Source organism: Rattus rattus, chromosome 3 (assembly GCF_011064425.1).
Source record: "Rattus rattus isolate New Zealand chromosome 3, Rrattus_CSIRO_v1, whole genome shotgun sequence".
Taxonomy (NCBI): Eukaryota; Metazoa; Chordata; class Mammalia; order Rodentia; family Muridae; genus Rattus; species Rattus rattus.
In genome coordinates this window covers 43,593,787-43,663,277 of record NC_046156.1, presented here as the reverse complement: position 1 = coordinate 43,663,277, position 69,491 = coordinate 43,593,787, and the positions used below count along the sequence as shown (strand labels likewise).

The following is a 69,491-nucleotide window of genomic DNA, read 5'->3' as shown; positions in this document are numbered from 1 at the left end:
CCATTGTGAGGCACTATTGTCCCATACTCTGGCCATGGATGGACTCTACTATAAACCCTCTGAAACTGTTAGCGAGAATAAGCCACCTTCCTACCTTTGTCAAGGATTCTGGTCACAGCAATACAAAACTAGCCAATACATTATCGTCTTTAAAATTGTTTTTTTTATAGACTTCCAATCCTTTTCCTAATTATGTTACCTGTTCCCTCCACCAGCTTGGTGAATTGACATTGATATTATCCCTAGGGTGGGGGGGGGCACAGAGAGGTTAAGTAACTTCATCAAAGCTACACAGCTTGCAGGAAGTAGCCATATAATTTGAGCTGAAAAGTGCCTTCTATGGCCATTTCTATTCACTGGAACAACAGCAATTAGGGTTAAGAATGTACCTGTGCAGGACACACTTGTCTAGCACACAACGAACAAACAAGCATAGACAGGAAACTGCGTCCCACAAGCAATTATACCCAGAAAGGTTAAGACTTCCCCATCATCATACAATCATCAAGCAGAATGGAGCTTAAAATCAAATCAAGGATAACGCTTTGTTCTATTTCCTTGTTATGATGGAGCTGTTTCAGCTGTACCTATCATCAGTGACCTATCATGGCTCATAAGAGTCCTGCTGAATTTGATGAAAAATATAACTTAGTTCTAGTTTCTATTTTTATGTTTCATCTGAGCAACTCACTGAGCATTTATTTCTACCGGATAGACTTTTTGATCTTCAAATGACAAGTAAACAGAATTTTCCCATTAGCCATACTAAAGAGACATTAAATATGTAAGATCGATACTTAACTCTAATACCTGGGTTATTTTTAAGGCAAAATTCCGTATTAAAAAAAATACACCTCAACAATGTCATTTGACGTAAGTTGAGAAATAAATAAAGAGGATGAAAGGCTATCGGGAAAAGAATGTAAAGAAAATAGATACTAATGATTACACATTGAAGACAATCTTATGTAAATGGGAATATATGTCATGAAAAATATGGCAAGAAATTATTACAGCATGGGATCAAACCAGGAAAGAGACCTGGGGGAGGGGGACTGTACAAAGAAAGCCACCAGAGTTGTTGGAATATCAATTAAGTTATCTTACATCTACAAAACTCAGTTCATTTCCAAGCAAGGCTTTAAACAGATTAAACATTGTTTATCTGACAATACACTGAGTTCTCATATTCTCTGTACCATATATAATTTGATAAAATGATATTTATAAGATAGGCCAGAGTAATCATTTTATCTTTCAAGTTATTTTAAAAATAACCAGCATTTTACCACGTTCCTTAAAGGACAAAGAGATGGACCTAATGGTTGGGGTCTAATCAGAGAAGCCATCAACATAACTGGATTAGGGTTGGGGGAATGGCTCCACTGAGACACAAGATTAATCTCCAGACCCATACTTAAAAGAAAGAAATTCAGATGTAATGACTAAGGCTTCTAATCTCAGTCTTTGGAAAGTGGAGACAGGTGGATCTGGGGGGTTTACTAGCAAAGACTAGACTCTTTGTCAAGTTCCAGGCCACTGTGAGACCCCATCTCAAAGCACAAAAAATAGATAAATGAATGAGAAATGACACCAAAGATTGCCTTTTGAGTAATTCACACATACACACGAGCTAGGAGAAGGAGAGTTAGAGGGAGAGAGGGAGCGGTGAGCATTTAAATCCTAAATCAATACGGAGGTCTCATATCTAACTGCTCCTTAGGGTCACCTAGAGCATTGCCAACAAACAGCCACTGAACTGCTGGCAAAGGCTAACTCAATAGGGACAGATTGGGACTACACTGGAAAACTCTTCCAGGCAGTCTGAAGCCTAATTCTACATTCTACACAATTCTGTCTAGCCTTTGGCCTTTGGTCTTGGATGAGCCTGGATGAGTACACATTTCTGTGACTAGCTAACCAGCTCAAAGAAACACGACACCTCAAAGCCCCAATCTTAGGAAAGGAGTCTGTGCCTTGCTACACCAATGCTAGTTTAACGCGTTTTATGTTTTTTACTTAGTTCATTTAGTTATTAGCATCTTCTTCCCAAACACATAACCCAAGTGACAATGAATCATATTTCTAATGGGAGATCATAACAACTTAGTGTTGAGCCTTTTATATTAATGAACACGATAAAAACCCCTTTCCCACACCTTGGTGTTAAATTAAAGGCTTTGTCTTTAGCAACTCTCTCTGCTCATCTTTTTGTACTCGATTCCTGTGCGTGGTGGGGTGGTGCTCGGCATGCCTGCTGTCTTTGTTCTTATATTCACCTACTCCTTTGTAATGCTGTAATTAGTTTTAAGTTGAAAGCTAATGCTGACTACAAGAACACCGAGTTATTAAGGCTGCTGGCTAATGTACCACTTAGGAGACCAGGCAGTCAGACAGAGGAACTTTTTAATGTCCTTTCACTGGTTTATTATGACAATTAGAGGAATGAAGTTCAGAACTTGTCTCTTTTGCATAAATGAGAGCAGAGATGAAAAGAGGGACCCACATTCAGATGAGAAGCAGTGAGTTTGCAGAAGGTAATTCGCATGCTCGTGTCCTGGAAGATCAGAAGTCCAACATTGAAACCACATCTGCAAGGAGAGGCGGTTCATCTTTCCCTATGAGTACTAAAGTGCCAAGCACAATACTGGCTGGTGTGTGTACACTTTTCAGGAGAGGGTGTATGGGGAGGCCTCTACAAATTTATTCAGAGAAATGTTATCTCCTCAGTGACCACCATGGGCATTTTTCTTCCTTTTACTGAAAGTAGATATTTTCTCACGTACTATATCCTGATTGTTTCCCCATCCCTCCCAGTCCCTCCCCACCTTCCCTCTCACCCAGATCTACTCCCTTTCTGTCTTTCATTAGAGAGCAACCATTTGTGGATATTGGCTGATAAACAATGGTGTTTGTTATCTGGGCCAGTTGGAGTCACCGACTTAATCTCTTGTAAAACTCTGCCAAAGTTTTCTGTAAAGTATTCCATTCCTTTCCCCATGTGATGCTTTCTGTGCTGTTCAATACATAGAGAGCAAAGCCCTTCATTAGGAACAGACACACAGAACTCGTACAACAGACAGGGACATACAGACAGAGATAGACACAGGGACAGAGACATAACAGCCTTCAGGCATGCGCAGATTCAGGCTCATGCAACAGATGGACAGAAGGCAGAGGACACTCTGAGGGCAAGTGCTTTTGCTTCTTCCCCTAATGTGACACTAGTACATTATTGGTGACCCAAAATTAATCACTAGTTCATAGAGCACATATACTTAGCCATCACCATGGACTGTGACATTTCCTCAAAAACCATCTGATACATATTCTTTAGTTCAATGTAATTATTCTTCATGTATAATTGTTAATGTTTGAAAATGCTTGGCTGTATTATATGGCTCTAATTAAGTGACTGTTTCAAAACTGATGGTGATCATTTATGGCCTGTTTCAGAAACAGTGTCCAGTGTGGCTCGTTTTAAGGCATGTGGAAGAAAACAGCATTGCCTTGGAAGGAATGACTGGAGTCAATTGCTGTTTATCAGTTAAGATGAGGGAGGGGGAGGGGAAGGGCTCTATCATGTGGGGACCAGTAGTGGGGCTGAAGAGAGGGCTAAGTGGTCAAGAATACCGGCTGCTATTGAAGAGGACTAAGTTCAATTCTCAGCACCCATATGGTGGCTTACAGCTGTCTATAACTCTAGTTCCAAGGGACCCTATACACATTCTGGCCTCTTTCAGCACCAGGTGTACACGCAGTACACCTGTGTAAGTGCAGGAAAAGCACTCATACATATAAAATAAAAATAACTAAAAATATTTAAAAACAAAGAGTCATAAAGAAACCAGAAAGTGATTTCAATGGAGTGAAATCAAAACCACCATATGTGTGGGAAATGCTGCCAAACTGAAGTTTACCAGAAATGTTTATCATTAAATGCTTTCATTAGAAAGATCTAAAGTCAATTGTAAACATTCCTATCTCTTTAGCTTTTAAAAAAAAAAAAAGATCAAAGAGGGTGTGTAAAAAATAAAACCTTGAAATAAGGAAACATTAATAATAGAGGGAAAATTCAAGCTAAACCCCTCGGGAGAGCAATATGACCCCCTCCCTGCATCTCAGGGTACCTGGTAATGTCAGGAGACGGTTTTGGTCCCACCATTGTGGAGCAGAAGCATAAGAATGTTTCTCACAATAAGGACTGGTAGCATTCCAGTTGAGAGTCCTCAAGGGAGTCCTCACAGCACAATCTCTACCTTATAGATTGTACAGAGACATCACAGAATTTGCAGATACATCATCATCATCATCATCATCATCATCATCATCATCATCATCATCATCATCATCATCATCATTATTATTATTATTATTATTATTATTGATAAATGTGATGATCAACTGCATGTCATAAATCCCAGTGAAGTAAGTGAAAGAGAGAAAACTCATGAACTTAATTAAACAATAAAAAGATCATTGGGATCCATCCATATTCTATTAAAGCAAGTCTTTTTTACTTATTCTTCTCTCATATAATACATCCCAACCCCAGCTACCTTTCTCCTCCCAATTCCTACAACCTCCCCTCTCTGCCAGATCTACAGCTCTTTCCTTTCCATTCAGAAAAGAGCAGGCCTCCCAGTGATAACAACTGAACACAGCATGACAGGATTCAGTAAGACTAGTCATATGCGCTCATCTCAAGGCTGGAAAAGACAACCCAGAAGGAGGAAATAGGTCACATGAGCTGGTTTAAGAGTCAGAAGCACTCCCACTTCCATTGTTAGGAGCTCCACAAAAAATCCAGGCTAATGAATAACTGTCTGTGTGCAGAGGGCCTGGTGCAGACCAATGCGAGGCTTTGTAGTTGCTGCTCCCGTCTCTGTCAGCTCTTAAAACGAGCTCTGCTTAGTTCATTTTGTGGGCAATGTTCTGCTCTCCTGGACCCCTCATGGTTCATACAATCCTTCCTCCCTAACTTCTGCACAGTTCCCCAAGTTCTGCCTGCTGTTTGGCTGTGGGCCTCTGCATCTGCTCCCATCAGCTGGTGGAGGAAGCCTCTTAGATGACAATTCGTCTAGGCACTGATCCCATGATTATTGTAGAATATCACTAAGAATCATTCATTGACTTTTCTTTATCAGCCATGTTTAGCTCAACCTTAGGTCTTTGAGCCATCCAGCTTCTAGATGGATGCTGGCCATCGAGGCAGTGTCTGGCGTGTGCTTCTTCTTGTGTTGGCCTCAGGTTAGACCAGTCATTGGTTAGCCACTCTCACAAGCCCTGACCCACCATTCCCCAGTGAATCTGGCAGGCAGGGTAGGTTATGGGTCATAGATTATGTGACTGGATTGGTGTCCTAGTCCTACCACTGGGAGCCTTGCCTGGCTAAAGAAGATAGCTGATTCGGGCTCCATATCCGCCATTACTAGGAATCCTTGCTCAGGTCACCCTCATAGGTTTCAGGAAGTCTCCACTGTCCTAGGTTTTAATATTGTCCCCTAAATATCCAACCACTTCACTTGCCTTTCACCTCTGACCTCTTCCTCCCCCTCCTGTCCCCATATCCATGCACCCCAGTTCACCAACAAAATCTATTCTATTTTTCCTTCCAGGGGAGACCCATGTTTCCTAGCTGGGCCACTTCTCTTTATCTAAGTTCTCTGGAGCTGTGGGTTTTACTTTATCGGCTAAGTACCCACTTATAAATGAGGACATATCATGCTTGTCTTTCTGGGTTTGGGCTGTCTCTCAGGATGTCTTTTTTTTTCTAGTTCTATCCCTGCAAATTTAATGATATCATTTTCTTCCCTAACAGCTGGTTAATACTTCATTGTAAATGTAACACTTATTTTTTTATCCATTCTTCAGTTGAGGGTCATCTCAAGTTTCCAGTTTCAGGCTATTATAAATAAAACCACTAAAAGCATAGTTGAGCAAGTGTCCTTAAGGTAGAATGGGGCACCTTGAGGTAGATTGATTCCCAATCTTCTGATGAACGATTGTATTGCTTTCTATACTGGCTGGATATGTTTGCACTCCCAGGAGCAATCGATAAATTCAGTCTTAATACTGTCAACAAACAAAGTGACATGGTTGTGCGGTATTAAAAGGCAAGTCTACTAAATTGCTAGGAAAGATGAAATGCTAACTGTACATAGCTTCTTATAGACAGTAGAGGAGAAGCAATACTTCCCGATTCACTATATATGATTCTTGGATATATATACATATAGATATATATATATATATATATATATATATATATATATATATATATATATATATATATATATATATATATATATATATGATACTTTAAAGGAATTGATTCTCTGATCGAGTGGACCTCATCCTGGAAAAGCAAAGTCATATTCTTATTAAAACACATAAATCATCACATTAACATGCAAAATCAAAAAGCATGTAATCTCAATAGATAAGCCTACAATATTTTATAAACTTTTTACTGAACTACAAATAAAGGAAAATTTTCTTAACTCAAAAGCTATTTACTGAAATACTTCTTTACTAAAATACTGGAAAAGACTGAAAACAGGACATGTTCCCTCTAAGTTCAGGCACAAGGCAAGGATATGTCCCTGTACCACTCTCACTGGGTGTTATGTTGCGCTCGCCAATAAAATGAGAAAAAAGAAGAAAAGCAAATATCAGATAGTAGGGAAAAAAATCAAATAACATAATCACTTTACCTACTTACCTAGAAAATACTAAGGAATTTGAAAAAAAAAAAAAAACCTAAAACCAAAACCAAACACAAAACAAAAAACCACAAACAACCAAAACAACAACAACAACAAAATAAAGAAAAAGGAAAACTACAAGCTTACTAGAAATTATAAATGAATTTGATAAGATTAGAGGATAAAAGGCCAATACACATAAAACTATTGTATATCTATATTTTATCAAAAAGCTCTCGGAAGTTGCTGCTACCCTTAGCACAACAAAAGAAAAAGTTATGCAAAACACTGCATTGACATCATCTGAGAATACCCTCCTTCTTCTTTCACAGGCCTCTCCGGGTAACCAGAGGTGAATGTGATTGACATACATTATACATATATGTGTGAAGCTGTCATAAGTAAACCCGTTATTGTGTGCAATTGGCGTACACTAATGAAACAATTATAAAATGGTACAAAATAAAAAAGGTACTTCATATTTTTTCAGCTCACCTTTTGCTTCTCATGAGAAACAATTTTATTTTATTCTCAGCCTGTACTAAAATGCCCATCTCAAGGACCCAAGTGAAATCTTAGCCACCAATCTAAAATATACCTCTTACCTTAACTCTTCTCACAGTATGCCACTGGTTCATCCCCCTGAGACGTTCTTGCTTTCATGTCTATGACGTCATCGTCTGCTGGTTCTCCCATGACCTCTCTGTTCATTCAACTTAAATATTTTCTTTAAGAACTCTGTTATCTAAGTCTCTACGTTGTTGGTCTTCCTATGTTTGGACCTCATTTTCTGCAGCTCCACACCCCTTGAAATTCTGAAGAAATGACGGGTACATTTTCATAAAAAAGAAGTATGAGTTGAGAAACTTTGAAACATTCTTTTTTTTTTGAACAGTTTTACATTTTTTTTTATTAACTTGAGTATTTCTTATTTACATTTCGAGTGTTATTCCCTTTCCCAGTTTCCGCCAACATCCCCCTAATCCCTCCCCCTCCCCTTCTTTATGGGTGTTCCCCTCCCCATCCTCCCCCCATTGCCGCCCTCCCCCCAACAATCACGTTCACTGGGGGTTCAGTCTTGGCAGGACCCAGGGCTTCCCCTTCCACTGGTTCTCTTACTAAGATATTCATTGCTTCCTATGAGGTCAGAGTCCAGGGTCAGTCCATGTTTTTTAGGTAGTGGCTTAGTCCCTGAAGCCCATTGTTGTTCATACACCCAAGCTGTTCTTTCTCTGATTCCTTCAATACCTATTCTCAGTTCAGTGGTTTGTGCTGACATTCGCCTATTTGTGTATTCTGGCTGTGTTGAATCTACACTTCTGCACTTCTTTGCTTCATCCATCTTGTCTAAATATAAGATGAGGGTGTCCTTCAGTCTCTGTTTTAATTTTGCCTTACCCTGCCAAACTATCTTGTTCCTTTTAAAGAAGGGGAGTGAAGCATTCATTTTGATCCTCCGCCATGTGTTCATCTAGGGTAATACTTTGAAACATTCTTAATGGCTTACTTAGTGAGTTAGTTTATTTAAAAGATACGGTTCGTGAACGGTATGTGTTCACCCATATACACCCATGTATAATACATGTCTCTAGTGTACCTTTGAATATGGTAGTAAAATTAAGATGTTTCCTTATTTTGTTACCCGTAAACTATCTCATGTACCTGATGATCATCTGCAAGATGGATTTTATGTAGTCAGTAATAAGGAATTGTAAGGTGCTGAACAATGCTCTAGTGGTGATTTTAATAAAACAACAATAACGAATAAATCTCACTATATCACCATGCAACATCTTTTGAGTGTGGGGGCCCACTCTCCACCATACTGCAGCTGGTGTGGGGCAGGCAGCTCTCCTGCTCTTATAACCCCAGGGCCAAGTCTCCTGCCTATTGAGGGGTTGAGGGACTAGGGGGTGAAGGGTATCTCTCTCTTGTCCAGGCCACCGCAAGGGGGATGAGACTAGTGACTTGATCCCTGTCCTGTCCTGGGAGCCCAGTTGGCCTGTTTACCATGTCAGGCTCACTTTTTTCAGGGAAGGTTAAGTTACTAATCATTCAGATGTTCATAGGTTTGAACCAAGTCACCCACGGACACACACGTGACACAGCAGCCACACCTGCAATGGCTCTTGGGGCAGGACGTTTGGTCTTTGGAAAATTTTAATATTATATATAATATAAAATTTTTCTGTAAAATTTTATTTTAGAGTCCATTATTGCCATTGAGAATAATCTGATTACCTAATGAAGGTCTAGAAAATTGTCATCTTATTGTTAGTAATAGAGGGGAAATCATTAACGTCTAAGTAACATGAAAAGAACAGTAGATCTCACAAACGAGGGAAGTCGCAACCACTTGGCAAGACTGGCTTCTTAAACTCTGAGTTCTGTCAAACCACCCGAATCATAAGATTACATGAAATCTTATGTATTCTTGGCATGGATGTCTGGAGGAATGAAGGAGCATGAGTAACAGGCACAAGAAGCTATGAACATTCCAGAACTACTTTATCATCCATGATTGTTGCATGAGCCCCCAAGTCCTTAGCTTATACCTGTATCAAGGACAGGGATTCCATTACAATGAGCTGGTAAAAGATAAAAAGGGCAACGTTAATTTATCGATATGTTGGTTCAATGCATAGCTCCAGACTTCTAAAGACTGCCGCACCACTGGGCCATGGCCCTATGGATGGATGGCCCTAAAATTCAACAGTGGAGTTATCTTTCCAATGAGCAGATCACTATAGACTGTGTGTTTATCTTTGAGTGGAAGAAGTACTCCAAATAAGAATGTACTACCCAAAGACTATACATGGACTGACCCTGGGCTCCAACCTCATAGGTAGCAATGAATAGCCTAGTAAGAGCACCAGTGGAAGGGGAAGCCCTTGGTCCTGCCAAGACTGAACCCCCAGTGAACGTGATTGTTGGGGGGAGGATGGGGAGGAGAACACCCATATAGAAGGGGAGGGAGAGGGGTTAGGGGGATGTTGGCCCAGAAACTAGGAAAGGGAATAACAATTGAAATGTAAATAAGAAATACCCAAGTTAATAAAGATGAAAAAAAAAAAAAGAATGCATACAAGTCAGTATTCTTTCAACTGTATATTAGGAGTCTGGAAAAAGAAATACCTGAAGATAAAGAACGGAAAATTTAGAGGCAAGTCATATGGGTGACCTCCTGAAGAACTGGATATATAACATATGAAGTCTTTTCTTTTCCACACATGAACGTATTGTACGAAAGAGGCACTAAACAACCAAGACAGTAATTATTATATTATCCAGCCCCTGTTGTCAGGCACTCTTGTGCTGGTACAAGGGCACACTGAGCGGAATAGGCATGTTGGCAAGAAGGCTGGATAGGGATTACATGGGTTGCCGTTCACCACGACTGAGCTCCCTAATGTCTGACGTTTCCAATCTGAACTCTTTCTCTTGAGGGCACCAATCGGGTACTTAGAGTCAACTTGGAAACAACACATCTGAGTCTCACTTCAGAACTGACTGCAAAGCCAAGGTATCACTAATGCTTTCTATTCAGAAATTAAAATTTCCATTTTCATAGTCAGATATGGAGGCATTTCTTCTAATAATTGATTTTATTTTATTATTTTATTTATTTTATGTTTGGCACTCTGGCTCATTGGAGATGAAATGGTCCCTAAACGAAGTCAGTCATCCATCAGTCCTCAGGATGACTAACACTGCTTTTGGTGATATCTGAATATTAATGAGACCAAAGTTTAAATTCCTGACCTTTTTAAAAATTTCATCTTATGGAGACATGTTTTATTTTTAGCATGAGCTGTCTGGGGCACGTCATTCATCTCCTGCTTCCTGTTTTAATCCCCAATGAAATTTGTAAAGTAGAAAGGACATGTTTTCACAGTTCCTCCTTTTGCAGCTCCAAGTTAGGGACACCTTAATGTTATTTCCGTGGGCCTGATGTTGAACTAGCACTGGTTCAGGTGCTGCTACCTTTAGGTTTACCAAAGGCTCCCGTGAGTTGAAATAACCATGCCCGAGATAATTTGCATATTCAGAAAGTGTTAGTCTAATGAAATTAATATGAATATGAGTGAATAATTTTACAAAATCGACTTTATTTCATAGAAGTGTCAGGAATATATTTAAAATATCTATATAATTTATCTTAAATTATCAATTATCATTTTACCTTTTGAATATACTTAGTCACCTGCTCCTCTCCAGAAGTGGACAGCTCTTTATCACTAGCTGACCTCACTGGCTATAAATCTACATGGGTAGATGTAGGTCTCCCTAGCTACATCACTATCCTCTGTGGTTTGCTCTACTGCTACCAGGACAGATGCCCACTCTAAAGTGAGCATCTTCACATACAGAGAAGCTAACATGATATTAAAATGAAAACCTGGTTACTTCACACCACTGCTTCAAAACCTTTAATGGCTACTCATGAAATAATCATTGAGATCCACTAGTTTGGGTTCACATAGGATTTTATTAGGGACATCGGTCTGGAAAGTGAGGTCAAGGAACGCATTTTCTTAGTCTTAATTATTTTATTTATTTACCTTCCAGTTGTTGACCCCCCTCCCAGTCTCTCCTCCCACAGTTTCTTTTATAAGCTAAAGTTAGAGAGTAAGAACTCTGCTCCAAGGAAACACGTACACTTCTGGGTGGCTCTGGGGACCAAGGCACTACTGTTGAAGACACCGTTGCTCTCCAGCCTCAGTATTCTCTGATGTTCTCCCTACTCTCTTTGCTCACAGTTGGCTTCCTTTCAATTCTAAGAATCTTTCAAGAAGCCTTTTATTTGGTTTGCTTTGTTCTTATCAATATGTTATTGTTTGCAATGCAAATGCACATTCCATTTCTCAGCTGCAGCATCCCAGGGCGAGTGCTCCACAGGATGTGTTCTTCAAACATAAAACATGCTCTCCCCGGTTAGGCCATTCCGGGCAGTGAGAGAAGTGTTTGTCTTGTTCATCGTCATAGTCCTACTGATCAGCTGAGTGTCTGATTTCCTCCTTGCTTGTTCCATGAAGGAATTGACTGCGTTGTACTTGGAAAAGACCTTAGTCCTAGTGAAATTGGGTAAAAGATAGTCATTTGCATGGCTTGTTTCCTGTGGGAGCCTTAGACAAAACAAGCGCTAACTGGCCTGGACACCTCAGGGTTCAGTGCAACCATGTTCTCATCAATGAGTAAGGCTTCAGCCTTAACAATACCTTTAAGTCTGCCTAAGTTCACATTTCTGCTAAGTCTTTTACTGACCACTGAATTTTGGTTAATTCTCTTTCCTACAAACAATTTTCAGAAAAGCTTCATGCAGATTTTGATAACAAGTTCTACTTGTTCCTTATGCTCTTAACGATCTTTGTCAGCTCTTAGAGTGGTCTAACTCGTATCTCAAGCATAGCTCTAGAATGGGTACTCGTACAGTGTGCCAAAGTGTATTTATCCTATATTGTATTTTGGAAACTGGTCCATTGAAATTAGTTTATATAGAGTCACACTGAATAATTCCCTAGAGCATAGTCATGTGCATGTTAATAATATGATCTATGATATATTGTATGGAAATCTACTACCGTAGAAGCTTACAAGTATTTATTCAAAAAAAGTTAAGGTAGAGTTACCCTATAAATGGGCATTAATTATTCTACTAAACACTAGAGGCAAACTAATTTTTAAAAAAGGGGGCCATTAATGCTTTATTTCTTTTGCAATTGTGGACCAGTGAAGTCCTATAGACCCCAAGATGTTAAAGTCTACTGCTATTGTTTTGATTACCATCTGAAACGTGATGGTTAGACCCTATTACTAAAAACTCTACAATCTCAGTCATAGAACATGGCAAAGTCAGGCTGGTATGACCTGAAAGCTTCACCCTTTCTGGCTAGCTTTCAGAATGATGAAAACTATCAGTTGTATTCAGCTATGAACCCTTGGAGCTACAGTAATTGCTGATCTAGAGAGCCTTGCCTACTGATGCCGTATTGGCATGAACGCCATGAGAGCAACCAACAATTTTCCTATTGAATTTAAGCCCTGCTTCAAAAAATGAGATTCATGGATTGCACTGTTACCATTATGGGCTCATAACCTGTAGCCAGGCAAATTGTAGTCCCGAAGGATAACCTACAATTGTTATGCTATGAAGTGAACATAGTCTTAAATTGACTCCTTAGCATCGTACCTATAGTTCAATGTATCTCTTAACCCTTATCTTGGAAGTTTCTATTTGCAGTAGATAGTGACTAACACAGTGACCCACTCTGGCCAAGGCATAGAGGACAGGAAACAGCAGAATATTTGGTCCTAAAGGATATATATATTTATCTCTATCTCTATTTCTACCTCTACCTCTACCTATATCTATATCTATCCCTTGGAAGGGAGTTTGGAATATACATAATACATAATATACACATACACATAAACATCTACATACATACCAAACCCCTTTCCAGGGCACAGAGAACATTGAGAAAGAAGGGGTAAAGCAGAGATAGTGCATGATCCAAGGAAAGAGTATCTTCTGGACACAGAACAGCACATATGAACTCACAGTGGTTGTCACAGAGTGTCCTAAACCTGTACAGGTCCAAGCCAGACCAAATCCCAGAATGGAGAGGGCATCTGGTCACAGAACTCCACTGCTAACCGTGGAACTAATGGCAGTTTGTAGCTGTCGAGAAAGGGGCGTACAGTTTTGTCTAAGAGTGTAGCCCCTGGTAAAGTCGACCACACAGGGAAGACCACACATCCAAGGATAATTGGGCAGCACAAATTGGTCTTGATTTTCACACAAAGTTGTGTGAGTAGAGAACGGAGGATGGATCTGGGAAGAGTCTGGGAGGTGAATATGATCAGAACACATTATATAAAACTCATACTTGAATAAAAAACATCACCGGATGAATCCCAGCTGCTGACTTACTCAAAACTGACCTATACAGTGGAAAAACCTTTATTTTTTCTAGACACACAACATTTTTAGACAACATTTTTAGAGGCTTTTGTCCTTTATGACAATTGTATTTTACCTCAATATTATAAAAACAGGAAATTTTTTTCTTTTTTTTCCTCTTGAGTCACCTTCAGTCTGACAATGGTAATTGCTTTCTTGAGTATATTTCCTTCCTTTTGTTCATTTTCTTTTACTTTATCTTCTGTGTGGTCTATTTTCATTTACCTTCTCCTGCTCACTTGAACCTTACAGTCCTTGAACTTGGCTATATTTATCCCTCACACACACACACATACACACACACATATACTTTTGATTCAGGAAGGGGCATTAGTTTACAAAGCCTTCACATATTGCTATCTTTGTTTTCCGGCCTAGGACAAAGGTGAGATTATTTTACACAGGAATCAACCTCTTATCACAAGTCACATAAATTTCACCCTCAGCAATCTGTTCCTCATGATAACCAGGGTCTAAACTGGTGCTCACCCAAAAATTGAATAAAACTTGAAAATATAACTCATTATGATAAAATAGAGTCCTGTAAATAAATACACCAGCAGCACACGGTACTAGCGTCTACGTAATGCTCAGCAGTACACATCATTAGTTTGTGGCATCAACAAACAACTAAAATTGTACAGAAGTACTGATTCTGGAGTTCACATCTCCAAAAATTGAGCCATCATTTAAATTTCCAATAGGTGAAAGGTGGCAGTTTGTTGAAATTCTACCCTAGGAGCTAAATTTTGTGGACAGTACGGGTGTTTTCTATTTTTACTGTCAGTCTTGTTGAGAGAATAAAATACACAAGCATAATTCTGCTTTCAAATTGTTAGCTTGACTGGCATTTCTTTCCTAATTTAATGCTTTCGCCTGTCAAAACCATGTGTGCGTGTGTGTGTGTGTGTGTGTGCACGTGTGTGTGTGTACGTGTGTGAATGTGTGTTCACTTTCACATGGGATAACATGCTACTTTTGACTTTAATATCTTTCTTTGGCCAGCTTACCTTCTAAGTACACTGGTAAATGCATATCTACAATTTACCGCTGTATTCTGTAGGGCCTTACATAGGTCTCTCTGATGTTTATTTCTGAAAAAAACAAGGCCTCAGCAGAACATGCTACTTTTAAAGAAGCAGTCAGGTTTTGCTATTTTAAGCTAATTTTCAGGTCATTCAAAACAAGCTTGCCTGGTATCTGCAGTCAGGAAGAAGTAAAGCAGAAAATAACTCGCTCGGTGCAACAGGATAAGGACAACACCTTGGAGGAGAACATCTCCTTGGAGCTGAATGTCGTTTTTGTTTGTTTGTCTTATGTATCTCAGTGTGGTCTCAGACTCAATCACGTAGCTAAAAATGCACTCTCTCTCCTCGCTCTCTCTCTCTCTCTCTCTCTCTCTCTCTCTCTCTCTCTGACTCTCATACAAGATTTCTTTCTCTGTGTCGCCCTGGCAGTCTTGGAACTTGCTATTTAAACCTGGTCTAGAACTCAGAGTTCTGCTTGCTTGCCTTGCTTTTACCTCCTCAGTGCTGGGATTAAAGGCATGCACCAGATCTTGAATTAATTCTTTTGACACTGAGTCCCAAGTACTGGGGTCACAGAAATGAGCCACTTTTACCCCAACTCATAAGATTGTTGAATATCTTGCCTCCGATGTCATACTTGTTGCTTGACTCAAGTCCTGTTAAGATTCCTTTGTGGTATTCCTCAGCACTAAATGTGTCACTAATAACAGGCTTCTCACACAGCTTCCCAAAACAGCTCTATGATCAAGATAACGTGGAAAGGCCTAAAAATAAGTGTCTGCAGTATGCTGATGCCATAAAGTGACCTCTCTGCCACTTCCAAATTTAATTCAGCTTCTCACACTCAGTACAATGTTGAAGGCCAACATGTGAAATTCAGTTTTATATGCAAGAGCCCAGACTTATGAATAAAAGAAATCAATTTAAATTCTGAAGTATCATGCTATGGAAAGAAATATATCTCCTCAGCTGGCTTAGTGGTGCTTTCATTTAATCCTAGCACTGGAGACAAGAGGCAGACAGAAGAAGGCAGAGCACTGTGAGTTCTAAACCAATCTGCTCTTCATAAAAATGAGTTTCAGGGCTGCCAGAACTACACAGTAAGACCTAAGTTTTTTTTTTTTTTTTTTGTTTTTGTATTGTTTTGAACAGTCAAAAATTAAACGCTTTCTTACAATCAATTCAATTGTTTGAATCAATCAATCAATCCTTAAAACTTTATGGGGCCACTTGATCTATAGGCAGAACAATCACAGAACAAGTTAATAAAATGCTATATTGAATTATACCAACAGCAAACATTGCCCTTCAAACAATTTCTAGACTGGAACCAATTTACAGATGCAGAGCCCCTAAAATAAAGGGGGAGGCCAGGTCCCCTTAAGGAAGGACCTCACTACAATTCTTCAAGACTTTGCTGGTAAATTTTTTTCCAATCATTTTCCAAAAAGATTTATGTCCTTTCACTGATTTTGAAGGGCCTACTAGACACTGGCTTTGACTTGACATTGATTTTAGGTGGATGCAAACAATACTCCGGCCCTCTAGTTAAAGTAGTAATGATACAGGACAATTGGTCAATGGAATCTCTACTAAAGGTCCACTTGCAGTAGGTCCAATGGATCCCTAAAACTCATCTTTTTTATTTTGTCGGCCTCAAGATGTGTAGTTGGGATATATACCCTTAGGAGTAAGTGGATGAGATCCCACGGCTTCTGTTTTCAGCATTCACTTCCTGATCCATGGAAGCTCCACCATCATGGACTCTAACCTTCCAGAGAAGACATAAGAGCCCTTTATAAAGAGTTTCTTGAAGAAAGGAAGCTTCAAGTGCTTTTGGCCTGGAAGTTTCCATAGATATGTCTCATTAAACTCTGGAAATGTGACATGAACAGCTCTAAGAGCAAGAGACAAAGAGCCCCAGTAACTCTGTCTGGGTGCTTACAGAGTGGGTCATACCTCTGTTGAAAACAGAGCAGCTCTTTATCCATTGCTATTGACAAACTGACTTGGTTACTCTCGTGGTGGACAATGTAATATTTAAGTGTGTAATGAACACGGTTGCGATTCACTGATGAACAAAGGTAGACTCAAGCAGTTTCAGCTTGAGAAGGTATAAGAATGAGTTCAGTTCATTTCAATATAAGTAATTAGGGAGTGTGTGGAATGTTTGTCTAAGATTCCTTCAGCCAGTGCTCTTGAAGTTATAAAACTCACAGGCTGCCAAAGATTCCAAGGGAATATTGTCTACTATCTTCTCCAACACCGTGCTGATTGAGACAGAGAGGGTGTTTTAGTTAGAGTTTTACTGCTGTGAGCAGACACCATGACCGAGGCAATCCTAAGGACAACATTTAATTGGGGCCGGCTTACAGATTCAGAAGTCCAGTTCAGTATCATCAAGGCTGGAACATGGCAACATCCAGGCAGGCATAGTGCAGGAGGAGCTGCGAGGTCTACATCTTCATCTGACTTCCAGACAGCTAGAAAGTGGGTCTGACAGCCCACACCCACAGTGACACACCTACTCCAAGAAGGCCACACCTTCTAATAGTGCCATTCTCTGGGCCCAGCATATGCAAACCATCACAGAGGGTAGTGGTGGTAACACTATTCTCCACCATGCTGTCTGTGGGCAGCCAGAGACAACTTAGGTACTTTGGGAACACGGTACTGTAAATGAAGACAGAGAAGAGGTGTATAAATCACTCAACAATGAAATAGGTGTGGCATGTAGAGTGTGGAAGCCTGTGCAAAAAAGCTGTGAATTTACTGAGAATTAAAGATGGGGTAGAATGGAGAATATTCTTCCCACCAGGTAGCCTTCTAGAAAGAACTACACAAACTGTGAAAAATGAATGCACTTGAAAGTAAGGATATGAAGAGAGTGCCCTGACATGCTCACACTGTCTTTGTAGGAAATGTAATGGCCTAGGAGGAATATTCTTGTCTCTTAAACAGGATCAAGATCATATTCATAAGTCATAACATTAGGTGTATTCCTCTGATGTGCTAGTATTTGCTTAAGCTAACTGTAAAAGTCACCTCATGTTTTGCTTCCTTTAGTAGTGAAAACGAGAAGTTCTTTGCACTACTCCTCAGTGCAACTCCTGAATTCCTCTAGTTACCCTACTCAGATCTTTCACATTTCCTTCAATCCACCTAGACTTAGCCTCACTCCTTTGAGTCAACAGCCAAGGGTCAGTTTTACATGTACAGAAACTCAAGCAGTCCCTGAGTGAACATACTGTGGACAGAGGTTTTTGGTAAGACACCAGTTAAAATTAAACGCTTTCTTACTGCTTCTCGTCCATAAAGATCAACAGAAGCGATTTGCTTTCTACTTGCAAAACTGTCAATGCATCTCACTCTCCTACCTTCATGGACTCTAGCCCCATGTCATAAGTTAATTTGTAGGGATCTTGATTTTCAGTCTCTTCCACAATCAACATTGCTCACTTGGTAGCGACCACTCTAGATTTGTCAATAAAGCATCCTCTTAGATGGTAGGAAATAAGTTCAACCAAAACTGAAAGACCTCCTTTTGGGGGTTGAATGACCCTTTCACAGGAGCCACCTAAACCACTGAGAAACATAGATATTTACATTATTATTCATAACAGTGGCAAAATTACAGTTATAAAGTTGTAACAAAAATGAGTTTATAGTCGGGGTCACCACAACATAAGGAACTGTATTAAGGGTCTTAGCATTAGGGAGGTTGAGAACCATTGATCTAAGGTGGAGGATAAGTTGTTGCACTTGTCTTCTACCAACAGTAAATATATATACAAATTAATAAGTGCAATTCTTAGTGGTATATTTCAATTTTGGAAGTATTACACCCATAACTCTAGGATATCACCCTGGTCCATATATCTAATGGCTTAGAAGACTCTTAGATTTAAATGGGTCAGGGAATGTGGGGGAAACTCTTGAATAGATGCAGGGTTCTTCACAGGCTTCTATGCCACTTAAACCATGTGACACAACAGACTCAATGGTACTTGAGCTATTGGTGCCAGATAAGGATGATGTTTCGGGTCTCTGGCAGGTACTTATAGATGAATCATAGCAAAGGGTCTTAGGATTTTGGAACAGATGCCGTCATCTGCATACAGCTATTTTCTCTTTGAGAGTCAGCTCTTGTCTTGCTATTAGAACATTTGCCGATAGACGGAACTGCCTATCCTAAGCTAGATGTTGTTTAACTCACCAAGCCATAGTGAATGTCCACATTAACACTCCATCACCAAGTAGAAGTGGTGTACATGTGATCAGCCTGAGAAGATCCTTCCTAGAGATACAAATGAGTAGCATAAAGAAGTTTTCCAGTTGCCTATTATTTCTACTTGTAGTAAAATGTCTTCTTTGCCCAAGAATGCACTTTTGGCCTCAAGAACTGTGGTTCACAGATGCAGTTGCCATTCAGAAGAGGGCAGCTGCAGTACTCCAGCTCCTTTCTAGGACAATCCTGAAGGACACTGGTGAAAAGAAACCTTCACAGAGACCACAACTTCAGGCAGAACTCATGCTCATACATTTTCCTTGGAAGGAGAAATGGCCAGATGTGTGATTGATTCCTGATTCCTGATTCTTGGGCAGTAGCCAATGGTTTGGCCAAATACTTAGGGATTTAAACAGAGAATGATTAGAAACTTTGTGTGAAAGACATTTGGGAAAGAGATATATGGCTGATTTTCTCCAATTGGACAAAGGTTATGAAACTACTCGTGTTCCCTTTGATTGCTCAGGAAAGGGTGATCTCAGTAGATGAGGAGTTTAAAGAAAAAATCTGGTAAGGAATATGACTCGTTCTGTGAATGAAAACAATCTCCCTCTCTCTTGAAATCCCTGTATTTGCCACTGGTCCATGAACAAAGTGATCTTGGTAGCAGAGCTGAGAGTTTAATTTTTCCTTAAGCACATTCCATAATCTAAGGTCGGATTCATATCCAGCTCAATTGTTCAGCTGCGTGGTATGTGCTGTGGGACGGGGGGGGGGTTGTGTTCATTAGTATCTTAGTTTTTACCAGGGAGTTGACTAAACAACACAGACATTTCCTCAGAAAAAGCCAAGATGATTCATGGGTAAGTTAAGTAAACAAGGCCAGTAACCACGCTCATCATTGTTGATATTGTTGTTGTCATTGTTTTGTAACAATAATTTTATAAAAGCTATTTCTCTGAGTCCCTATGGTCACATTCCAACCATTAGCGTCTCCTCACAGTGTGGATAGCCATCAACAGTATTTATTAAACAATTACCACATATTAATCTCAATCGAGCAGTTACCTTCCACCCTCTGCACTGGATCTCAGCTGATCTTGTTTTAGCCAGGACCATTTTCCCAGGCAGCATCTTTGAATTGCTCCCCACCATTTATTAACCTTAGATTGGACGCTGTGGATATAGTTATGTGAGAGCATTTCCTGGTAGTATCGCAAGGGCCTCGCTTCCTGTTTGCCTGCAAGTGTTGTTTCTCCCGACTTAATTGGAGCCACAAAGTCTAAGCAGGCAACTGCTGCTTACTCTGAAATTTTATTTATAATATAGACTTGAGAGACCATAAAAGAAGGGCATGTCATGACCGTGGGCAAAACATTTTACTTTCATTTGCATTCCACTTCTCTCGTTGTCCTGTGCTCAACAAATCTAACTCTTTCCATAGGCACATTGCTTCACAGAGACCAGTACCAATTATTTTCAAGGTTAATGATTTTGCTGCTCTTGCTGCCAACTCCATGATACTGGTTTCTCCCCCACTCAATTCTTTCCCCCACCATAGTCTGAGTTCATATGCTTAGCCGTAAATTCAGGCATGTGCTTTTGTCTGTATAAATCTTTGTTGGCTTCCTGTCCCCTTCAGGGAAAGTAACCCAGTGTTGTCACCTGACTTATAAAACACTTTCCAATCCAGACCTAGGTATTTCCTCAAGGCACCTTCCCTGATCTAGAACTGTTTCCTTCCCCTGTCACAGGCTAATTGCAAACTGTCTTTTCTTCTTGTCAGTCTATCTCATGACTTTTAAGTTCTGTCTAGATACTTTTTAAAGATTTATGTTTTATTTTATGTGTATGTGTGTTTAGCCTGCAAGTATATAAGTGGACCATGTGTATGTCTGGTGTCCTCAGAGGCCAGAAGGTGGCAGATCCTCTGGAATTGATATTGCACATGGTTGCTAGCCACTCCTGGGAATTGAACCTGGGTCCTCTGCAAGAATAGTAGATGTTCTTAACCACTGAACCATCTCTCCCAGATGCCTGTGTGGCTATATTTGATTGTGATGCAAACGAATTTACACGTTTAATGTATCACGTTGATGAGTTTGTAGATGTGTATATTCAAGAAATGTAAGCATAATCAGTTCTATAAACATGCCTGACTCTTCCAATTCCTTTGACTTTTTTTTTCCAGCTAGGAAATATCTTTAAACCGAGTTTCTGAAACTTCAGCCCTTACATAAACCATTCCTCGAAGCTGTGGACCAAGTCCATCTGCTTAGGGGACTAGCAGAGCATTTTGTTCCATTTATAATATGACTTTCATTGTGTAATAGCTTATCTGTTCCTGTGCCACTTTCCTACTAAATCGAGAGCGCCACCTAGAATATCTTATTCTATTGTGCATTCTCTGTGACAGCATAGAGTTCGCTGTGTGGCTAATGCTCAAAAGTGTCTATTGGATGAAGGGAGAAAATCTCCCGCTCGGTTAACAAGTGTATATATTGCTATTCTCAAGTGACAGCTCAGTCATACGAGGTAGATGCCATGTCCCTGCACAAAATTCTCTGATAACTGAAGCCTCAAAAGTGTCTGATTGAAACAAACAGGCGTCTCTCTGGCAGGATTTTGTCACAAATAGTTAGGTGGACAGCGCTGCTATTCTGGGCCTGCTGTCTTCTCCCCCTCATTTCCAAAACAATTGTGGAGTGAGCTTTTACCTGGCACTGATGACTTAGGAATTCAAGCTCTGATTCCTTTCCCATCTATTCCCCCACAGCTCTCTGAGAAGACCCAAGAAAGGCGTGAGATCTCCTGAGTCGGAGCAAATCAAGACAGAAGGCAGAGTTCTCAAGCCCAAATGGGATCAATAGGCTTTGGAACTGTAGGTTAACACAACATTTCCCTTCTTCGTCCATAGCTACTCACCATAGCTATCCACTGGAGAATCATTAATAAACAGTGATGAAAACACACACACACACACACACACACACACACACAAACACACATACACACAACACACACACATACACACACATACACATACATACACACACATACACACACAACACACACACACACACACACACAGTCTATAGTCTTTAGACTGAAAGGCTTTTGCGTCCATTTGTTACTCTCCTCCCACCCAAAAAGGCTCAATTGAAAATCTCCCTGGTCCAGGAAGATTTCTGGACTGCTCAACTAGTTTTATCAATGTCAATATTTTCCTCAGTTATTGCCAGTTCTGATCATGGGCTACTGCCAAAATCCATGTATCATTCATCTGTGAGTTTTCCCCCATAGACAGTCTGTTTATAAGCTCCTATTCCAGTGACAGAAAGCATATGGGTTGACTCATTGTCTTGTAGCCAGTCCAGCATCAACAGTTTGCCGTCACTCGGCTAATTAAACCTTCAAGCTAGATAGCTGGTTATGCTCTTTCGCACACATGGCCAGAGCATTTGGGAACACAGAACTATGGCAATGCTAACAACGAACATCTTTATCTTATGTTTATGTCTCCTTGTTTCTTCCAGTTCTGGATAACATACACATTTGGGGGGTGTACCATCAGTTCAGCAGTCTCCAACACAGCCGAGTGGTCGGCATTGCAGAGTGATAGCAAGGCATGCGCATAGCAGCAGCATGGACTTCCTGTTCGCACTAGCAGGTAACAGTCAGCACTTTCAAGAGAGCACATTCGTACGGTGGAGAAGATGAACTGCACGGCTACTTTCTTTAATTGCTAAGAAAGACGCCTATCATTCGCTGTCTCTGTACATTTTGGGTTGTCAAAGATACTATCACTGAGAACAGTTTTATCTTTTGAGAACGGGTCTTACTATGTATCCTCAGATACCCCGGAACTCTCTACGTAGAAAGAGCTGGTTTCAGACTTGTAAAGTTCTGCGAACTTCTGTCTCCCGAGTGCTGGCGTTAAAGTCCTGCACACCTGGCTGAAAACCACTTTTATATCAAAATAAAATGGCAGAGAACACAGAGTCAATGCCCAAGTTATAGATCCAAACCAGGGAAACTGAATTGTTTAGGATGTGAGGAGTTTTCAGTTTTCTGAAATTCCATCTCTAATAAGAGGAGAATTGGAAACAAAGTGGTGGGTGTTTAACTTGTTGCTCTGTTGCCTTCTCACCCTTTGAGAAATACAGTTGTAGTTAGGAAAATATATGTATATTCACATATGCATGCCATATCAATTAATAAAAGAGGTCATGGATTTGAAGAGGGGGGAGGAATATATGGAGGGCTTGAAGGGAGGAAAGACAAGGGAGATGTGTTATAATTATATTATTATCTCAACAACAACAATAACAACAACCATAACAACAACACAACCCACGAACAACAGCCAAGTGAAGAAGATGGTGGGGCTGGAGAGATGGCTCAGTGGTTAAGAGCACTGACTGCTCTTCCAGAGGTCCTGAGTTCAATTCCCAGCAACCACATGGTGGCTCACAACCATCTGTAATGGGATCCGATGCCCTCTTCTGGTGTGTCTGAAGACAGCTACAGTGTACTCATATACATAAAAAACAATCTTAAAAAAAGAGAAGAGGATGGTGTAGGAAAGAGAAAGAAAAGGGGAGAGAAACAGGATTAGGAAAGGTGGCAACAGTAGTAAGAAAACATTTGACCCTCAATCTGGAAGGTTCATAGATTCTCCGGGACACATGGCTAGATGTAGGGAGTCGCTCTGGAGAGTGTGTGGCTGCGGTGGGGTTGTGTCCGTCATTGTCCAGCCCTACCTTGGCTGCTTCTGTTGCTTGGATTAGTTGGAGGTGGTAGGAGGCTCAGAAATTGTCACCAGTTTGTGAGGCCTCGCCTCCAGTTTTCTATCAGCAGCTTCGGCAAATCGGAGGCCCTTTCGCAGGAAGGATTCTGAAGTGTGTGACAAAGGATGTGGTGAGATTGCTCATAAAATAAAATCTGTCTTCAGAGAGCACTAGGCCCTTGCAGACCATAGGGACTAGATGGTTTTTGGAATATAACCAACCTCCATTAATCACAATCCCACATGTCTTCTTAAAGCCTTTCTTTCTTTATCCTGTGTTTTAATACATTGCTTGACAAAATCCAGATGGTATTTTACTACATATTTTACTCTCAGCAGGGCACACGCACAGACCCTGTAACCATAAATATACGTTAAAAAAAAAAAAGCCAACTAGTCCATAGGAAAAGATGAAACAGTGGAAACCATATTAAGGGAAAAATCCACACAGACGACCTTTGCACATAAAAAGGAAGTATTAAAAGAAGAGAATAGGCTGAGAGGAATGTTTTTATATATACCATACTTCAGAATCTCTACATTAATATATAGTTAATTATACAAAATGTCCAAGTGGTATGGAAGAAGTTTACATACGGTGGAGTGAAACTGAGTTCCTCCCACTCTCACCCTCCTGGTGGCTGTTTCTGATTCTTTGTTAACAGCTTGGAGCACAGACAAACATTCAGAACCTATGAATCTGCCTGAGCTCCTCAGCCCTCTCCCTTCCCTAGAGGATGACTACTCAGCAGTATACGGAGAAGGAAGGACATTCCTCGACTAAGGTTTGCTTGGAGAAGTGTCTGCTCAGAAGGGGATCTTAATGTCCTGTGATTCTTCTTGGGCCACGTGCACATGGCCCCTGGTCACCTTCTAACCAGTGTTTCTCAACCTGTGGGTCATGATCGCTCTGGGGGTCACAGAGGTCATATATCATATATCCCGCATATTTACATTATGATTCATAACAGTAGCAAAGCTAGTTATGGAGTAGCAACAAAGTAATTGGATAGATGTGGGTCACCACAATAGGAGGGGCTGTCATTAAAAGGTCAGAGCATTAGGAAGGTGGAGAACCACTGTTCTAGATCCCCAGAGACCCCTCAGCAGGGAGCTCTTTGCCCTCTCAACATGAGCTTCGAAGGAACTGAGTGGAGAGTGTCTGCCTCTCTCCTTTCCTTGTCTTCTTGTCCTCGGTTGGTTCTGTGACAAGGCTTGGGTTTTACTGAAAGGAATAGAGCATGCTGTGTTTTATTATGACTCGCCCCAAGGTTCAGAGAAAGCAGCAGCCTAGAAGCTAAAACCTGGGGATGCTGTCCTCGTGTGACATCCAAGACTCAGTACTGAACCTGGGTCCCTAGGCTGAGAGCAATGCTTTCTAAGAGAAAATAAGAAGTGATAATTATTGACATAAAAACTCTACACAATAAGACAGACAGATTGGGAGTGGGTGGACATTCTAAACTTAGTTCCCTTTAAGCTCATTCTTGCTAATGTTAATCAAAGACTTCTGCCTTTTTTTTTCTTTTGAATTAATCCCCACGAGCAGGGGAACATATCATGATTCGCACTTAGATAGCTTGCTTCCAGATTCATATCACATCCACTTCCCACTAAGTAATCAGATACACACACACACACACACACACACACACACACACACACACACACATTTTCAAACAATACACACACAAACAGGCACACCCAGAGACACACAAAAGCACACACACAGACACACAGAGGCACTTACACAGTCATAGTCACACACACACACACACACACACACACATACACACACACACACACAGACACGCTCGTGTTCTGTGAATCAGAGAATGCATAGCACGAGTCACGTGGGAGAAGCTGAAGAGAAAGTCTCAGGCACCCGGACGTCTGCTGGGCAAACTTCCCATTTCCAGTCAGCATCTCATTTGGCAGGGCAAAGGTCATTGCTTTCCTTCAGTCTCAAATCTTTTCCCACTTTCCTTCACACCTGCCTTCTTCTAACTTTGTATAAAAGAAGGAGACTTGAATGATGCACAAAATTACTCTTCAAGGCCACACTTTAGCTCTTCGGTGAAAAGTTAACACGGCCTATGCTAACTCAGGTGAACCCCGGGTTACAATCTTTTAAATTGGGAGAGGCAGTTTTACTCTTCCACTTGACAGACACCCGTGTGAAAGGATGTGCTGCGTTACTACAAGAGTGAGTGGCGCACACAGTCTACAGATTGCTGGAAAACATATATGAGAAAAAATGCACCAAGGTAATATTCTCAGCATTATAAAACCATAAGAAAAAGGAATCCTAAGAGCACAATTGGCAGAAACCGGTATTATTTACAGAGAAGACGTAACTAATAAAATAAAAGCATGAGCATTGCTAACAATACAGAGTCAAAGTGAAGTATAAGGAGACCATTATTCCTGGCCTTCATATTTATAAAACCTGTTCAGGGAAGCCCAGACAACGGAGATGAGATGAGGCCTCTGCCTTCGTCTGGATAATTTGTCACACTTGACCCTGAGAAGAAGCTCAGAAATGTGCCACAAAATGCTACTCTATGTTTAACAATTAACAGATTGTGTGTGCATGTTCATATGTATGGATACACAGGAGGCATATGCCTGTGCATGTGGAGACCAGAGGTTAACCTTGTTGTTCTTTGGGAGCAGTCCAGCCTATTTTCTGTGACAAAGGGTGTCCCTTAGTACCTGGGACTCTCCCAGTCCCCACCTTCCCAGCACTAAGGTTAAAAACAGGAGCCTTGAAATCTAGCTTTTTACCTGCGTGCTTGGAATTGAACTCAGGTCTTCATGTTTGGGCGACAAGTATTTTAGCAGCTGAATGGAATTCTGCTTCTGATGTATTAATGTTGTAAAACAAATAGTTATTAATAATAATTAATGCATAAAATTTCAATATTAGAATATCTGAAATTTAGGGAAATCTGTGAAATATTGGAATTAGGGGACAGTACAGCTATGTTGTATACATGTGTAGACATTACATGCAGGTAATTTTCCATTAATATAATAAAAACTTTCAATGTTCAATAAAATACATTTTTATTTTTGAGACACAAAGATGCATGTATTGATAATTTAACGGTACTTAGGTTACTTACAAAGTCTCCACTCAGTTCCCAACTGAAGTCTTCCCTTACTTTTGTCTTTTATGATCCCTTCTGCAGTTTTCCATCATGATTATGTATCACTTTTATCATCAGAAAAATAACTGTCTACATTTAAAGACCATTGTGAAGTTACTACATAAAATCTACACAGATATCAGTGAGAGGTGAAAACACAGAACTATGATTTGTTCTGTGGCTTCCTGACTCTAAAGGTAGTTAAATATCAGAACATGGGAACTATGGGTTAAATCTTTCTCACAGTTGTGATAAAGTCATGCCCCATACCCTACCCCACCCCCATAGCACATGGGAGCAATCTTGCAGTTTGTCAACTATGAAAGCGAGCACTTGACCATACATTTTTTTATAGCTTCCTCTGAGAAAATATGTATTGCTAAAGTTGTCATGAACGGACATGATACCAACACGTTAGTAACAGGTGTTAACATTTACAATGGTCACATATGATACAAATCTAGTTCTGGTCTTCATGATGTTAGTTTGCATTGTTACTTATATTAACAGATACATAGATTTTAAAAAAATAACTAGATATCCCAGGAAGTTTTTAAAGAAAACTTTCAAACTGTACTATGATATAAAAATATAGTCCCTAAGAAAGGGTCCTATATAATGATTCAGACTCCATTAAGCTAATTACAGATTCCCACGTGCAGCTTTCATAGTGAGTTGATTGTAATTCTTATTTATTAAAATCTAGATGTCTTGTGCTAAACCCACTGAACTGGCAATTAACCTAATGCTTAATGGGCAGGTTTGAGCGTGAATTCAGCACTTCTGTGAACAGGAAGTTCAATGTGAACTGAGAAAGCAAAAAAAAAAAAAAAAATGTCCTGGGCCCTTTTATTTGAAGGGCAGAGAGCCAAACAAGAAGTTCACCGAAGTTGTACTTCATGTTAGTATTCTGTACAGACAACAACAACCACAACAAAATTTTATGTATTTATTCTCCAGGCTAAATGAGTTCCTTCTTCTGGACATTTCCCAGCGTGGCTCAATAGTTGGGGACATAAAACACAACAATATTCTATTTTATGTTCTACTTCATGATCTTAATTGATGGCTAGATAATTAAAACAAACCATGGAAAGATTATGTATCGAAGGACATTGATGCAAGCAATAGAGCTCATCAAGTACTTTACTCCAGGAACTGGGAATATAGCAATAACATAACACTCCTGTTCTCGGGAGCAGACGTTCTGGTTCTGAGAACACTAAATAAACACTGAATTTATAATGTGCTATCAAGGAGTAGTAAGTGCTACAAAAAATTCAGGATAAAGGGTTAGGTAACAGCATACTTATGTAATACCTGCTTTTACAGAGTACCAAAAGGCTCTATGAGGATGTCCAATGTAAACAAAATTCACAAGAAAGTGAGAAAACAGGTCATTATACTACCTGAAAGATAAAAGTTTCCAGTTATAGAGAGGAGTTATGCAAAGATCCAGGATGAAACCAGCTTTGACGTATATGAAGAATGAAGGGAAGGTTAATGCACAACTATCAAGCGGACTGTGGGAAAGATGGGGCAGTAGAGGACTATGGGAAAGATGAGGCAGTGTATTAGTTATTCTCTTGTGTTGGGATAAAATACTCTAACAAAAGCAACCTAAGGAAGACATTGTCCATTTTAGCTTAAGGTTCCAGAACAATACAGTCTAACAAGGCAGGGAGGGCATGGCAGCAGGAGCAGAAAGCTGGCTGATCAAATTTTTATCCACACTAGTGCTGGAGGGAGAGAGGAACAAGATGTGGGGGAGGGCTATCATCTCTTAAAGCCCAGTGAAGTGATTCTTCCAGAAAGACTTTACCTCATAAAGGTTCCATTACCTCTCCAGACTGTCAGCAACCAGAAGAGAAAACAACCTCTAGGGTGGGGAAAATATTTTCAAATCATATCTTATAGAGGATTTAACATCCAGAATGCCTTTCTATCCATCCATAATCGACTGATTAGTTGGTTTATCTATCATCTTACAACAACAACAACAACAGCAACAACAACAACAGCAGAAGCAACCAATCTTGCAAATGGGCAGAGAACTTAAAGAGACTTTTTCCCAAGATAGTGTATAGGCTTATATTTTTTTAAACCTACTGTAATATGTGTACTTAAATGCTTTTTTTATTGGATATTTTCTTTATTTACATTTCAAATGTTATCCCCTTTTCTGGTTTCCTCTCCAGAAAACCCCATCCCTTCCTCCCTCCCCCTGCTTCTATGAGGGTGCTCCTCCAGTCACCCACCCACTCCCTCCTGCCTCCCCCTGCCCTGCCATTCCCCTACACTGGGGCATAGAGCCTCCACAGGACCAAGGGCCTCTTCTCCCATTGATGCCCTACAAGGTCATCCACTGTTACAAATGTGGCTGGAGCCATGGGTTGCTCCATGTGTACTTGTTGGTTGGTGATTTAGTCCCTGGGAGCTATGGTGTAGCTGGTTTGGTTGATATTGTTGTTCTTTCCATGGGGTTGCAAACCCCTTCAGCTCCTTCAGTTTTTTCTCTAACTCCTCCATTGAGGACCCCTTCTCTGTCCAATGGTTGACTGTGAACATTCACCTCTGTATTTGGCAGAGCCTCTCAGGAGACAGCTATATTAGGCTCCTGTCAGCATATACTTGTACTTAAATGCTTTAACTTCCCTTTTAGCCCACCACCCACCAGAGGTGTTGGAAAGAAAAGGTTAATAGGTCAAAGGAGTATGTGGACCTTTTAAGAAATATTTTGGGGCAAGAGAATCCAATCTGTGTTGTCAGGATACTGTAGTTTAGTTTATATGAATTAGCAGCGGAAGCTTGATCCACTCTCAAACACCATTTATGAATCAGCAGCATCAGCAATGGTAGTTCAATTTAGAGAAACTGTGAGGCTCTGCCAATCGGCCTGAGTCTTCAGAAGTAGCAAGAAGCTGCTGGTATACCACCAGAAGGTTTTGGTGTTCCTGTCCTCCCTGAACTCACAACAAACAATGACCAGCAAAGAATGGCAAGGCGAACCAATACCACATAGCCCTGTTCATTGTTGATTGTATTTATATCCTTTTGAAACATTACATGTTCTCTCAAGCATCTGCTCTAGCAAAACATCATACCCCCAGCCCCCTTTTTTAGGCAGCCTTTAAAAAATACCACATGAGCAAAACATCCTCCCATGTGCCTGCTTCAGCAAAAACATCCTCTCATACGACAGTGCTCAGAAAAGTATCACATGACACAACTGAGTTGCCAAACTAAACTTTCCACTTCAGTATTGAAGTAGCTGGTGAGCACATGCAAGCCATTCGGTATCGCTGGTAATTTGTGGAACACAAGCCAAAGGGCTAGCGAGCACTTCGTGTCTATTCGGGTGACTGTAATTTAAAAAGCAAAACAAAGAAAAGTAAATGTGGGCCAAAACATTAATAAATAAACCCTTGTATACTGTTGGCGTGAGTGTGATGCTGTTCAAGAAATCAGCTCGGCCTTCCTGGAAAAGCTAAGCACTGCACCATCACGTGATCCAGTGAGTCTGTTCTTAGGTGTGATCATGATCGTTCTCAACTGTACAGTTTGACTGGATGTGGAATCACCAAGCAGACACACCTCTGGGTAAGTCTTTAAGGATCTTCCAGAGAAGATCAACTGAAGTCTCTCCTTTACTGCAGCTGCTCCACCAGAGGGGTTGAAGTGTCAGACTGAATAATGAGAAAAAGAGAAAGCCAGTTGAGTACTAACAGTTATCTATGTTTCCTGACTGAAGTCAAAGGAAGGATGACCTGTCACCTCATGCACCTGCTTCCGTGTCTTCCCCACCGTCACGGATCACATCTCAGCAAACTGTGAACCAAAACCAAACCTGTCCTTCCCTAAGTGGCTTTTGTCAAAATAATAAGAACATTAATATATCTATATGCCCTCCAAAATTGAAAATGGAACTTCAAGATATTTTACTTCGTATTAATTTTCCTGTGATAATATCAGAAAGAAGAAAGTCACCCAAGTGTCTGTCAAGTGATAGATGGGTAACTAAAATGTGACATATGGTTTAGTCATACAATCCTTTTAACAAACAGGATCTTCCTATGTAGCACTGGATGACCTGGAACTTGCTACATAGACCCAGCCATAATTGAACTCAGAGAGATCTGCCTGAATCTGCTTCCTACATACCGGAGTTGCACACATATATCCACACGTGACTCAATTTGCTCATAGAAAAATAAATGTGTAATGCAGATGAAATTCAAAACTATACTTCATAAAGTAACTCAAAATAGAAAACAGCTACTGCATGGTTCTACATATAGGAGATTTTTAGAATAGAGAAAGAAACAGATTTGAGGTTGTCAAGGGTTGAAAGGAATGATGGAATGGCAAGGTATAACTCACTGCTTGCTTAGAGAATAGAGGGGGGTTGGGTGTGCTAAGAGGTTCAGAAAAAAATGTTGGCAAGGATGTGGAGAAAGAGGAACACTCCTCCATTGTTGGTGGGATTGCAAACTGGTACAACCATTCTGGAAATCAGTCTGGAGGTTCCTCAGAAAATTGGACATTGTACTGCCTGAGGACCCAGCTATACCTCTCTTGGGCATATACCCAAAAGATGCCCCAACATATAACAAAGACACGTGCTCCACTATGTTCATCGCAGCCTTATTTATAATAGCCAGAAGCTGGAAAGAACCCAGATGTCCTTCAACAGAGGAATGGATACAGAAAATATGGTACATCTACACAATGGAGTACTAAAACAATGATTTCATAAAATTTATAGGCAAGTGGATTGAACTAGAAAATATCATCCTGAGTGAGGTAAACCAATCACAGAAAAACACACATGGTATGCACTCATTGATAAGTAGATATTAGCCCAAAAGCTTGGATTACCCAAGATACAATCCATGGACCACTTAAAGCTCAAGAAGAAGGATGACCAAAATATGGATGCTCCCACTCCTTCTTAAAAGGGGAAAAATATCCATTGGAGGGGATATGGATGCAAAGTTTGGAGCAGAGACTGAAGGAACTGCCATTCAGAGCCTGCCCCACATGTGGCCCATATATATACAGACACCAAAACTAAATAAGATTGATGAACTAAGAAGTGCATGCTGACAGGAACTGGATATAGCTGTCTCCTGAGAGACACAGCTAGAACATGTCAAATGTCACAGAGGTGAATGCTAGCAGCAAAGCAGTGAACTGAGAACAGGACCCCCCCACCCCTTGGAGGAATTAGAGAAAGGATCGAAAGAGCTGAAGGGGCTTGCAACCCCATATGAACAACAATGCCAACCAACCAGAGCTTCCAGGGACTAAACCACTACCCAAAGACTATACATGGACAGACCCTGGGCTCCAACTGCATATGTAGCAGTGAATAGCCTTGTTGGGGCACCAGGGGGAGGGGAAGTCCTTGGTCCTGCCAAGGTTGGACCCCCAATGTAGGGGAATGTTGGGGAGGGCGGTAAGAGGGTGGATGGGGAGGGGAACATCCTTATAGAAGAAGGGGAGGGCGAGGGGATAGGGGACTTATGGTCAGGAATAACATTTGAAATCTAAATAAAGAAATACCCAATTAAAAAAAAATTAATAGCAGTGACAGTGGCACAGCATTCCCAATGTGTTTCGGGAAACTGAACTGTGCACTTGCAGCAGTTAGAGTCATATGGCTCATGAATTCTCGTTCAAAAATGTTTAAAGAGACAAGTATTTTAAAAGGAAAACACGCAGAACATCTTTAGATAATCAAAAACAGAGCAACTATGTTGTCGGTGTCTTTGTACAGGAAGAAGCATCAGAGGAAGCTCAGCTTGAAAGGAAATAACGCGGAACAGAAATCTGGATGGAAAGGAAGGAAGTTTAAAAATCTTTAGGTATTTCTGTAAATGCTAAATTTGTCTTTTGTTAATTTCTGTAAAAGATATATGACTTAAAATATTTAAAGTGCAGTTGGGGATCAAAACACTGTAGCAGTAAAAGGTATGGTGACTTTAGCACAGGTCATACATGCGTCAGTGAAATAGTCAATCTACACAGGCGGACAAACTGTCAGTGCCTGTTGTACTCTCGAGACAAACTACAAAGTACCATGATAATGGAGAGGTCGTTCAGCCCAAGAAGAGACAACGGGAATAGAAAAGAAAGGGGCGGTGCAAAGCAAATGCCAAATGACAGATTTAAATCCGTTTAAACATTCCAGCACTTAAGTTAAAATTCAAAAATTTAAGGTCTGAACCACACATTTAAGAAGACACAAAATTTAAATATGTTTAAGGATGTTAAAAACAAAGGACAGAAAACTGCAACAAAATAGGGAAGTATAATATAGTTACACCAGTCTTCTATTAATGCCCAAGAAAAGGTTCAAGGGGCTGGAGATGGTTTGTGGATCAACACTGTAGTGCCCTTCCAAAGGACACAGAGTCAGCTCCCAGCATCCAAGTCAGGGGACTCGCAATTGTCTGTAACTCCAGCTCAGGAGTTCCTTAGATACTACAGAGACCTGCCCTCTCATGTGGACATACCCACACTCATACACACATGACTGAAAATAAAATTAATCTTTAAGAAGAAAAAAGGAAAGAGTCTTCTGAACAAAGGACGTCATCAAAGATGAGGGCATTTCATACTGTTAAAAAGACCAATTAGCTAAGAAAACCCAGCATCTCTAGTGCATATGTTCATAATAACAGCGTCAAAGTAACATACAACAAAAGTTAACGGGAACTGAAGTCCACACGTGCTAGACTCGATTTCCAGTAAAACAAATGTTTTTGTATCTATGGGTCCATGCATTGGAAGACTGTATGTCATTAACATAATGGAGTTCCCTACACTGAGGTGTATATTCAAGGAAATCTCTCTTAAATTCTAAGCAGACTCATTCCTAACTTGGTAGAAACTGATCAGCTGGGTCTAAAATTTGTGTGCAAATACACAAAAGTTAGCGTATAAATCTTAGGGGTAAAATAGTAGTTCTTATACTGATCTCAAAACTTACCTAATTTTATCAGAACACCACATAATAAACATAGTGCTGTTGAGTATATAAACTGATCTGTGGAACTGGGTATAGAGGCGAAAAATAAGCATGGATATTTTAAAATGCCAATCAAATTTTGGCAAATCACCAAGCCAATCCCATGGAGAAAGACATCCCCACCCTTCCCAACAAATGTTACTGTAACATTGAGAAATGTATACAGATGAGAACAAAATCTTAACTGCTATAATACATGATCCATAAGTATTTGAGATGGCTGACAGGACTGAACTAAAATGCTTAATACTCTAGAAATACACTGGGAATGAAACATTGGAAGCATCTCTATGACTTTTAGGAACACGAAGGCCTCTTAGGAAATAGTTGTAAAGAAAAGCAATAGTCATAAAGAAAAATTGTTGTAGTCTATGAGTATTAAGAATTTTGTTGTCCCAAAACCCCAGAGTGCTTTGCGGTGCCCGGTCCTTTCCGCTCGGCCGTTCTCCCATACCCAGCCGGAATGGCATGATCCTGAAGCCCCACTTCCAAAAGGATTGGCAGCAGCGAGTGGACACTTGGTTCAACCAGCCAGCAAGCAAGATCCGCAGATGCAAGGCCCAGCAGGCAAAAGCACTCCGCATCGCCCCTGGCCCCGCGTCCGGTCCCATCAGGCCCATCGTGAGGTGCCCTACAGTTAGATGCCACACCAAGGTTGGGGATGCCAGGGACTTCAGCCTGGAGGAACTCAGGGTGGCTGGTATCCACAAGAAAATGACTCGCACCATCGGCATCTCTGTGGACCCGAGGAAGCGAAACAAACCCACTGAGTCACTGCAGGCCAACGTGCAGTGCCTGAAGGAGTACCACTCCAAGCTCATGCTTTTCCCCAGGAAGCCCTTTGCTCCAAAGAAGGGAGACAGTTCTGCTGAAGAACTTAAATTGGCCACCCAGCTAACAGGACCTGTGATGCCCATCCAGAATGTGTACAAAAAGGAAAAGGCCTGAGTCATTATAGAAGAAGAGAAGAACTTTAAGGTTTTTGCCAGTTTTCCCATGGCCCGTGCCAATGCCTGGCTCTTTGGCATCCGAGTAAAAAAGGGCAAAAGAAGAGCAGGATGTTGAAAAGAAAAAGTAATGCGTGCTTGGAGAGTTGTAATAAATTTTCTGTAGAGCAAACAAACAAACCCAAAGAACAGAATTTTGCCTCATAATAAAACACTAACGAAGAAGTGTAAGACAGAGACTGGGAGAAATTATTCTCAAATGTGAATCTGACAAATGGCTTATTTCCAGGACATGTGAAGAAATGCGTTAGTTGGGTCTGGGAGCTGACTCGGTGGCGAAGGGCACCAGCTGCTCTTCCAGAGGACTGTGGTTTAGTTCCCAGCATCCGCAAGGTGGCTAACGACCGTCTGTAACTACAGTTCTGCAGGATCTGCTGCCCTCCTCTGGCCTTCCTTGGCATTGCACACACATGGTGCATAGATAAACACGCAGGCAAAGCAAAGACCTCCATAAGCAAAGATAAATAAATCTTTAGAAAAGAAATGGTTTAGTAAAAGAACAACAACAACAACAATAATTTTAAAACCACAGTCTAGTTTTTAAGAAATAGGAAGAAGAGTTGAAAAGACAAACAAAAGAGACTGCAAGAATGGTCATCATGAGCATGAGAGGATCTGCCAGAACACGACAAATGCAGAGGCGGACTCTCGCAGCCAACCATTGAACTGAGAACGGGGTCCCAGTTGGATTAGAGAAATGATTGAAGGAGCTGAAGGGGTTTGCCACCCCATAAGAACAACAATACCAACCAACCAGAGCTCCCAGGGACTAAACCACTACCCAAAATGTACACATGGACAGACCCATGGCTCCAGCTGCATATGTAGCAGAGGATGGCCTTGTTGGGCACCAATGGGTGGAGAAGCCCTTGGTCCTGCCAAGGCTGCCCCTACCCCTGTATGTAGAGGAATGTCAGGGGTAGGCGGGAAGGGGTGGGTAAGTGGGAGGGGGAACGCCCTCATAGAAGACTGGGGTGGGGGAATAGGATAGGGGATTTATGGATGGGAAACCGGGAAAGGGGATGACATTTGAAATGTAAATAAATTAAAACAATCCAATAAAAAAAAGAAAATCTTCCTTAAAGCAATCATCTCTTAAAATAATAAATAAATAAATAAATAAATAAATAAATAAATAAATAGATAGAACCGTTTCTATTTCCTAAGAGGTTAAATTGAAGAGTACAGAAATATTAAGTGTTGGTGAGGATGTGAAGAGGGACTCTCACTGTGGTAATAACAGGAAGTTATATGACTGTTTTGAGATGTTTCTAGAATTAAGCTTCACGACTCCTTCCTTTCTTTGGGTGGTTCTGACCTCTTTAAATGATATTTTCATAAACACACTTTCACAGCAGTTAATGCACGCTCGCTCCTTCCCCACCTGCCTCTCATTCACTCCCGAAACCATCACTACACAGCACCTAGCTGTCATGACGGTGCTTGGCGAAGCTCGCCAGCGGCCTCTTCTCTGTCAAAGGTCTGTTGTTTGATCGGTTTCACTGAGGTAAATGGTAGAGGAATTTTTGCCTGTGCTTTGCAGATTATAGCACATCTGTTTTTTAACTCCTCACTCCAGACTCTGTGTTTATCTATGCAACTAACATCTTTGTTCATACAATCCAGGTGCTGCCATTGGACCATGTCTTCTGTCTACTTGGTTCTTATTATCTCCCATTTGCCCTTGTCAAGTTCCAGAGCTAGGGCCCTTAGATGTTGTTTCCACTTCTCTTATCGCCTCCCTTGTTTTCTACTTTGAATCTATCACCAGGTTCCATTAATTCTACTTTCTAATGTCCTCACATCCATCCTTCTGTCTCTGCTCTGCCCCATCTGAGATCTCATGAGTAGCTTTCCGCTGTGCTGGGAACAAAGCTAGAGTGTTCACTTGCAGCCCCCTCTAAGATTAAACTCATCACTTGTTTATGCCATCGGTATAAACATGAAGAGACACCAGGTTATCATTTCCTTGGAGCCAGGTACCCTTCCCAGCATGGGCATGTCTCAGACGGGAAGAGTCTACTTAGGAGAATAGTATAGGAAGTAGCCTGGAATATCCATCTTCCTGTCTTAAGGATTTCATAAAAGGAAAGGAATGTCTTTCTTCCCAGGCCAGAAAGCTAAGAGCTTCCATAAACTAGACCTACTCTTACATCTCATGGAGACTCTCATCTGAAAGTAGAAACTTGTCTATACAGAGGAGACGAGATAAAATTATTTGTGTGTGTGTGTGTGTGTGTGTGTGTGTGTGTGTGTGTGTGTGTTTCAAAGTCCCAATTGTCTGTCTCTGCCTTTCCCAGGGTTTAGTTATCTCGACTCTCAAGGTATTCCTATCTAGCAGAAAGAATTGTGTTCTATTTTCAGTAAATACCTTACTAGCAAAGAGATGGCTCTACTCACTCGTGTCTTCTAACTTGAAATCTTGACTAGAAGGTTTTTCTCCATCTCTTCACTGGGAGTAACATATTCTCTTTCAGGACCCAGTTTACCTCTCAAGCCATTTCTATGGAATTTCTGGTTGTTGAATGACCTAAAGGAAAGGCTGGGTTTGTCGCATTTCCTTGGATAAATGCGAGAGGAAATGAATTACTCTCCTAACAGCTTATATTTTTGGTAAGCCTGTATCAGGGGCTACTTCTGTTCTCATGAAATCAGATACTGTTCCCATTGTACTCCTCTGACCGTCGGCTGTGATCGCTCTGCCTTAAACGCCATGCAGCCTCTCGATAGGCTTGTCCATCACGTCGATGAAGTCTTGTGCTGTATTAAGAGATCCAGCAAAACGTTTGAAATTATCCCTCATTATGTTACAACTTTGAACTCCGTCTTTCCAAAATTTTTGCTAATGGTTACAAGATTCCGTTCTTTCTACCATGTGTTTAAAAGATCACATCATATCCTCTGATCTTGACGTGAGTATATAAATCTGGAAGCCATATGCCTTGATTCTGACTACGTGGCCACTCTTCAGTCTTTACGTTGCTGCCTCCCAGCATCTGACCCTGAGCTTGCACTTGAGGCTTTTTTTTTTTATTAATTTATTTTTTATTTATTTTTTTTTATTAACTTGAGGATTTCTTATGTTTCCGGGCAAACATCCCCTTCCCCCCCCTTCCTTATGTTGCTGCCTCCCGCAGTCATTCACTGACACAGTGGTGCCCTTACAGAATTGCATTACTACCTATGAGGTCAGAGTCCAGGGTCAGTCCATGTATAGTCTTTAGGTAGTGGCTGTCCCTGAGAGTTCTTTTCTGATTCCTTCAACGGGGGTCCCGCTCAGTTCAGTGGTTTGCTGCCTGTATTCTGGCTGTGTCCCGATCTACATCCGGCTCCTGTCCTGCACTCCCATCCATCTTGTCTCACCAGGCTCTGAATGGGTGTTCAAATGCCAACTCTTCCCTCCAAGCTTATTCTTGTTCCTTTAAAGAAGATGAAAACATTTTGATCATCCGTCTTGAGTTTCATTTGTTCTAGGGAAGGGTAATTCCATTTGGGCTAATAGCCACTTATCAGTGAGTGCAACCATGTATGTCCTAGGATGATTTTTCCAGTTCCAAGATTTCTAAACTCTTTTTTTGATAGTGTTTGTTGTGTTGTACCACATTTTCTGTATCCACCTGTTGAAGGGCATCTGTTCTTTCCAGCTTCTGGATAAACCAGGATAAAGGGAGCACGTGTGTTGGGGCAATGATCCTCAGGCAGTTCAATGTCCAGGAACCTCCAGACTTTTCAGAATGGTTTACCAGTCTGCAACCCCACCAACAATGGAGGAGTGTTCCTCTTTCTCCAAGATCCTCGCAATTTGTGTCACCTGAGTTTTGATTAGCCCTCTGGTGGTTTTTTTTTTTTGCATTTCCCTGATGACTAAAGATGTTGAACATTTTCTTTTATGCTCCCTTCGCATTCCTCAGCTGTGAATTCTTTGTTTAGCTCTGAACCCCAAATAGGGTTATTTGTCTCCCCTGCGTCAACTTTTGAGTTCTTTTTTGGGATATAAGGCTCTATCTGTTGTAGGATTGGTAAAAGATCCCCAATCTGAGACAGAACCACAGTGTCCTTTGCCTTACAGAAGCTTTGTAGTTTTATGAGATCCCATTTGTGATTCTTGATCTAGTCCATTGGTGTTTTGTTACCTAGAACTCTCTTTATTTGATCTGTCCAACTGGCCTTAGGCTGATAAGCATGGATCGATCTTCATTCTTCTACATGCCTCAGCACCATTTGCTGAAAATTACAGGCCATTGTACCACCTTTGTCAAAAAAAATCAAGTGTACTTCATTTTCAATTCTTTCCATTGGTCTATCTTTATGCAGTTTTTTTTTTTTTTTTTTTTTTTTTTTTTTTATCACTATTGAGTTCAAACCATTTCCTTTTTTATTGGCCCAGTTTTAGCTATCCTGGTTTTTGTTATTCCAGATGAATTTGCAAATTGTTCTGTCTAACTCTTTGAAGAATTGGATTGGTATTTTGATGGGCATTGCATTGAATCTGTAGATCGCTTTTGGTAAAATGGCCATTTTTACTATATTAATCCTGCCCCATGAGCACCCCTTCTGAGTTCAAATTTCTTTCTTCAGAGAGAAAATTTTTACTTGCTTGGTTAAAGTCACCCATAGAGGGTCATTATGACGCTTTCATAATTTCACCTTCGGGTCTTTATTTGAGTTAATTTTATACCCAGCCACTTTGGGGAAGTTGTTTATCACTTTAGTAGTTAATTCCCTACTCCTAGATCCCTCAGGACCTAGCCCACTGATGAAAGAAGGCATTATTCTGGTTTCCTAAGATTCCCTTTTGAGGGTGTGTTTGTTGTTGCTCTCAACCTGCTCTGTCGCCGGATAAACCAGGATAAAGGTGTGAATGAAGGCGTAGTTTTTCATGGCGTCAATTTGGCAATGTGTGCTTAGATTAGCCCTCTTGGTTTTTTTTTTTTTCTTATGCTCCCTGCTTCTCTCAACTCCAACAAAAGCCAATGGTACTACTTCTTAGTCTCCCTTGAGACAGAACTTCACTACGTACCCTAGTCTGACCTAGAACTCTCTTTATATCTCCAACTGGCCTTAGGCTCGGTCTTCTCCTGCCTCAGCCTATGCTGACATTACAGGCATGTACCACTCCAGTTACTTCTTTCTTTCTTTATGTGAGAAACCATTTCTGCTGGCCCAGTCTCTTATCCCACGAATATCTTCTTTACAAATATTACATGAGTACTGCTCCACGAACACCCCCAGTTCAAATGCTTCGAGAGAATTTTCTATACCCATAGAGCAATGTTCATATGACTTCGGGTCTGTAAGCGTTATCTGTGGGGTTTCACTAATTAATTCAGATCCTGGAGGACCTGGCCCACTGTGGAAGGCATTTTTCTGGGGAGGGTGTGTGTGTCCTGAACTATACACAAGTCAGGAGGCCAAGCTGTCAAACAAATGGCATTCAGTTTATTTCTCTTGACTGTGGCTCTGATGTGAGCAGCTGCTTCTAGCTCCTGTCACTGTGAATTCCTCACAGCGATGGACTTGTGGCCAAGAAGCATACGGTGGTACAGGCCTCTCCTCGAAGTTGCTTCTTGTTCAGGTGGTTTATAGAAGTAACAGAAATGAGACCAGACTGCCATTTCCTAGTTGTTGAAAATCTTGGGTTTTGTCTCCTTTAATTAGAAAAAAAAATAGAAGTAAAATAGCACATGTTTACTGAGTGTGCTGAGCAGAAATCATCTTTCATATGGTGGTCACACACTCTGACATGATGTAAACTTTCTTCTAACCTGACTTGAACTTAGTCATTGCCACCCACCTAAAATATCAGTTTCAATCTTTACTTTTTTTTATAACCCTGGTTATAGCATCCTGACAGTTTGGCCTCTCCAGTTACTTTTGCATTATTTATTAATATTGTTAATATCATTTTTAATTATTATTACTATCAGTACTGGAGTGCTGCTGCCCCATCACAGGGGCATTGGTCCAACCTTCCTGTTTGTGACTAGCCCCTGGGCTTGTCCCCTGGATGCCCTCCTTCAGAATTGCTACTACAGGAAGCCATGCTGGCACAGGCTCCATCGATTTAGGGGTCGACTCTGGTCTTGGTCTTTGCTATCAGAGGAATGGGCCCCAAGCCTTCCCAAGTTAGCCCATCTAAAAATCGCTCTACAATTTCCCACAATCTCACGTTTAAGAGAAATCCTGTAGTTCACCGTCTATCTCGGCACGCTCTATGATTCCCTATTTTAATAAAATATATTTGGAGGCGTATTCCGTAACCCCAGCTCTTCTCTGTTCAGCAGCTCAGCTCCTCTAATCACTGTCTTAGCCTGATTGACTTCCTCCAATTTAGCAACATTTAATGAATGCCCTGAGTACAATGGCTGCTGTGCACACTTTCAACACAGTGTTCCCATTATGTTCTGACAAATTTGGACCAGCATAATGCTTGTATGATTTATGATTGTCTTTTTCCTTCCCTTTTCATGGTGCAGGTTGAGATCTCCTATAACCATCTAGTTCAGGGATTAATGGATTACCTGTTCCTGGCTTCAGGCTCATTACAGTTCTAGACCATAGCACTGCAGTTGGGGTAGAAGGGGGACAAGGCATGCTCACCACAAGATTAGCAGATTCCAGTAGTTTCTATTCGGATTCATCTCTTGCTGCCCTGTGGACAGCAGATGCTTTGTGGACATTTGGGGAGTGAGCATGTCTTTTCTCTCTGACAATCACAGCTCTCTTCTTTCTCTCTTGTTCCCAGACCACCTGAATGCCAGTGGGCAAGACATTGCTCAGAGGGAAGCAGTAATCCCATGCTAACTGACTTTTCAGTGTCAGCTCCCAGGCACATACAGCTTCCTGGCTTACTTCTGTGTGCCTGTCTATTCCCGTTTACCTAGGAAATGCCCTCTATGTGCCTGACCCTTTCACCCAGACAGGACACACTGCGGAGTCACTTAATCAGCCCTGATGACTGTTGTACATCTGCAGAAAACATTCTGCTTTCGCTGCGACCGTCCCATTTCCCTTACTTTGAGACTTCATGGGAAGTGGAAAATGAGTTTAATTTGGCTTTCTTCCACAGCCCCTTGAAAATTGTGGGGTTTCTTGCCACAGCAGCTTTGTTTAGACACATTAGCGTCTTAACCAGGGCCCACGTGAAGCTCCCCGATAAAGTTTGTCAGGATTAGTAATTCTCTTCAGTAATCAGGATATAACTGTCCTCTCTGGTGGCACACTGCCCTCCCCCTACCCAAGTACGAGCTCTACCTTACCCACCATTCCTTGCTTTCATTTGCAGGAGCCGAAATATCTTCTCCTTGCTGCTGCGTCCCTGTGCAGTCTCTCCTCAGCTATAAGCAAAGCCTTTGTAAAGTGGGAGCTCTTAATCATACTTCTGGGTATCAGGTGCAGAACATGACCCTTATGAGAAATTCAGCAGAGACCGTCTGAATGCAGGAGAGAGAACTCAGGCGGAAAAGACACTAGCCATGCAGGCCTGGAGACCTGAGTTCAATTCCTGGCACCAACATTAGGTAAGAAGGGAAAAGAAACTCCATAGCATTGTCCTCTGTCTGACCTCCTCATAAGAATCCCCACCCCCAACACACACACACACACACACACACACACACACACACACACACACACACACACACACATCAGGCACACACAGAGAACAATAATAAATACAACTTATTATTTAAAAACATACTCACTTCTCCTAGCACGGCTACTGATGCAGATCCTAACAGTTACACCCCACACACCCCCGATCCATGTTTTCAATGGTAGAGAATACCCAGAAGGAGATTATTTCCACTTTGCTAATCACTGTTGCTAGGTGCCTGGCCCCAAACACAGTAGAACCCCGCCCCCTCTCTCTCGTGATAAGACTTCTTATCTAAGAGCTCTTCACCAGTATTTTGTGTCTAGTGCTAATATTTAATAGGCATCTGTTTTCTGAATAAAACCTCATTACTACATGTTTATACTATCCTGAGTTTGTGTGTTCTTTTGTACCTTTGAAATCTTTGTTTTTTCAATAGATACTTTATGGAAGAAGGTGTATGAATAACCAATGAACATATGGTATGGTGATCAATACCAGTCATTAGAAAAATCTAAAATTTATCCTTGGAGGCCTGTTTATGTTTTACTTTTCATTCTTCTCTCATACAACACATCCTGGCTGCAGTTGTCCCCCCCTCCACTCCTCCCAGTCACATCCTGCCCCCACACCTCCCTCCCTTTCCCTCCACTCCTCCCCAAATCCCTGCCTCCCCTTCCCCCACACCTCCCTTCTCCTCCAGATCTACTTCTCATTTCCCTTCAGAAAGAAAGCAGCTCTCCTAGGGATAGCAACTGAACACAGTGTAACTAGTTACACTGACTTGTTGTACAACTGTACAAATCCTCCTGTCTAGGCTGGAAAAGTCAATCCAGTAGAGAGAAAGGGGTCCCTAGGGCAGGCAAAAGAGTCCGAGTCAGCCTCTACTCCCACTGTTAGGAATCCCACAAGAACACCATGACACTCAGTCATAGCATAGGCTGAGGACCTAGCACAAACCCACGCAGGCTTCATGACTGCTTCTCATTCCCTATGAGCTCCTAGGAACCATGGGCCGTGTTCTCCTGGTGTCCTTGACCCCTGTGGGTCCTATAATCCTTCCTCCCTCTCATCTGTGGGGTTCCCTGAGCTCCACCCATATCTGCCTGTGGGTCTCTGCTTGTGATCCCATCAGCTGTGGGAGGAAGCCTCTCTGGTGTCAACTGGGCTAGGCACCAATAGGAATCGTTTCATTGACTTCTTTTTTCCAGTCAAGTTTGGTTCTATCCTGGGTCTCTCGGGCTATCCAGCCTCTGGCTTCTGAACATCCAGGCAGTGTCGCTTTGTGACTTCTGCTTTCTATGACTTTCCATGTACCCTGCTCAACTTCCTGTTCAGTAACTCACCAGTTTATAAGGTTTTTGTGCATCATTAATATTTACTTTCTCTTGGGCCTAACACTCCAATTATTCTTTCCAAGTAAGTCAGTTGCTTTTTTATCGTTGGATTTTCTCCATCTATATTTCATTTTATAACTTTAAATAAAATTTTATAGTTTTCTTTATAATCTTTATTGGTAAAGTTCTTCCTAGATGTTTTGAAGTCTTGGAACTGGGAGAGGGCTGAGTTTTCTCCTTCAAAGTTTTACTATTTAGCATAAATAATAATATTTAGCATTGGTCCTTGGCACCCTGTCTTCTAGCCAACTATCTCACATCACTTCTATTTTGCCAAAATTGGTCTGGTATTCTAGGTTTTCAGTCATTTGCAAAAGAAGAATTCGATTGTTTTCAAACCAATTATTTTACATTCGTGTCAACTCGCATTCTCTAGTAGTTCTAAGGCACATTCACAAGTACTGATGGTAGTGTGTAAAGGTACCTTCATATTTTATCATACAATCTAATGGATATTTTATTGGATTTAGGCAATTTTATTATAATTCATTTCTTTTCATTCTTTTAAACAATTTAATTGCACATGTGTTTTGTGTGTGTGTGTGCAAGTGTACATGCATGTGTGTATGTATGTGTATGTGTATGTATGTGTCGGTGTATGTGTATGTTTATGTCTGTGTGTGTATGTGTGTATTTATGTCTCTGTGTGTGTGTGTGTGTGGTTGTGTGTAGTGAATGCAGATATCATTAGAAGCCAACAGTATCAGATCCCCCTGGAGCTGGAGTTACAAGCAGTTGTGAGTCCAACTTGGGTGTGTGGGGAACTGAACTTGGGTCCTTTGCAAAAGCAGTATGTACTCCTAACTCCCGAGTCAGCTTTCCATCCCCAGTTTCTTTTCATTCTTATCTCATTTGGAGCCACAGTTAATAACAATCTAATTGATATTTTCCCTTCAAAGTGATTGCTATCGATTATGTTAACAGACTTCTTGATATCGAGTTATCCTTCCTTCTTCCCTCCCTCTCCCTAAAAGAAACCCACTTTGGTTTCTCCCACTAAATTATTGATGCTCGGATCTGACTGATGTAGCCTTCTATGTGTTGGCAGGTTCACAGAAGATTGAAAATAGATGCAATTCTACCACAGGGGCTAACGACCCAGCACCACACAGATTTTCTGGATTGTACATGATAACAGTTTGGGAATCTGTTCCACTCTTTCCCCTCAAAAGACTCAGTCCTGTAAAACTATTGTCACTTTGGCTTTTAGGGTTTATAGCAACTGGTGTTTTTGCTCTGTCTGTGGAGAGGAAACCACCAGTTGTTCTCCCTGGCGGCAAGACTCACTGAGCTCAGTTTCCCCTGGTCATTAGGAGCTTCCATTATACCAAGAACTTGAGCTGGAAGAAGAGGAATGGCAGATAGGTTGCTATCTTTCCAAACACATGCAATTGAGTAGTTTAATAACCCTATAATTTATCAAACAGTGTATACACTAGGCTGTGGAGAGTTGGATAATAATGGTGTGCAAGAGTTTCTCTGTTTTTAATTGCTTATTTAATGAAAATGTGTGCGCACGGGAGCAATTGTGACAAGAAAGAATGTGAAGGGTGTTTTAATAATTTTATAAATAAGTGTGTTTCAAGATGAGAGTACTAACTTCTAGCTGAAAGAGTGGAGGAAGTTTTCTAGACAAAGACCATCTGGCATTGGCCTTGACGGATGCAAACAGCTACAACAGTTAACATACCAAGAAGCCAGAGGCAGTCAATATTTAGGGAAGGCTAACTTTGAACCTGAGTTGCATTGATCCCGTGTGATGAGTTGAGCTGAACCAGAGGGAGAAAAGTATCCCGGGCAGGAGTCAAGGCCCAGGGGAAGGCTGAATGCTGTGTTTTGGGTCACAGTGCACAAAGATGCAGAGAACGGAAGAACAGCTCGTCCTGGATGTCATTGTGAAGAGTTGGGCCTTCTTCTTTAAGTAGTATACACCCAACCAACTTCCTTACACAGACACTTAGCAGTGCCCTGGCAGAGGAGGTGCATTCTGCAGTTAGACTACAGGGAATAGAGATAATAACCTAGAGAATACAGTCAGAAGGTGATCAAGGGATGTGGAGGAGAAGAAGCAGCATGGGAAGGAGATACAGTCAGAGGAAACAGATGGATTTGGGGCATGGACTAGATCTAAAGATGAAGGACAAGAGGATAAGGAATGTGTATGTTTCTATTACAAAGTTTTGGAATACTCTGTAGTTTTCTATTGTGGCTATTAAATTACCACAAACTCAGTGTCTTAAAACACAAAAAAAATTTCTTAGAGATATTCACATAAGAACCCAGAAATGAGTTTTATAGGACTATGCTCAGTGTCTGTAGTCTGTGCTGTTTTATGGGAATTGGGGAGATGATGTACTTTCTCACACTTTCCATCTGCCAGAGGTCACCTGACTCATGTGGTCCCTTCCTCCATCCATAAAGTTAGTACTTTGCTGCTGATAGCCTGTCTTCATTTTTGACTGTGTTCCTCCTATTTCCCTTTAATAAGAACTCTTGTGATCCCACTAGAACCACTTCAGGGATGCAGGAGATTTTTTAAGTCAAGAGCTTTCATCTAATTCCAAGTCCCGTTCACCATGTAAGGTAACACATCCACAGGTTTTGGAGATTAGGGCTGGGACATCATTAAGGGGCCATGATAGAAAGCCTACATAAGATACATAATATTTGAATTATCCTTTACCTCAAATGACCAATTTTACCTGGGCACACATTAACACCATCTTCCAGCATAATATTTTGTGACTCACTCTATTTGGTCAGCTTTAATTCTCTCTTACCCTCACTGTTAAAGGACAATATGACCCTTTTAAAGTGATCCCTTTTATTTCTTTAACTAGTTGGATTTTTCCTTTTGGTTTGTCTTTGCTTCTCTTTTTCATTTTTCTTTTTATACACCCTCCCCCTTTTTAACCTCTTTCTTTTAAGCTTCCAGATTGTAAACATATGATAAGCATTGAGAGCAAACATGTGCTATACTTTTAGGTCCAAAGCAATTTCCTCAAGAATTTGCTCTTGATGGCAGATGGCTGTTTTAACATAGCAACCCATATGCTTCAAAATGTAGCACGAGGGGATAGATGCCCAGTGAGCCCATCTCAGAGATTTAGCATAGTATTATGAGATTCTAAAGCACCAAGATTTCTTCTTTCCTGAAACAAACTGAAGGCCTAAGTTAAGTGTACTTTTTTTAGATTTCTGACCATCTGTCTATCAGAGGTGTCCAAGCTTATGGAAGTCTATATCTTGTAAACAAATTAAAAGTGAAACAGTGCATAGAACAACAGCGCAGGATCTTGAGCCAGACTAAGTATTGGTAATCACAGCTCCATTTTGTAATGACTTTCAGAAAATTGTGTACATGCTCATGCAGTTTCTTATTGGTCAATAGTAATGTTAAATTGAGCTGTTATGATTACTAATGAAAATAATTCTTTCAAAGCTTTTACTCTAGAATAGTTATGTATTGATTTCTCAATAAACATTAACTATTAGTCCTTTTAAAAAGTTAGATCCATTAAAAATGTGTGTTGTTACCAGACATGCTGGCTCAATGTCCTTAACTTTAGTACTTGGGAAACAGAGGCAGAAAGATCTCTGTGAATTTGAGACCAGCCTGGTCTTACATAGCAAGTTATAGGACATCTAGGGGTACATGGTAGGACCCTGACTCAAAATAAATAAAAGATAAAAATACATCTGTGATGCATACCAGAGTTTTTTACCACTGTGTTTGGCCAGCTGGAGATCCCATTATAACAAAGGCAACCTTGAAGCAACAGGACACTGACAACAGGAAACTCAGCACCTCCTCATCTCTCTTGTGCTGGGCTTCGGTTTCATTTGCTGATTAAAATGTAGCAAACTGGTTTATGCTGTTATTATCTTGAGCTTCTGTGCCTGGATATACTTTGTAAAAAGAAGACAGGAAGGAGAAAGACCTATTTTCTAAAATTTCTTTGCTTCACATTTTGCTTTACTCTTTCTGGGAATACTTTCTAAGACAGCATTTATTTACTTGATTTAGAGAAATCAGGACTACTGCTAACTAGATAAATTCCAGAGAAGTCCATATTTCCTTTGAATGGCAGAAAGAAAATTCACAAAGACCTCACTCAATAAGAATGAACCCAGAAGTCACGTATGAGGTCTTATACCTATAATCTCAGCAGTAAGGACGGGGACTGAGCAAGTAGATGATCATAAATTTGAAGTCAGCCTGAGCTACATATCAACAAGATTCTGACTAAATAAATAAATAGATAAAAGTAAATAAGTAGCCTTTCCTGTCTGCTATCATGACTGAAGCCATAGCCACAATGCAGATCTTTTGTGAAGACAATTACAGGGAAGACCATCATGCTTAGTGTTGAGCCCTCGGACACTATGGACACTATAGAAAATGTAAAGGCCAAGATCCAGGATGAGGAAGGAATTCCTCCTGATCAGCAGAGGTCAGAGGTCGATCTTTGCTGGTAAGCAGCTGGAAGATGGCCGTACTTTGACTACAGCATTCAAAAGGAGTCCATCCTTCATCTTGTGCTAAGAAAAGGAAGAAGTCTTACACCACACCCAACAGTAAGCATAGGAGGAAGAAGATTAAGCTGGCTGTGCTGAAATACTATAAGGTGGGTGAAAATGGCAAAATCAGCCGACTTCGTCGGGAATGTCCTTCTGATGAACGTGGTGCTGGAGTTTTCATGGATAACCACTTTGACAGGCATTACTGTGGCAAGTGTTGTCTGACTTACTGCTTCAACAAACCAGAAGACAAGTAGTTGTGTATGAGTTAATAAAAAGGAGGAAAGGGAACAAACGTAAATAAATAAGTAAATGGGACATGGTACATACCAGAAAGACAGCTCAGTAGCTAAAAATTCTTGCTGTGTAAGTGGATCAGAGTTTGGGTCCCCAGCATTCACTTGAAGGCTTTACTACCTGCCTGAATCCAGTGTCTGTGGTAGTGAGAAGGAGTTACTGGATTTGCTAGCTAGACTAGCCAGATTGGTGAACTGTGAGTACATCCATATAAAAAGTGAACATCATCTGGGAAGTTACTGACATTAAAAATTGGCCTCCATGCACACTACACACACACACACACACACACACACACACACACACACACACACACACACACACACACGTCCCTACATGTGAACATATGTACACATGTTGTGTACATATGTATTCACACCACACACAAGCAAAAAACAAAAAAGTGTGTGTGGGGAGATTAACAGTGAATCTGAAGAAGGGTATGATGGCTCAGCAGACAAAGGTGCCTGCATGCAGGCCTGACAATCTGACTTCCATTCCTAGATCCCACAAGGAAACAGAGAATAATCCCTAAGATTTAAGTATTTTCTGACCTTCACATGTGCGCATGCGTGCACGCTCACACACACACACACACACACACACACACACACACACACACACACACACACTAAATATAGTCGTGGGACCATGCACAGCCACTGGAGAAGTGAAACATGGGGAGCCTGACTCCATTTCCCCAAAGCTGCTACTGTCCCTTGGGGAAGTGCTCAGGCACTGCTCTGGGGGGTGGGAAAACACAGTCTGAGATGGGGAGACGAAACTGATATTCCTTAGCTTCCAGTCATCTAGTGGCCGCTATAAAACTTCACAGAGAAGTTGAGAACAAAGTGTTGGGGGTTCCCGGCCTACAACAAGGCCAGGACATTAGTGACCTTAGGTTGAGGACAGAGTCTAGCCTGAGCTCAGGGCTGGGAGCTCTAGTTTAGCTCATCAGTGAAGGCAGTGGTAGTTGTTTGGGAGCACGGGGCGGGGGGAGGGGCGGGGGGGATGGCGGATGGGGGGGGTTGTTTCTAAGGGAGATTCAGGTAGCAGCTCTGCAGGCGAAGGCCTGCTCCATGCTCCCCGTGGTGTTGGTAGATGGAAGAGACAGTCCTTGGTTCCAGACTGTTTATTGGTTGTTCATCACAGGAAATGGATCCGTAACATACCAAACCCACTTCTCAGAGTGGCCCAAAGATTGAATACCTTTTGCAGGGAGGAATGTCTGGGAAAGGAAGTTTATTAGCTAAATCCTCAGGGCCTTTAGTTTCCTCACCAGGATGGAGAACTCTGGTCTGGGCCTACATGACCACAGGTCAGGCTTCCTTATGTGGGAAGTGTGGAGATGTGTTCTAGGCCAGGAATCTCGCAGGAAGCAGGAAGCCACCTACTGTCTCAGGTGTGGGCCTGAGATTCTGGGAACTCAGACCAGCTCTCCCTTACTAACTTTCCTAGCAAAGTCCACTGTCTGACCTATAGTTTTTATTTAAAAGGTTGGACCTGATTGGTAGACATGAGAATCATTTTCTGTGTCTATAGCATTGAAATTACGGAGCTGTTTGTTTGAAAGGTTTTGAACAGATAAATGCATTAGTCCAGTTGCTTACATGCAGCCATTTTATGGAACAATCTAGTAAAACTTCTCTTTCCACAGAGGTTCCTTAAATCCTCCTTAATCTGTACAAGAATAATCAATTTTAAAGCTGTGATTCTTAAGTAACAGTGTTATACTTCACCTGAGAGAACAATGTGAGAATAATTAGCTGAAGCTACGAGTGTTCCAGACTTGAGGTGTAAGCCCTGGCAGTTCCCTTCAGTGTGGCTTTTTGCCAAATTGTTAATCCTGGAACCTTCTGACCCTGAGACATGGGAGAGTGTGGAGTGATAGTGTGCAGGCTGTTGATGCCATCGTCCCTTCGCCCAAAGCCATATTTAGGAAACCAGAGAGGCAGACTAGTGGGAAATAGCTGCTAGCGTTCTTGCCTCTCCTCCTTATTCTCTTTATTTTTTATTGGATATTTTTTAATTTACATTTCAAATGTTATTCCCTTTCCCGGTTTCCTGGACATAAGCCCCCTATCCCCTCCACCTCCCCTTCTTCTATAAGTGTTCCTCTCCCCAACCACCCTCCCTTTTGCCGCCCCCAACATTTCCTCACACTGGGGGGGCGTCCAGCCTTGACAGGACCAAGGGCTTCTCCTTCCATTGGTGCCCCAACAAGACCATCCTCTGCTACATATGCAGCTGGAACCATGGGTCAGTCCAGGTATAGCCTTTGGGTAGTGGTTTAGTCCCTGGGTGCTCTGGTTGGTTGACATTGTTGCAAGCCCTTTCAGCTTTTCCAATCCTTTCTATAATTCCTGCAACAGGGATCCCATTCTCAGTTCAGTGGTTTGCTGCTAACATTCTCTTCATCACCACATTGAAATAAAAATAAACACATGAGATATATAGAGAATACACAGTGGTTGATTTAAACTTAACCATGTCAACAATAATAAGTGTGAATGGTTACAATATTCCTATCAAGATGGAGAGACTATCTTTTTTTAAAGAGACCCAAGTATACCTACAATAAATTTACTCTAAAATAAATAGAGAAATAGCTTGATAGTAAATGGACGCAAAAATACAACATGGTGACATTAGTTAAAACATGACCAGAGTAGTCATGTTTATATGAGGCAAATTAGATTTTAGAGAAACATTTTTATAAAGTAATAAAGAATTTTTGCATAATTGTTAAAGGGACAATTTTTCAAGAGAACATAATTTTAAATAGTTATACACTTAATTAGAGAACTCAAAAGTACATAAAGTTCCCCACTTCTAAGTGGGGTTCAAGCATCCTCACTTGAGTCTAACTTCTTGTCTAACTTCTTTGGGTCTGTATCATGGGCATTCTGTACTTTTTGGCTAATATCCACTTATCAGTGAGCACATACCATGCGTGTACTTTTTGGTCTCTGTTACCTCACTCAGGATGATATTTTCTAGTTCCATCCCTTTGCCTGTGAAACTCCTGGTGTCTTTGTTTTTAATAACTGAGTAGTACTTCGGTGTGTAAATGGATCACATTTTCTTTATCCATGCTTCAGTTGAGGGATATCTGGGTTCTTTCCAGCTTCTGGCTATTATGAACAAAGCTGCAGTGAACGTGTGCCCTTGAGGAAGGGTAGAGCACCTTTGGGGTTTATGCCCAGGGGTGATATAGCTGGGCCTTCAAGTACAACTATTTCCAACTTTCTGAGAAACTACCAAATTGATTTTCAGATTGGTCTTACAATATTGCAATCCCACCAAAAATGGGGGAGTATTCTTTTTCCACACCCTTGCCAGCATGTGCTGTCACTTGAGTTGTTTATTCTAGCCCTCTGTTGAATGAAGGGTTAGTGAAGATCTTTTCCCAACCTGCAGGTTGCTGTTTTGTCCTATTGACAGTGCCCTTTGCCTTACAGAAGCTTTTCAGTTTCGTGAGGTCCCATTTATTAAATCTTGACCTTAGTGCCTGAGCCACTGATGTTCTGTTCAGGAAATTTTCCCCTGTGCCAATGTATTCCAAGATTTCCCCACTTTCTCTTCTATTAGATTCAGTGCGTTTTGAGGCCTTTGATCCATTTGGACTTGAGTTTTGTGCAAGGTGATAAATATGGATCTATTTGCATTCTTTTATATGCAGAGGGGGCAGAGGGAAGAAGGAATCTGAATTGGAGATGTAAGTATCATGACTGAAATTTTCCTGTGGCTAGTTATGTCATAGCCATTGTTAAATCATAGCACAAGGCATCCCTTATATGTCAATGCAGAGCAGGGCCATATATATATATATATATGTATGTATATATACATACATATATATGTATATATACATACATATATATATGACTATTAGACGTTTTCAATGATATTCTTATTTTAGAGTATATTCTTATTATTTTAAAAATTGTTAGCTCTGAAAGAGCCCCAGATCTGTTCTTCACATTCTTCAGGAGGTAGCCAGAAGGAGGCCTCATTATAGGTGAGACCAGCTCTATCCATGTTTCTTCTCATCCTCCAGTGGCGTGAAAGGTGAACCTGAAGATATACATATGCTTGTCTTGGGAGAGCCTTGTACAGTTTGTGTTTTGGGCTTTTAACAATAGCTTAAAAATAAATGTCTACATTAAGAAACTTATAAGTAAAAGTATGAAGAAAAATATTTTTATAGTTGATGTGTTCAAGCTGTCTTATTAAAATAAATCATGGTTTGTTTTTTTTTCCAAAAACATAAGGGTTTTTGCATGCCTTTAATCCCAGCACATACGAAGCAGAGGCAGGCAGATCTATTTGAGTCTGAGACCGTCCTGGTCTACAGAGCAAATTCCAGGATATGACATGGAGAAACCCTGCCTCAAAACAAAACAAAAAAGTGTTTTGTAAAGTAGCAAGTTATAGTAAACTAAGTTTAATTTACTACTGAAGAGAACTACGATGCAAGTTTAGCGCGGCCTATGTGTGGAGCAGTGGACAGCAATGTCCTGTCTTCCCATCCACCATCTTGCCCCGCCCCTGCTCACTCCCTTGATTGACTGGTCATGGCAACATTCAGGTCTATACGCTCTGCCATTCTAAGTGCCCCTCATAGCTGTACCCTTTTGTATCCTTTTTACTATATTTTCACTTCATCCTTTCTGATTTTCTCTATATTTAGACATACAGACACAATTGTGATGGCATTTCTATACCCAGTATCCAGTACAGTAACTCAATGCAAAGCTTTGCATCCTGAGTGAGTACTGGACCATACCATCTGGGTTTATGTATTCGTACCCCATATTTGCACGGCAATGGAACTATACAATGCTACATTTCTTAGAATCCATTACTCTGTCGTTCAGTGAGTCATGGCTGTGTCCTTAAACTTTTAAACAGTATATACGGTCTCAAGCCAAAGTAATAATGTTTGTTTTTATCACTTGTCTGAAGTTCTATATTTAATAGCACTCTTTGTTGGGTTTCCAGCGTGACAGCATTCAACATCCAGGTAATTAAGTGCATTTTAATTGCATGCAAGTTGGATTAAATGAAAGTAGTCATAACATTCTTTAATTACATATGTTGCTTTCAAAAATTCTTTCCCTTTTTCCTCAAGATTGAAACTTTCACTTGAGAAAGTTGAAATTTTCCACAATACAATTCAATTCCGGAGTGATTCACAGCATCTCTCGTCACCCCACGAAGTCAATGCCACTTCATTATTCTCGTCTGTTCAAAGATTTAAAAGTGTTTCTTTTCATTTACATAATCATCTTGTTCTGATGTCCACAATGCTTCTGAGAGGCCCTGCCAATGAAGAACGCATTGCAAATGGCATAGGGCTCTCCGCCAATAGCGTTGCCCTTCACTAGGAGCCCGGAACCAAATTTGTCACACACCTCAAGCAAGACCCGCACATTAGTCACATTGCAAACTTCCACTTCATGGGCAGCAGAGACTCACAGGGCATTGCATGCATTTTGTTTCTTAGAAGTGCGGTTCTCACAAACCCCCGTGACCAAAACAAATGCCATTTCAAAGGACTTTACAAATGCCCCACTTCCTTTGCAGTGAAGAACAGTGATAATGGAAGCCCGGCAGTCGCTATAAACTGGTTTTGGGACTCGCTTGTCTTGCATTTCTCTTCTCAAGACGGTTAAAGTTGATTAAGCAGTGATGAAAACAAGCTACAGAGGCCTTGGTTGGAGCTAAATACAAAAGGAGAGCATCTGAAATAAAATCACACACACAAAAAGTTACTGTGGGCCCGCTAGACGGCTCAGCAGATTAAAGGCATCACAAACCCTGACAACCTGAGTTTGGTTCCCACATAGTGGAAGGAAAACCCTGACTGGCAAGTTGTTCTCTGACCTCCCTACAGCACTCTGTGGCATGCAATCCCCACATACAAGAAAGAACGGAAGAAGGAAGGAAGAAAGGAAGGAAGGAAGGAAGGAAGGAAGGAAGGAAGGAAGGAAGGAAGGAAGGAGAAAGAAAATGAAATTTAACTTGCTGATGTTATGTTGTAAAGAATAGTTATGCCTGAGAATTGGAGAGACACTTAAAATTTAACTGCCCCAAAAATCTTAATTTCACATACAAAAACAAAAACAAACAAACAAACAAAAATACTAAAGTTCCTTGCCACATTAGATAAGTGTCCTGACTCTTTACTTCCCAGGGAAGTTTAGTGACCACATGGATGGATTATGACCCGGAAATATTAATCAAGTAAACCCTTTCCTCCTCAAGTTACTTTGGTCAGATAATTTTATCACAGAGGCAGAGATCAGAATAGAATATAAGACGCTTGACTACGACAACCTCCACATCGTAAAGTTCACAAAGCTACGAAAACATCAAAATTAACATTATTAGCATATGTCACCTCCTACAGTTTCTTCATAGGTTTTTGCAATTCTGTGCTTTCCATCCCTCCCAAAGCAATTGCTGGCCTATAGCTTCATTCACTATAGATTAGGTTTCATTTCATAGAATTTATTTAAGTAAGGTAATCTGGCCATTACACTATAGCCCATACTGACCTAGGACTCAGCATGTAGCCCAGGCTGACCTTGAACTCACCGTATAGCTCAAGTAAAGCTTGAACTCTTCCTCTGGCCTTAGTCTCTTGAATGCTGGGATTGCACATTAGACACAGTACACTCAGCCCCCCAATTTAAATAGACATATGCTACTCATTCATTCATGCCTTCTCTTTGCTCTGGTCCCCTTTGTCCATTAAAGTAAGGAGGTTTATGTTGTCTTGGGTTTCCAAAGTCCATTACTTATTGAGGCTGCCTCATTTCCCTCTGCACAGATACGGCATTTGGCCACTCACTTGTGGATGAACTATTAGGTAATATTTAGTTTCGGGCTGTCACTATTACTGATAACAGCAGGATCTTTCTTTTTCTGGCTGTTTTCCACTGGGTGTCTGCCGTATGGTTGGGCCTCAACTTTCTCATTGTTATATCCAATGGGTTTTTATTTTCCTTGGGCTCATCAAGGGAAGTAGGCAAAACTCGCAGTTATAAATGGATAATTCAGAATGCTCTCCAATTGACAGGAGATACAGACTAAGAATAAATACAATACACAAGACTTGAAAACTGTTGAGCAAATGACTAGACCTGATTGTTTTTATAATTCCATCTATCCAACAGCTAGGGAACACAAATTGTTTATGAGTACACATCAAATATTCTCTGCGAAAGACTGTATTCTGAACAACACTATAAACCTCAACAAATTCAATCAATATTTAATTCATAAGAAGTAAGCTCCCAGACTTACTTCTGGAATTAACTAAAGATAATTAATAGAGAGATGACTGAATGGGAAGGCCCCAGATACCTGGGACCTTCTTTTAAATAACTCATGTTTTTTAAAAAAGAAGAAATCACACAGGGATTTAGTACATATTTTAACTGAATGAGAATGAAATACAGCACATCACAGTTTGTGACATGAAGCTAATTACATGGAACAATTATCCCTCAACTGCTTATACTAAAGCTATGGAAGGCTCTAAACTGTTGAATAAGGTCTCCCCCAAATAGTCTAGAAAAAGAATAGCAAGCCCCATCTAAAGAAAACAGGGAAATGAAGTCGTAAGAAGGCACAAAGGTCAGTGGCACAGGAAGCAAAAGCAGTAGATGAAAATCAAGGAAACGAGAGGCAGTGCTTTGCAAAGCTCAGTGGCATAGATCAACCTCTACTTGTCTAACCAAGGAAAGAGAAAACACAAGTCACCAACGCTAATGCAGGGTACATAAAGATCCTCTGGTCATTAAAAGAATAATAATATTCTATTTGTGTGTGTGTGTGTGTGTGTGTGTGTGTGTTTGAGTTTTATTTTCGAGATTGTCATATAATTACAACCACTTCTTTCTGCTTCCGCCAAACCCTCCCACGCAACCCTCCTTGCTCTCTTTCAAATCCATTGCCCCCTTTCATTAGTTGTTACATGCACACATGTATATGTATGTACACATATATTTGTAAATATAACCTGTTCAGTCTATATGATGGTACTTGTATGTATGTTTTCAGTGCTGATCATTTGCTATTAGATAATGTGTGCTCTTCCCTGGAGACTATTTCTCCCCCTCCCAGCAACTGTCAGTTACCAATAGCTGTTCTGCTGGGGTGGGATCCTATGCCCCTCTCAATGATGGCATTTGGTCTGGCTTGAACTCGCATGGATTTTGTGCATAGGAAACTACAAAACTTTTTGAGGCAGGGTAGTAAACATTCTACCTCTGAGCAGAAAAATATGTTTAATTATGACAGAACTTAGAAGCCAAAATAGAAAACTCAAAACATTTGAGTATGGTGGAATTTAAATTACTGTCATCTGAAGAGACCCCAGAGGTGAATCCATAGGTCATAAATGGGGTAGTGGACTGTGTAGGGCAGCTGAGTGATTATAAAAGGAAATCAAAGGACTGGGATCAAGGAAAAGGGTATTTGTGTGTATTTATGTGTTAATAAAAACAGATCACTATACTCCAGAATAAAAGGTTAATACACTCTGACCACCTCTCGGTAATCCTCTCCCACAATCCTTCCCTATCCCCTCCTCCCCTTCTCCTCTGAGTGGGTGGGAGCTCCCCTGGGTATCCCCTCACCTTGATACATCAAATCTCTGTGAGACTGGGCACATCCTCTCCCACCGGGGCCAGACAAGGCAGCCCAGCTAGAAGAACATATCCCATAGACAGACAACAGCTTTAGGGATGGCCCCTGCTCCAGTTGTTCAGGACCCACGTGACGACCAGGCTGCAAATCTGCTACACATGTGTGGGGAGGCCTAGGTCCAGCCTTTGAATGTTCTTTGGCTGATGGTTCAGTCTCTGAGAGCCCCAAGGGTTGAGGTTAGTTTACTCTGTTGATCTTCCTACGGTCCCCTTTGGTCCCTTTTGGTGGCTTGCAATCCTTCCCCCTATTCTTCCATGAGTTCAAGCTCTATTCACTGGCTGTGGGTGTCTGTATCTGTCTGAGTCCGTTGCTGGGTGGAACCTCTCAGAGGACAGCCATGCTAGACGCTTGTCTGATATATAGATATTATTAGGGAAGAGAGTTCAAGTGACGGTAAAGATAAAATCATTCTTAAATATATGAAAATAATGTTCAAATCCACTAATGATCAGGTCAATTTAATGTTAAAGCATTTTGAGAAACAATAATTGAGAATAAATAAATTATTTAAGTCAGATGACGCCACATTGAGCAGGGTGAGCACTGGTGGGAATTCTTCACTGTTGAAAATGGAGACGTTATGTAACTACTTTTGAAAGGATTGGCTTCCCTGATGAACCTGACAGTGCACACAGACTACCATCAAGAATACTGGCTGATTGGTACAGGCTCTAGGGAAACCATGGCAACATTCATAAATTCTCACATTGCAGTAACGCTTACAGGAGTTTCTTTTCATATCAGAAAAGATGAAAACACACAAATATCTATTAATAAAAGGATGGACAAACAAGAAACATGAAGTCTTAGAGTAGAACCCTGGAGAGCAGAGAAAACGAGTGACCTATATTGTCTGTAACAACTAACAATGGCTAAATTGTGCAAGAATTAAAGTTTGAATAAAAGAATAAAGTCACAGGGCACACATGTCATTGGATTTTGCTTGTATACAATTCAAAGCCTAGCAAGCTTATGTACTACTAGGAGTTACTTATTTATACAGGTACAGATCCTTCAGAGAGGGAAAATGACCAAGCCATAATTCAGGACCTACTGACTCAGTGAGAAGAGAGTTGCTACTGTGTTACACATACAAGATGACCTGAAAAATAACAGTTTCGTCTTTTAGACTTTGTAGTAGGTACTTAAGAGTTTATTCTTTGCCAATCTATTGTACATATTGCATAACCGTTTTTATTTTTTAACCGAATTGTTAGATTCCAAGAATCCTAAACTACAAATCATTTTTAATTTTTTTTATTCATTCTTTTCTCCTGTATTACATCCTGACCAGAAATTCCTTTCCCTCCTCCCCTCCCAGTCCTTCCTCTCCACCTCCTATCTCCCTGAATCCAATTCTCCTCCTGTTTCTCTCCAGAAAAGGACAGGTCACACGGGGTTGTCAACCATACATGGCATATCATGTTGCAGTATGACTAGACATCGCCCTTCATATTAAGACTGGATGAGGCAACCCAGTAGGAGGAAAAGGGTCCCAAAGCAGGCACTGTCAGGAGTCTTACAAGAAGACCACACTACACAACCACAGCTTCTATGGAAAGGACCTAGGTCAGATGCACTTCGGGCTCCATGATTGTTGATTTAGTCTCTGTGGCTCCTCATGTGCCTAGGTTAGTTGATTCTGTGGGGTTTCTTGTGGTTCCCTTGACCCCTCTAGCTCCTACAATCCTCCTCTCCCTCTTCTGCAGGGTTCCCAAGCTTTGCCTAATGTTTGACTGTGGGTCTCTGCATCTGTTCCCATCGGTTGCTGGATGAAGCCTCTCTGATGACGATTATGCTAGGCTCTTGTCTATGACAAACTACAGTTCTTAATGTATTAAGGTGAGATGATATGAATAAATCTGTTTGTCATATTCTCATGGCGATTTTGATAAAAAGTGGTCCGAAGACCACGTTTTGAGTATCCGTATTATGTTAGTAGTTTGAAGTTTTTTACTCTGATAACTGACAATTCCAGAAGAACAAGACAACAATTAAAGGAGACAATTTACAACAAACGAAACGCAGCTCTTCCATGTTCAGAAACTTTCACTTTACTGTAGTATTTATAAGTCAAATGAAGTTGCATTTAAACCATGTTAGTCATTATACAAGATCCTTATGAAGAAACACATCCCCGTACCGTACAGTTGAGAAAACTACTTAATCAGTATACCATGAGTTAGGAAAGTAGTACCTGAAAGTCAACCCAGTGACCTTTTTACCATTTGCCTATAAAAATATAAAACCCTGGCTTCTTTTAAAAAAACATGAAATCATTTTCAATAAAATGCATAGGAATAAAATTAGGCTGAAGAAAATAAAGTACAAAAAGGTGACACTGGTCAGCTGCCTACTCAACATTAACACCAACATTAAACTTTCCTAAGAAGCATTAAGTTACAACAGTCAGTCCAAGCAACACGTTTTGATTATGTTCTGACCTGCATCTGGAGTGCTACTACTCTAAACGACCTTGCAATGGCATCATTTTATTTTACATATGTACAGTGAGGCTATTTATATACACGTCATGGGACTGTTCCGGTCTCTTCAGCGATGGGGACTTGCACTCAGCAAGGGATCAAGTGGCCACTTCTTTTCCTTCTTTGCCAAGAAGGGTTCTGGGAAGTCTGAATGCATAGCTTGGTTTGTGGAGGGGGAACGGTGCTGCAATAAAGAGTATGAAGGGTCCGGGGTTTATAAATAATGTCTTTTCTCCAACAGCTCAGACGTTAGCTACACTTTTGACTTCTGTGCCTCCACCAGACTGTACGATCCTTTCATGTTGGCTTTTCTTGCAAAGTAAATGATCATCCCGATGGCGGGTATTACCAAGGAGGATGCAAAGTAGAGTGCAAGGAGTTCGGGGGAAAAATAGTCCTTGTTATTTTCTTTTCCTGGAAAATCAGCAAATGGATGCAATTAATGTCTAGCACAAAGGGAAATAATTCAACCACAGTGTGTGTTTGATTGTAACAGTACAACTAGTTCTTCAGAAGAGGCAGTAAAAGCTGTGCTGAGGACCATCGAGACTCATATAACACATTTCTTTTTTTTCCTGAAATATCCAAATAAGCAGCTTTTGGTTGCTATGCTCAGGATGGGTACAGAGATGACAGTTTTTGACTCTACAAACTTGGATTTTAAAAGATTGTTTTGGGTGCCGAAAGGAAGGGGTAGCACACATTTTAGTGACCTGTTTTATAAGAGTAGAAATCTGAAATAACCCTGCGACACTGATAGTCATGAACAGCAATGCCCAACGAGTTCTATAAGACAGTCTATGTAACACTCAGTGTGGGCATTAAGGTTAAACACAGAGCATTCTTGTCAGTGTTGCCTGGATGTGCTTGTGCGCTGTGCTCTGAGTGGCTAAAGCAAAAGTATCTTTATATGATTACTCCCCTCCAGCATCAACAACTTCTCTTCATTTACTGATGGTCTTTGGGTATTTCACTTAAGTAAATGTCGTAGTTACATTCTCTGACCTACACCTAAACTGGAGTATGTAAATTGATACTCACTCCACCATTCCTTCAAAGTCCAACCAGCACAACTTCTTATCCCCCTCATAGCTTGTAATTCAATATTTGACCGAGCAATTATCTGGTTTCCTCCCCTGACTGCAAACTCTGTAAAGACAGCTGTGTTTATAGAAGGTGCCTCACAACTACCCAGCACTTCAGACACGTCGGCACTCCGGATAGTCCCAAAATATTATTTGAGCACCAAAAAAGTGTTTGCCTTTCTAAATCTTATAATTTTGCTACATGGTCATAAATCGAGTACTGAAAAGGACAATATATAAACAGTTTAAAATCTTTTCAGAGAACACATGAGAATAGCAACACCTCATGCAACATCCAAGCTGCATAAAAACATCTCCAGAGAGCCTGGCATTCTCCCAAGACTTGCCTCTGTTTTTTTGCACCCCACAGTGTGGCCTCACAGTTACATTTCACTAAGTGGAAGGGTGTGCTGTCTGAGTCTGGGCAGGGATTAGAGATCTGATCTGAAGCACATTTACAACTCCTTCCAGAGCTTTCAAAACACAGAAAGTCATTCAAGTAGAAAAGACTCGTTAGCATCTCATGAGTGAATTGTTTCAAATTACTGAAGGATAAAAACGATGCTTCACCTTGGGCATCATGATAATGACCTCATTTCTCTGCTTTCCTTTGATAGAATTGATCGAAGGGTAATGTTTTAATGGGACACTTATCATAATTGTGGTTACTCATCAATATTGATGTCAAACTAGGAAGAAGTATTTCTGCTATTGTTTTCTTTTCAATTTAATTATTATCTTTGCCTTTCAGTTTGTCCCTCAGACATCTGTCAGAAACTCAAAATCGATCCAGTTGCTAGGACAATGTCCCAACACATTTTTTCCTATTAATTATATAAACTTTGAAAGTTTTAACGATTCCTGATCATTTGCATCGATGGGATGCATTTAAGCCAAAACCAAACAAGACAACAAACATAAACATTCAGCTAAGAAATACAAAGAAAAACCAGTTTAAACTATCGAGCAGGGGGGAGGGGAGGCCAACTCTGGGTCTTTTCATATGCAGTTATTTGAAATCATCTTCATATTGGGAGCATAGATGTCTGGCTGGGTGACTAATATGTTTTCATTGTTCATTTAAAAGATAAATTAAAGGTGACAAATACATAAGAAATTAATTAAGCAATTAGAAAAGACAATGTGGGAAGGGACAGTTTTTATGCTCTTGAGGAGGATGACAAAAATCTTAGAAGTGCAATTTCCTGGGGCCAGGCTAAATTAGAGCTGGCCAGAGGAGGACATATCTCAGCCTATGCATAATTGAGATCTCGGTCCATCTCACCGGAGGCAATGGCTGCACCACTGTGTCATACCCAGTGACGTGATGGGAGCTACTGTTCCGCTCTTTGAATTCATGGTAGCCTCCTTGGCCAGATTGTTTTCAGAACAATCACCACGAGTGGGAGACTAGAAGTTTGACATGTAATTATGATATTTCCCTCTCCTTTAACATTTCTAAGTAGATGTATTTGCTCTGATTTGAGGAGGTGCTATGAGAACAGAAAAGCAGTGTATGCTAAGGTCTGTCATCTTGAAGAACGTGGCTAGTACAGTGTGTATGTGTTTCCTCACGCCTGTTCAGATTTTCTCTGCACTGACGTGTGACTCGTTAACTCTCATGGTCAAGGCCAGCCTTCTTCAGAGTTGGCATTCATTAGCAGGGTTGCTTCCTCTACCCGACTGGATTTCAGCATACAACAGCTCTTTGGTGTGCAAAGGGGCCAAGGCTCATTAGTCAAGGCTAGCATCAATAAAATTAGCAGGCACTCCCAAGAGAGAACGGGAAAGTAAGGAGTGCCATTATGTGTCCGTGGGTGAGGGGCACTGTGCCCCCTTCCTCTGCATCAGGTTAAAGTCGGACAGCTGGGGCATGGATTTCAAAGGGAGCTCTTGTGGAATCTAGAGATCCTGCCTCGGATCCAGGCCACTCTCCCCAATTAGCATCCTCACAAACGAGCCATGCCGAAAATACACGCAGTTTTTCTGTACTCTGAAAGCAGAACTTCTTCTCACTGGGGAGCAAGGTCTGCAGAGGACAGTTCATCTGCTATGCCCGCCCCAATTCCTTAGTTTCCTTTCACCCCAGGGGAAACGTTGTAAAATATGTCGTTAAACTCTTAGCAAATCTAAGACCACAGAGACCAATGATGAATTGGCAACTTCGGGGAAAAAAAAATAACAAATGGGAATTCCACATCAATGATGATTAATGTCCACTTCCTGGCTAAACGTGATAGGATAGAACAGCTGTGTCTGATTATTTCGAGACGCGTTTAAGAAACAAGCAGTCAGCGCGGACAGAATTCAGTCTCATTTTACCAACCGCACCTAACAGTAGAAACTTGTTACTCTCCTTGGAAACTTGGAATCATTTTAAAAATAAATTAAGAAGAAAAAAAAAGCAAACACCGAAAGCTAACCTTTCACATCAAGTGTTAAACTTCGCAACTGCGAGCCGACTTCGGTTTTCGATTCACACTCGTATACTCCGGCATCCTGCAGCTGTGCCTTGCGGATGGTGTACGAGCCATTAACAGACTTTAGCACCAGGTCTCCTGTCTTGGCTTTCTTTTTCAGAATTATCCATATTTCGGGCACACTTCCACAAGTACAGGAGATAATGACAGTGTCTCCCTCTTTGACGCTCTTAGATGGGAAGACTGTAAGCTGTATGTCCTTCGAAGAGCCTGAAGAGAGAATGGACAGTTGGTGCATGCGGGAGGGGTACAGCAATCCCATGCTGCCTGAAAACGTTGGCAGCCATGGCCAAGCTGTTTGCGAGGCTTTCTGCATGAGCTGGAAGGAAGGAAGGCAAGCACAGAAGCCGGGCATTGGACCAATTCTCAACGATAATATTGTAAGCAAGAGAAGGCATATCTCAGGCTTCCTTTCTACCCTTAGGATGAATCTTTATCCAGGCAAAGACAAAAATTAGGTATTTAATAAATAGTTGTAGAATTCAAATATCAAAAAAGAACTTTAGTTTTTATTTAAAAAAAAAAAAAACCACATTGTTCACTGAAGTTTCCTTGAAGTGTAAACGCCTTATGAGCTAGGTGTTCCCTGACCAGGAAATATTAGGATATATAGAGATTATTTTTCCTTTTACTGTCTTTAAGAACATAGTGATTAATTTTCAAATTTCCGGCTGATCTCTCCTGAGAGATAGAACATTTCTGTAAGGGCAAAAACCTTAGAGGGAAACATCCTTAGTCTGTTTTATAAACACTTGCTTAAGACCTTGTCACACTGATGCTCCTGCCCCAAGGCCACAGGGCCGTGACATCCACACTTAGGTTTCCTTTTCTCTCAGATGGTCACACTGTGTCACCCGGACAGACCTGAGAGTCTCCTAAAGGCTTTCCTTGAGATTATGTGGTACCCTTCCCTGGTTCTTCTTTTGAATTACAGACCTCAGAGAACCGAGGCAGCAGGAACAACAAACTCCAGCATTTGCCTTAACAGGAATAATGGAAGCTGATGCAGGAGAGTGCCACCCTGGTCCCCCCAAAGAAAAAGCACGGGGTGGAGGGGCAATGCAAGTTGGTGGCTTGCATAATTTTGTCCATGAAACCATATGGTTTCTATGTGCCAACCAGAAACTGTTGTGTTTTCCATCTTGGGTCTTTCTCCTGGAGAAGGGAGAGCTATATCTGTATTCACCCCAGTGGTTCTCAGCAGTAGGTTGAGAGGCCAGAGGGCATGGTTACTGTGACCCTTAATCTCAGAGTTTTCAAATGGTGCCCTCTTGGGCCTCTAAGCAAATCCTAGGCAGCTTCTGGGAAGTTGCTTCTTAGGATCCTGTTCAGCCGAATATGATAGTCTTAACCCTAAGTAATTTCCTACCCTTGTTTCTCCACCAAAACCATGATTCCTGAGAGTCCCCGAGCTTCCAGTTTAGCTTCCGGAGTGAGCATTTCATTTGATAGGAATAGGATTTTAGGGCAAAAAAAATTGGTCTGAAATGAAAATCCATTCCAGGAGCAGTGTGGAACTGCCTTGATAATTAATTAATTTTTAATTTTGTAATTTTGCACATAAATGCAGTTTTGGAATAAAGGTTTTACTTTTCTTTCTTTTCAAGGCTTATTTTTTTTTATTAAGTTATGTTTATTTGTGTGCGTCTGTGTACATGCGGGGTGCAGTGCCCATGGAAGCAAGGACCCCCTGGAGGTGGACAGTTGTGAGTGTCCTGATGTGAGGACTGTGAACAGAACCAAAGTCATCTGTAAGAGCAGTAGGCCCTTCTTATGGCTAGGCCGTCTCTCTGCCCCCAAAGGCTTTCTTTTCAAAGGGGATCTTGTTCACCATCAGTAACTCAATAGGAAATGCTCACCTTGGATAATCAGTTCAACTGATTTTTTGCTAATTCCAGCCTCATTAATCCCTTCACATACATAAATGCCGGAATCTTCCATTTTTGTAGCCATGAAGGAGAGTGTTGTATTTTGAGAAAGAGGCTGCAGTTCCCCGTTCTTTAGCTGTCTGCTCCACAGGATTTTGGGAGCTGGAAAACCATCACTTGAGCAGGTCAGGTTCACAGGACTGCCCTCCTCTGGGACAGGAGAGGGGCTAACCCAGATGGTGGGTTCCTTCGGAGCAACTGAAAAGCAAAGAACACTTAGCTTGAATCTCTTATGCCCTGAATTCCCCGTCTAGACAATGTTGTAAAACCAGGCAAACGACTCTGGGTTAGCATGGTCTATACACTGTGATAGCCAGCCCAGGATGTTTCTGGGGAGGAGACACAAGGGGAGTTAGAATAGAGATGAAATGTGGATATTTTCAAATGGCAGAAAGATCTGTAGAACTCTCTTAATGTTAAAGCACAGAGAATCAAGTATAGTGCAGTGTTTGGGTGAAATGGTGATTAGAAGTCTCTGCATGACCCATGGAGAAGAAACAGGATAAAACAGGATTAACTCTATTAAGAAAGAGAAGAGAATCAGAAACACACACACACCACGAGAAAGAGGGAGAAGAGGAGAGGGAGGAGGGGAGAGGGAGGGAGAGGGAGAGGGAGAGGGAGAGGGAGAGGAGGGAGAGGGAGAGGGAGAGGGAGGGGAGGGAGAGGGAGAGGAGAGGGAGAGGGAGAGGAGAGGGAGAGGGAGAGGGAGGGAGAGGGAGAGGGAGGGGAGAGACAGAGGAAGGACATTAATGGTATGCATGGCCTAAGCATGAGGCATTGGAATATCCCCTGTGAATAAGAAAAGCCCATTTGCGACCCCTTGAACCTGGGTTGATCATTTGATCAATGGGATGTAAATGACGTGACATGGGGGTGGAGGGATGGATACTCCTGACATAGACCTTTATGAAGTTCTTTCATCCCCGCCTTTCTCAGCTGTGTTCTGGCAAGTAAATCAAGACTACCTTCCCTGAGGATTACAGCACACTGAGAAATGACAGGTGGAACCATGTTAACTGACACGTCTGTGACAAGCCAGCTGCTGGCTTGCCTGAAGATGCTTGAATTGACCTGAGGATGAGTCTCTGCCTGGATGACCCATTCCTGAATGCCAGTGCACAGAATCATACATAAATAAATAGTTTGGTTTACATTATGGAGAATGATTTTTATTGTAATCACTATTATCTTGATTCGTTTTTTTTTTCTGTTTCACAGAGGTTTTGATTGTTAACCTTCTGTTAACTATTAGCTGGTGAATACAGTAAAGAAGTCCATATTCTATTGTACCCGCCCCATGTGTGCACTTACCATTGACATAAAGCGTCTGTGTACTCTGCCTTTGTTTGGGTTCAGACTCCAGTTGACTGCTGTGTAACTTAGCGAGGCAAACAAGAGCTTTCCCGGTGTCTTCAGCAGTGGGGATGAAGGTCATTTCCAAACTTTTGGTCTCTAGAGACTTTGTGCCAATTTCCTCCCTTAAAAATTTATTCAACAGTGTAGTCTCCCCCTTCAGTAGTTCAATCTCCAGATGGTCAAAGGGGTACACATTAGGGACTGTGCAGTTGACAGTGACAGGTCTCCCGTGTACAAGTGGTCCACTTATTTCAATTTCTGGGTCTTCAGGGAATGCTGCAGATATCAAGCAAAAATAATATTAATATATGCTATTCAAGGGACTATAGAGCCAGATCCTATTAAATGCAAAGGTCTCAAAATGTCAGCTTTTGATGAGCTGGGAATAGCATGGTCTCAAGTAGTAAATAACACTATTAAGTAGAACTATGCAATTATAATAATAATCAAAATGATAGAAACGAAATACTTAACATTTTAAGTCAAGGAGAAATAAATCCTTCTACTCCTTAGTTTTCTCTTATAACAATGCTGTCTTGCCTATTATTTTCTACGGACACAATGGCTTTGGCCGTCTTATTAATTAACCACATAATTTAAATATTTTAAATATTTGTCATAAACATATTGACAACTAAATATAAACTAATCCCCTCAGCCTTCATTATCTCCTTTTTCTGAGCAGCCTGATTAAAATGGTTATTGTGTAACTTGTTTCATAGCTAGAAAAAGAAACTTACAGGGACAAACAAGACTTTCTCTAATAGATCAGAACTAGTCAAAGTCTGTCCCTATGAGCTATGAGTCTTGGCTATACAGTTTGTCCAATATCAAATGAGCCTTAATGCAATTCTCAGTTTAGTTAGTTTATCAAAATCTGTACAGTTTGCTTTATGACTAAACTTAGGCAAGAAGTTTTAAATACTTTTCACATTCTTTCTTAAAGACAGGGGCTCACTTTTTAGTCCTGGCTGACCTAGAGTATCTATGTAGACTAGGCTGGCCTCAAACTCACAGGGATCTGCCTACCTCTGCCGCCTTATAAGGTAATTCCTATAATTAACTGACAGCCAGGCACGGTGGCACACATCTTTGATCCCAGCACTTGGGAGGCAAAGGCGGGTGGATCTCTGTGTTCGAGGCCAGCCTGGCCCACAGAGTGAGTTCCAGGACAGCCAGGGATACACGGGGAAAACTTATCTCAAAAAATAAAGAAATTACTTAATACCATATGTTTTCGTTCATGTGTGGAACCCGAGTTTAGATTTTAAATTATTTACATATATACATTGATGTGTAGGTGCTTGCAGGTCATTGGACTAAGGAGGGTCAGGGGAGGGGACGACATCTTAAGGGATGAGGGAAATAGAAAGGGTAATAGAACACATTCAGTAGGAAAGAAGAAGAGGAAGCTGTCCGGGGGCAGGGAGGGAGGCAGGTAGAGAGGAGACAGCATGAGAGGGCAACGGGACATGGGAACAGAGGAGAAAGCATAATGACATGGAGATCTGATGGTGCCACAATCAGGCACTTCTTTGTATGCTAACTTTAACCACCAATAAGAAGGTGTAAAAGAACTATCCAACCATATTATTTAAAGTCTGAGTACTTATTCTTTCATCTATCTATATAGCATTTATAACATATTCTCTGTACATTAACAAAGATGACACTAAAATAATTATCAAGGTAAAAGTTATACAAAACAGAACAAAAACCCGAAAACCAAAACTAAGCTTTTTTTTTTTCATTCCTGCCTTAAGTAAAACCTGTTAAAGTGGTGGATTTTGAAACAGCCACATTGCAATAAGCTGTCATGATCTTGGGAATGTGCCTACACAAGCAGAGCCTGGAGCCTGGGTAACATGATAAAGCAATAAAATTTACACTCCTTTTGAGAGATTTAAATCTCTTAATGGGCAGTCTTATTCTGAACAAAATCCTGAAGGCCAACACAAGTTTGGGTAGGGATTTAGATGGAAAAGCTTTACAATATGTTCTCTGTGATTGGGTGAACAAAACTGGGCATCACCACCCTCTCCACAAAAATAACTTCACGGTCACGTGGTCACGGTCACGTGGTCACGGTCACGTGGTCACGGTCACGTGGTCACGGTCACGTGGTCACGGTCACGTGGTCACGGTCACGTGGTCGCACGTGTTTCTTTCTGCACTCAGGGTAGGCTGAGGGATTCCAGCAAGTCATAGAGACTGGGGGGTTGAAAAGGATTTCTGTTAAGGTGATAAAAACGGAAGGGACAAGAAAACACGTGCCACTTGTTCACTGGGTAGATCAGCTGAAAAGCTGTTGCTGTTGGCACTTGTTTCTGCCTCAGCTCCGCATACAGACCGTCTCATACTCAGACCAAGTAAAACCTGTCCTTTTCTGTGTGTTTCCGGCACTCTGATGTTTCCCATTGTCCCCTACTCCGGAATCCTACAGATCAGCTTCTCAAATCTGCCTTAAAGCATTCGACTTCTTCCCCAAATTCTCTCTTCCCCCTGCTACCTTCCTCCCAACCCCACAGTCCTCCATTCTTTCTTCTTTTATAAAAAAAAATCATAATATCTAACATATGTTTAATTTAAAATAACATATTTATAAATATGGACTATTATATATAGTAATATCATAAATTATTATATGTATATATATATACAATAAAAGAAGCATGACTACTTGGGAAGAGGAAGGGGACAGTGGTAGAAGGAAAA

At 41.0% G+C, this 69,491-nt stretch overlaps 1 protein-coding gene and 3 pseudogenes across 1 annotated transcript in view; 2 read left to right on the top strand and 2 right to left on the bottom strand.

The window, feature by feature from the left end:
- Window positions 1–8,787: 8,787 nt before the first annotated feature.
- LOC116897614 lies at window positions 8,788–8,843 on the bottom strand (annotated as a pseudogene).
- A 10,936-nt stretch (window positions 8,844–19,779) lies between these two features.
- On the top strand, window positions 19,780–34,979 carry LOC116895761 (annotated as a pseudogene).
- Window positions 34,980–36,341: 1,362 nt separating this feature from the next.
- Window positions 36,342–48,698, top strand: LOC116895759 (annotated as a pseudogene).
- An 11,306-nt stretch (window positions 48,699–60,004) lies between these two features.
- The window catches only part of Vcam1 (vascular cell adhesion molecule 1), a 19,253-nt gene continuing 9,766 nt past the window's right edge, over window positions 60,005–69,491 (bottom strand). The window contains exons 6-9 of the mRNA XM_032897437.1: window positions 66,732–67,052; window positions 65,349–65,615; window positions 63,433–63,699; window positions 60,005–60,338 (exon numbers count right to left, since the gene is read on the bottom strand). Of these exons, the coding sequence (XP_032753328.1) occupies window positions 60,178–60,338; window positions 63,433–63,699; window positions 65,349–65,615; window positions 66,732–67,052 (1,016 nt within the window). The 3' untranslated portion in view covers window positions 60,005–60,177. The remainder of the gene's footprint in view (window positions 60,339–63,432; window positions 63,700–65,348; window positions 65,616–66,731; window positions 67,053–69,491) is intronic.